The following is a 72,089-nucleotide window of genomic DNA, read 5'->3' on the forward strand; positions in this document are numbered from 1 at the left end:
ATTATGCAAAATAATGTTTGACTTTTTTCAAAGCCTGGTTTACAATGAAAAGCATAACTCAAGAACTGCAAATAATTCCTTTTTCTTTAGGAGAGAAGACAGCAAATCCTACAACAGAATTGACTCCACGTTTTCTCCTGATGAACAGGTGATATAAATGCATATGCCTCTTAGGCAAAAGGAAGGGTGCAATTCATTAACCTGTTGAAATTACAGACTTATTTTTTTCTTTTTTTTGTCCTTAGAATTTTTTTTTTAAATTTGCTTATTTTTAATTGGAGGATAACTGCTTTACAACATGGAAATCATAACTGAAAAAGACACTTGTACCCCAGTGTTCACTGCAGCACTATTTACAATAGCTAGGACATAGAAGCAACCTAAAATCATAGCACTTTTTAATTTAAATCATTCATGTGCCATTCAATTATATAATTTCTTTATATCTAATATTTTATATTGCCATTTAAAATCCAGTATGCTTTACAGTGTTAATATATGTGATGCCATATAATTGCTTAGCACAGATTCCAAGCACTTATAATTTCTCAGGAAATGTTAGCTATTATAAGTTTGTCCTCAGGGAACATGTGCCTGCTATTTTTATAAATAGTCACCAGATGGCATTCTGGTTCACTTTGGGTGAACACTATTCATGAATTTCTCTTGGAAATATCTAGAAAATTAGAAATCTTAACTACCATCTTTTGCTCATCAAGTTCTTTACAGTCAAACACTAAACATCAAAACTGACATAACTTATTGTTTATAAGTACTAGAAACAAGAATCTGTTACCATCATAACCATGTCAAATGGGCACACAAAATTCCTACATTCTTCAATGCTGAAATACCATTTAGTATTTAAAATGTCATTTAAAGTCCTCTAACTCAGTGAATCTTTTCATCTCTTATTCTACATGCTAAATATCTAGAAATCATACTTGACACCTTTTTCTTGCCCACCACATAAATTCTATCACCAAATTCTGTTGACTTTATTTCCTATATATTTCTCAAACCCATCCATTTCTCCTCCTACTCTATTGCTCTTGTCATAGAAAACTAACATCAACTCTTCCCTGGAGTAAATCTGATGACAAACATGATTATGTTAGCTATGTGATGAAAAACATTCAGTTGAATGCCTCTTCTCTATAATAAAGATAAAATTATTTAACAAGGCAGGAAAGGCCCTCCAGGCTTACCTTCCACTCTCTCCCAGCTCTGTGTCCAGGCACACTGGTATACTCTCCCATGCTCCCTACTCGTACCTTAGAGCCTCTACCGTGCTGCTGCCTCTCCCTGAAATGTCTCGTTCTCAACCACATCCACCATTTTCACCTATTTAACACTCTTGCCTGGAAAATCCCATGGACAGAGGAGCCTGGTAGGCTTCAGTCCATGGGGTCACTAAGAGTCGGACATGACTGAGAGTCTTCAATTTCACTTTTCACTTTCACACATTGGAGAAGGAAATGGCAACCCACTCCAGTGTTCTTGCCTGGAGAATCCCAGGGACGGGGGAGCCTGGTGGGCTGCCAACTATAGGTTGCACTGAGTCGGACACGACTGAAGCGACTTAGCAGCAGCAGCAACACTCTTTGTAAATTAAATGGCTTTAACTTCTTTGCAGAAGTCTTCTCAATCTTTCTCCACTCCAGGTTCTACTGTTATTTGCTATCAGGAAGCTATATTCCATTTCTTCATTTATATCACTTAATAGTTTTAATTCGGAGAAGGCAATGGCAAGCCACTCCAGTACTCTTGCCTAGAAAATCCCATGGATGGAGGAGCCTGGTAGGTTGCAGTCCATGGGGTCGCTAAGGGTCGGACAGGACTGAGCGACTTCACTTTCACTTTTCACTTTCACACATTGGAGAAGGAAATGGCAACCCACTCCAGTGTTCTTGCCTGGAGAATCCCAGGGACGGGGGACCCTGGTGGGCTGCCGTCTATGGGGTCGCACAGAGTCAGACACGACTGAAGTGACTTAGCATAGCATAGTTTTAATTACCTTTATGAGTGTTTGATTATAGTCTTTCTTTCTCAGTAATTTATAAGTATTTAAGAGCAGAGATTATCTCTGATTTTGTTTCATTTAATCCCCAACCTCTCCCTGGTATCTGGAACATTTAAAGCATTCAGTATAGATTTGTTGAATGTATGAAGGAAGGAAATTTCTCTGTTGATTATATGACTCATTTCCAACAATTCTCAGTCTCTTTCTGTCTCACATTCCAGTTCCTGGAAAATAAAATCTTACTATTCCTGCCTAGATCACACCCAAATCCTTGATCAACAAACTATGGCCAGAGGTTTACGGTTAAGAGTAGAAATCTCATCACAGAGAGCTCATATGTATTTCTCTAGAAAAAGGGAGATTACTTTGAGTCAGCAGCTCACTAAGAATTATCTACTGTAAATCGCTACCTCACTCAATTGTTACAAGGAGTAAATTAGAAGTCATATTTACACCATAGTGTTCTGCCCTGTCTAGACTATATGTTTGGCACTTCAAAGACCTTCTTTTGCTTTAAATTACCTCTTCAAGTATTTTACATGCAAAAACAAACTGCTTCAATTTTCACTACCTTATTTAAGATTATAAAATCTTCAATCAGACAAATAAATGTTTTAAAGTATGTATTCATAACAATTACCTGGCATAAACCATGAAATAGTAACTCTTCATTTCCAATCATATATTGAAAAGCAATTATTCACAAAGCATTGACATTAATAAATAGTGGATAAGTAAGATTCACGCTCAAAGAGTTTATAGCCAGGGTGGTAGAAGATACGCAATCAGGATGCAATGAAAAGTCTTATGTAAGAGCTGAACACCAAACACCACAGAGGTACAAAGGAGAAAAAATGCCACAAAATGCAGGTAAGGAGATTTCTGAAATGATATTTAAATATATACATGAAATATTCTTCTGCACAAATTGCTATTGTGTATTTTTATTCCTTCACAGGAAAAATGTGGAGGCTATTCTGTATGGGCTTTCAGGTGGTGCTAGTGGTAAAGAATCCAAATGTCAATGTAGAGACTTAAAGAGATGCTGGTTCGATCCCTAGGTTAGGAAGATCCCCTGAAGGAGGGCGTGGCAACCCACTCCAGTATTCTTGCCTGGAGAATCCCATGGACAGAAGACCCTGGCAGGCTATGTTCCATAGAGTTGCAAAGAGTAGTATATGACTGAAGCAACTTCATACACATGCACACATTCTCCTGTCCACTTGAGGAGCAATATATAGGCCTTTCAAATTCATAAATGCTGAGAGTCATTTAGTCATAGAAAACCCAGACTCCCATGAACATCTCTTTTTTTCCCTACAAAACCCCATTTTCCTACCATTTAATGGAGAGAGCTTCCCTGCTAGCTTATATCTTATAAAAATTAGAAATGGGAGGCAGATACTGACAAGTGGGGACTACACTGTTGTATTTCATAACTTTCAAGTATCCACTATCCTTTGAATGCCTTGACTACTAAGAATCCACAATGAAACTGAATTTTTCCCACAAGTGGCTGATACTCTAATTTTTCAGTTTGGAGGAATCAAGCTAACAAAGCAATTCAAATATCAACTGAAAAGCAATCATAAAATCATGGGACAGAGGAGAATGTGAATTTCATCATGGTCTGGTTCCAAGTCAGTTGATTGAGCATAAAATATTTTATGCACTTGCAAGATTTCAAGGGTTAAACCTGTTTATACATTCTCCTTTCTTTCACAAATTGGATTAGACTTAACCTTAGAGAAGTTATAGCTAATCTCACTGAAAGAGTACACACAACCCTGAGGAATGAGTTCTTCCTTTAGTTCTTCTTTTAGTAAGCTGAAGTTCTCTCACATACCCTTAGTTATTTTAAATTGTTTGAGAATAAATTATAAATGTTAGAGGGCTAATTCAGAGAAGCTAATACTATTTGTACCCATCCTCAAGACAAATTCTATTTATTTTTATTATCTGCACTCCTCCATGTTCCTCATCTTATATTTTTTCACTAAACGCTGCTTAGTAAGCTTTTCTTCAAGTAATCAATTCATTTTAGAATGAATCTGTTACGCTTTGCTTTGTTAACTCATCATGCAAGAGTAGGAGAGACAAAGTGAATTTCCTTCAAAACTTCATTTACCCTAGAAATACAGTAAATTCAAACAGTAAAAAAAAAAATAAAAGAACATCCCATCGAATATGATATTAAACCAAATGTGAAGGGCATACACTGAAAATCAAACTCAGTCAATGAACATGCTATCCTAACATGATCTAAAGCACACACTGTAGCTCAACTCTCTGACTGAACGCACACATGTTAAGAGCAAACACTCATCAGTTTGCATTCTCATCTGTTACTCCATTGATCTGGCCTCCCCAAAATGCCTTCCTTAGAGACAGCAAGTCAACAATATTCAGAATGGCAAGTAGAAATAAACTACAGTTATGTATCCTCATAGAAAGAAAAATTTTATACAATTAAAACAATGAAGTGGACTAACATGTGTACACAGAAAGACCCAGAATAGCATACGAGACAAACTCTAACACCAAATACACAAGTGACACCAGTAATGAGCGTAAAGGAGATGTTCTGACAACTACATCTGTTACTAAAATAGATACCGTGACAAATAAAAATAGCAAGAACAAGCTCTGTAATGGGATTAAGACAGAGCACAGAAAACTAATGACTGAGGATAAAGAAAAACGTGGTGACAATGGCAGGTAGTGTGACAAATGAAATGCTTGGATAAGCAAAATTTGGGAAACCAGACAGCTGAAAGACCTAAGACCAAGACTGAGACAAATCTGTCAGCAATACAGATAGCATCACGCTGTGCCAGAAGACAGTGCTAAATTATAAATGTTAATGATAGATGGATTCAGCAAAGCCACAAGCAGAACAAAAGAAATGAAATGGAAAAACACCCCTGCCGCAGTGTTTGATGTAGGTCTTCATTTTAAGGAAGATATAATAGCCGTGTGCTCTTATGAAGGGCTATCTTTGATTTCACATACACTGGCAACATGCTATTAAATGCCACCAACTCTTTTCTACCTTTTTCCTTTAGTCTTCAGAAAATGTTCACTTCCATACAGAATCTTAAACTCAGCAGTGAGTCTTCACCAGGCAAGATGAGAGAAGGAAGAAATGAGAGATAGAGAACAAAGGAAAAAGGAGAAATATGAATTTTCAGAAGAAGAGAAATAAAATGTGGAAAAAGCTAAGAGAATTTTTTTTAATCAACTATTCAAGTACATGTTGTTGCTGTTTATTCACTAAGTTGTGTCCAACTCTTTTTTGACCCCATGGACTGTAGTCCACCAGGGTCCTCTGTCCATGGGATTTCCCCAGGCAAGAATACTGGAGTTGGTTGCCATTTCTCCCTCCAGAGGATCTTCCTGACCCAGGAATCAAACCCACACCTCTTGCATCTCCTGAACTGGCAGGCAGAATCTTTACCACGGAGCCATCTGGGAAGCCCATTCAAGTACTTATTGAGCCACTATTATGCGACAGACTCTGCTCCAGGTGTCAGAGGCAAAGTAGCGGGAGAAAACAGTCTGGTTCCCGACCTCATGGAGCTTATAATTTGGTATTAGAAAGAGACAAAGAACCACACAAATGTAAAGTTGAAATGCCGGTAAGCGTAATGAAGAAGGGGTACATGATACTCTGACAGCATAATAACAGGGATGGTTGGAGGGCCAGGAAAATCTTCTCTAAAGAATTGATAATGAAGTTGAGATGTGAAGGGGCAAAGGCTGCGGGTGTAGGTGGAGAGTCCTCTAGGTAGCGGGACTGGCACATACTAAGGCCCAGTGGTGAAAAGAACAGGAAGAGAGAAGGTCTAAAAGAAGGTGGGGTGTGGAGGTGATGGGGGTTTGTGCCTGGAGCAGAGGGAATTTAGGAGAAGATGGCAGGCCTGGTGAGGTGAACACTAAGCTTTCATTCCAGCTCTTGCATCTTCTTCCTAAGAGCAGTAAAAGCCACTGAAGGTTTAAGCACAAGAGTAGCACAGTGTCCATTTACTAAGCCGCTACCACACCCACAAGAATGGGCCAGCCCATCTGTCCAACTCACCTCCTCAGTCACTGCAATCACTCCATGACCCCCGAAGTCTTACTCTTCATCCAGCATGCCAGACTTGTTCTCAATCTGCATCTGCTGTTTTCCCAGCCGGTAGACCATGTTCCCCAACATCCACAGGTCTCACTGTGCACTTCACCTCAGTTCTCTGCTCAAATGTCTTCTCATACAAACCTTTTCTAGGGTCTGTGCTATTCTCATTCTTCTTTATCCTCTCAACCTGTTTTATATAGTTTTACCATTCTTATCACTAATAGAAATTATGTTCTAAATTTATGTTTTAACTTTATAAAACACACACACAAACAGAATTTGACTGTAAGAAGGCGGGGAGTTTATTGCTAATTATGGCCAGTACATGGAAGTGCTCAATGAGAGCTGAGTGAATGAATGAATGATTCGTAACTAATAGTATCACCTAGATTACAAACACACAAAAGATCTGCATTCTGGCCTGGTAACTTTATTATCTACATTCTCTCCACTAGGTCATTCAAACAAGAGAGCCTCCAATTCAGAAAGAATGATCAATCAGAAACACCTACATTTCTTTCCTACTTGCATCAGAATACAGTGATATATAGGAGTATGTATAAAAGATTATTCTACATCAGGCATGTGAAAGAGGACACGTGCAACTTCACAGGTAGAACCAGTAGGATTAGAGATATTATTTGAAAAAATAGTGTTGCTGTTCTAGTCGAAAGGTATATAAATATATACAGAACAGAGAATAACTCCATTACTAGAGTCTAGAAGGAGAAAAATAAAAATCCCAGGTACTGTCCTTATGTCTGTGTAAACCAGCACGGAAAGAGATACCTTGAAGGATCAGGATAATTAAATACTATGACTACTTATTAAGTGTACATTTATTCATTGAGACTTTATGTGCACATTAATACAGAAAGCACCCTAATGGAGGCTGAGGCAAAATTAAGTCATACTCCTAGATGCAGTCCATAATATTGAGGGAAGGAGAAAAATTCCAACTCTGGTTTTAAAAAGACAATTACAGGGGAAACAAAAACAGCAAAAGATATGTGCTATAGAAATAGATTGCAATAGGGACTGGGGAGAGAAAGATAAAGAAAACTAAGTGAAGCGAAGTCGCTCAGTCGTGTCTGACTCTCTGTGACCCCATGGACTGTAGCCTACAAGGCTCCTCTGTCCATGGAACTTTCCAGGCAAGATTACTGGAGTGGGTTGCCATTTCCTTCTCCAAGGGATCTTCCCTACCCAGGGATCGAACCTGGGTCTCCTGCATTGCAGGCAGATTCTTTACCATCTGAGCCACCAAAACTAAGTGCTTCCCAAGTTAAAATTGAAACCCATTGCTCCTATCAATTAAGAAATAAAGAACATTCAATAAACATACCTGTTGTGTTTTTATTTTATTTCAAAGGCAGATCCAACAAAACCAGCATCTTGTACAGGAGGTTTTTAGCATGCATTTCTGAACTGGGAGTGGGAGGTGGGGTGAGAAGGAAGGAATCCAAGAGGAATAGAAAGTCATCTGCTCATGGCTGAAATTTGCAACCAATGAAGAACATTTGTCTGCTCTTCTGTGTTTTCTTTCATATAATGATCTCAAAGGGGCTTACTGGAATGGACCTGATAAAGACAGAGGCTAATACTCCCTCATTATATGTTGTAATATAAAAATTGTCAAAAATAGACCTGCTTGAAATTCCCATGTTGAGTCACTTTTTAGGTTAAACCATTGATGCTTTCAGATGTTCAAGTTGGTTTTAGAAAAGGCAGAGGCACCAGAGATCAAATTACCAACATCCGCTGGATCATCAAAAAACCAAGAGAGTTCCAGAAAAACATCTATTTCTGCTTTATTGACTATGCTAAAGCCTTTGACTGTGTGGATCACAATAAACTGTGAAAAATTCTGAAAAGATGGGAATACCAGACCACCTGACCTGCCTCTTGAGAAACCTATATGCAGGTCAGGAAGCAACAGTTAGAACTGGACATGGAACAACAGACTGGTTCCAAATAGGAAAAGGAGTACGTCAAGGTTGTATATTGTCATCCTGCTTATTTAACTTATATGCAGAGCACATCATGAGGAACGCTGGGCTGGAAGAAGCACAAGCTGGAACCAAGATTGCTGGGAGAAACATCTAATAACCTCAGATATGCAGATGACATCACCCTTATGACAGAAAGTGAAGAGGATCTCAAAAGCCTCTTGATGAAAGTGAAAGAGGAGAGTGAAAAAGTTGGCTTGAAGCTCAACATTCAGAAAACTAAGATCATGGCATCTGGTCCCATCACTTCATGGGAAAGAACCCATCTGCCAATGCAGGAGACAAAAGAGACACAGGCTCCATCCCTGGGTCATTAAGATCCTCTGGAGGAGGACATGGCAACCCACTCCAGTATTCTTGCCTGGAGAATCCCATGGACGGAGGAGCCTGACCACAGGTCTGCAAAGAGTTGGACACAACTGAAGCAAGTTAGTACGCACGCACACATCTATGTCCCTATATGTAGAAAACATATTAGCCTGAGGGAAACGTCTCATCTAGAAATTACAAATGGAAGAGACTTGGTTCATAAGTGAAGCATTAAACCAAGAACAAATTTGTATACTGTATAGGCATCGTCCAAGAAATCCCCCAAATCCTGGGAAAGTAATCCTGTACAGAACTGGACTCTCTTTAAAAAGGCATGGTAGGGAAGATTCCCTGGAAGAGGAAATGGCAACCCACTTCAGTACTCTTGCCTGGAAAATTCCATGGACAGAGGAGCCTGGTAGGCTACAGTCCATGGGGGTCACAAAGAGTCAAACATGACGTAGTGACTAAACCACAATAACAAGAAAACCAGAACAACTGAATTTATAGGGTTAATTACAGAAAATGTTAACACACACACACACACATGAGTTGTGTTTTCAAATGCTCTGAAGTTTTTTTATTATTAACTTTGTTTTTTTATGAGTAGGGTTAACAATTGTCTAACTGGTTTTCAACACCGATATAATGTGCATTGAAGTGTGGAGCCCACATTATACTTGGATTGGTTAAACTGGGGTCCATGTTTAACTAATGCTACCCCTGGTTATACTTGCAGTGGCTATAGCAATTAACCAGACCCACATAAAATGAGAGCCTCTTCCTTCTCTGCCAAGTGTCCATTCATGCTGGAAGGAATGAAAGGAACACAGGTGTTTTCACGGGGCTTGTGTTGCTGGTGTTCAGTTGCCCAGCTGTGTCTGACTGTTTGCAACCCCTTGGACTGTGGCACACTAGGCCTCTCTGTCCCTCACCATCTCTCGAAGTTTGCCCAAGTTCAAGTCCATTGCATCAGTGATGCCATCCAGCCGTCTCACCCTCTGATGTTCTCTTCTCCTTCTGCCCTCAATCTTTCCCAGCTTCAGGGACTTTTCCAATGAGTCAGCTGTCCACATCAGACGACCAAAATATTGGAGTTCCAACTTCAGCATCAGTCCTGCCAACGAGTATTCAGGGTTAATTTCCCTTAAGATTGACTGGTCCAATCTCCTTGCTGTCTAAGAGACCCTCAGAAGTCTTCTCCAGCACCATAGTTCAAAGGCATCAATTCTTTGGTGCTCCACCAGCTTTATGGTCCAGCTCTCACAACCGTACCACTGGGAAGACCATATCCTTGACTATATGGACCTTTGTTGGCAAAATAATGTCTATGCTTTTCAAAACATTGCCTAGGTTTGTCATAGCTTTCTTGCCAAAAAGCAAATGTCTTCTGATTTCATGGCCTCAGTCACCATCCACAGTGATTTTAGAGCCGAAGAAGAGGAAATCTGTTACTGCTTCCAACTTTACCCCCTCTCTATGTCATGAAGTAATGGGGCCAGATGCCATGATATTAATTTTTTAATATTTAGTCTTAAGCCGGTTCTTTCATTCTCCTCCTTCACCCTCATCAAGAGGCTCTTTAGTTCCTCTTCATTTTCTGCTATTAAAGTGGTATCATTCACATATCTGAGGTTGTTGATGTTTTTTCCGCCTATCTTGATTCCAGTTTGTAACTCATCCAGCCCGCTTTTTCTTATGATGTCCTCATCTATAGATTAAACAAACAGTGACAGCAGACAGCCCTGCCATACTCCTTTTTCAATCTTGAATCAACCAATTGTTCCATACAGAGTTCTAGCTATTGCTTCTTGACCCACATACAGGTTTCTCAGGAGACAGACAAGATGGTCTGGTATTCTCATCTCTCTAAGAGCTTTCCAAAGTTTATTATGATCCACACAGTCAAAGGTTTTGGCATAATCAATGAAACAGAGGTAGAAGGTTTTGTTGTTTGATTTTTGGAATTCCCTAGCTTTCGGAGAAGGCAATGGCAACCCACTCCAGTACTCTTGCCTGGAAAATCCCATGGATGGAGGAGTCTGGTACACTGCAGTCCATGGGGTCACGAAGAGTCAGACACGACTAAGCGACTTCACTTTCACTTTTCACTTTCATGCATTGGAGAAAGAAATGGCAACCCACTCCAGTGTTCTTGCCTGGAGAATCCCAGGGATGGGGGAGCCTAGTGGGCTGCCATCTATGGGGTCGCACAGAGTCGGACACGACTGATACAATTTAGCAGCAGCAGCAGCTTTCTGTATGATCCAGTGAATGTTGGCAATTTGATCTCTGGTTCTTCTTCTTCTAAATCCACAGGGCTAGCCCATATGAATTCTCCCTTGAGACATAGCTTTAGTTTCTCTCCATCTGGTATTTTGAAGTTTCCAACTACGGCTTCTGAAAAAAATACTTCTTGTCCTGTCAGTTGACAGTCTGGACAAAATCTACTTCAATAAATATTCTATTGCATTGTTTTCATGGTTCCATTCTTTCACCAATGTACTTATTAAGATGGCCACAGATGATTCTCCTTTAATTTATTTATCATTTTCAGAAGCATTAAGCTGCCAATCCACATATTTGCACCTGGTAAACCAACCAGGTCATTTCACAGGCTATGTTCTCTTTCTCTTTGCTGTTCAGTCTAGTTCTACAATAGGAGAGATCTAAGTAGCAGCAGGACCTGCTGGTCTGAGCACAAGTCAGTAACTTTGAGTTCAAATCCCAACTCCGACACACTTACGTTGTGAAGATGTGAGCTGCCTATGAACATGCTCACCATGGCATTCAAACATATCTGGAAACTACTGTGTTAATGTGCTAACACAAAGAAATCTTTCTTGTAGCTGTGCTTATTGCATTTTTCAATAGTCCTCTAGTGGAGTTTTGGTCTGACACAAAAAGCACAATGAAAAGCAAAGAGCAAGTGGCCCAGCTTGCCCTTTAGTCAGAATGACTTTGACTGTTCAGAGTCTGGTAGGCGGCAAAAGGAAGATTTCAAGGTCAATTTCCTCTCCTTTCAAACCTGTGATTTCATATTAGAGGATCAGGCTGTCATCCTTCCTGTGTCAACAATTCTCTTTTGGAAGGTTAATGTCACCCCTCAGCTTAATAATGGCCCCAAAGTTAGGAATGTATGGTAAACATCCTGAGTGTGATGAATAAGTCTAAGTAAACAAGGATGATAAAAACAAAGTGTGTCTGAAATTCTTTACAGCTAATACTGGAAAGAAAAAGGGGAAAATATAAGCTAAGATTGTATTTACCAAGGGTCAAATTTGAGTGTGAAAAGGAAAGTAAAAGTTAAAGTCTCTCAGTCATGTCCCACTCTTTGAGACCCCGTGTACTATACAGTCCATGGAACTCTCCAGGCCAGAACACTGGAGTCGGTAGCCTTTCCCTTCTCCAGGGGATCTTCCCAACCCAGGGATTGAAATCAGGTCTCCCACATTGCAGGTGGTTTCATTACCAGCTGAGCCACAAGGGAAGCCCAAGAGTACTGGAGTGGGCAACCTATCCCTTCCCCAGTAGGTCTTCCCAACCCAGGAATCAAACCAGGGTCTCCTGCATTGCAGGCAGATTCTTTACCAACTGAGCTATCAGGGAAGCCCATGAAAAGGAAAGCATTTAATAAAAGATGCAGATGTACTATCCTCACGCTATGAAATTGAATGTGGCATCTTTGTGCTATGAAACAAACTTTTCAGTTAGATGTTTGGCAACATATAACCCAATGAAAATCTTCTGAAAATTACTGACTTAAGCACCTAATGTAATTTACAAAATGAGTATAAAGTCTCAGCATTTTCTTCTATAAAATGAGTATAGCATCATCTCCCTTACTCATGTCACAAAATAGCAAATGGGTTGAAATAGCATATTTATGTTAAAGAACTGAAGTGAATCGTAAATCAATATAGAATCATCAGATCTGGCCACTGGTCTTAAAAACTTGTCAAAAGGTAATTGTTTAGTTACTCTAAGCTATCATGATTTTTGCTGTTCTCAAGTGCAGTGGTCCTCAACCTGGCTGCACATTAAAATCATCTAGGGAGCTTTTAAAAAATTTCCAATTCCCAGTCCCATCCTAGACCAATTAAACTAGAAGATCTAAGGTGGAATTTAGAATTTAGAAATTACTGAGAAATTACTATTCTCAAAGGGTGCTTCTAATGTGTGGTTAGGGTAGAGAACGACTAATGGAGTGCAAATCTGCTTACACAATAATAAACTGGGAAGCCAACAGCTAACAAATGAAAGCTAGGCATGCTCCAGGCTGTGATGCAAACATCTTTCTAAACTTTACACTTTTTCCTATGTGCAAGTTTAGTTTTCCACTAAACTTCTAATTATTATCTCACCTAATAGAGCTTAGAAGACCAAAGGATTAGTGAAGAGAGGAAAACTTCCACAATTTGGACTAATTGGAAAAGTCTATGTAAATTAATGGAAATTCAACATGTTAGAATACTTTTGAAAGACATGTAATTTTCTGTCTCAAAATACCATTTTTATCCAAACAAAGCCTTACAAGTTCAGTTCAGTTCAGTTCAGTTCAGTCGCTCAGTCGTGTCCGACTCTCCGCGACCCCATGAATCACAGCACGCCAGGCCTCCCTGTCCATCACCAACTCCCGGAGTTCACTCAAACTCATGTCCACAGAGTCAGTGATGCCATCCAGCCATCTCATTCTCCGTCGTCCCCTTCTCCTCCCGCCCCCAACCTTTCCCAGCATCAGAGTCTTTTCCAGTGAGTCAACTCGTCGCATGAGGTGGCCAAAGTATTGCAGTTTCAGCTTTAGCATCAGTCCCTCCAATGAACATCCAGCAACCAATCTTTTATTCATTGAGTAAGAGTTGCAGAAGTCCTTAAGATATTTCTTTCAATGAATAGTTTTTTTTAATATATGTAATTAGAAAGTAGGTTGTATCAGTATATCATGTGCATAGAGATGTTAATACATTTTCATTAATGATTAGAGAATATGACCTTGCAATAGGGACACATATAACTTTTGCAGTGGCTCCTACTTCTCTTAATTCTTCCCAACTACAATTTCTGATATTTCCTTCTATCAGTCACATTAATCTTATGTCTCATTTCTCATTCCAACTTCTCCTCTCTCTCTTCCTCTCGCTGTTACACACACACACACACACACACACACACGATCACACAATCTTTGAAAAGGTAGACATGTCATCACCTCAACTCCCTAACTAGTGAACCTAGAATCAGTCTTATTTCCCATATACCCGATATCCACTGGGCTGGGGATGAGAAACAGCATCTTCATCATCACTGACACTGTATTGTCTCATCATCATGTCACTGAACGCAGAGCTAGCCTGAGAGAGATTTGCCAGTAAAGGACAAAAAATATTATCAGTCATGATTCTTACTGGAAATACAGTGAGAAAACTGGCTAATCAGAACTCTATCAAGAAGAATGCTGTATTCCACTGGTAGGAATGAGACACCTTAGAAGGAAGAAGAAATAAGACCACTGAAGAAGCTAAACTGCTTTGCAAAGAATAAGGATCTTGCTAACTGCAGGACTTTGATGTGAATAAGCTTGGAACAGTGGCTGTCTTGCTCAAAACCATATTAGAATGACTAGGTGCTGCCAGCCAAATTTCTCAGGCTCTGTATCCCCTGCCTGACTCTGACTTTTCCTTTCGATAAGCAGTTCTCAAGGTGAGAATTCCAGACTTACAGTATCAGTGTTCCCTAAAATTTTGTTAGACATACATCTTCTCAGGCCTTTCCCCAGATCTGCTAATTAAATGTGCTTCCCTGGTGACTCAGTGGTATCAAAAAGAGAAAGAAAAAAAAAACACCACTTGCCAATGCAAGAGATGTGGGCTTGATCCCTGGGTTGGGAAGACAATCTGGAATAGAAAATAGCAACCCACTCCAGTATTCTTGCCTGGAGAATTCCATGAACAGAAGAGCCTGGTGGGCTACAGTCCATCGGGTTGCAAGGAGTTAGACACGACTAAAAGACTAACACACACACAAACAAAAATAATAGGTGTAAATTATTAGTTTTCCAAAGAACCTGCTACAGAATGGATTCCATCCCTGACTTAGGAAAAGAAGCCTGGTAAATGTATACCATTCATTTTTCAACAAAAAAATTTACTACGTATCTACTAGCTACCAGGTACTTACAGGCACCATGATAGAAAAGGAAATAACAAAAACATTCACATCCTCATGGTACTTCCATTATAAAGGACAGACCATAGGCATAACAGATCAGTAAAATATGTATGTTACATGGTGGTAAGTGGTATGCAGAAAAATTAAAGGCAATGAATATGCACACTCTCAATTTTAAATGGTGTGGTCAGAGAATCTGAGAAGCAGATATTAGAATACAGGCTTGAAGGAAGTGAGGGAAGAATTTTTCAAGGACAGGCTACAGCAAGTACAAAGGTCCTGAGGCAGGAAGTTACTTAGTTCCCAAGTCACAGCATAGAGATGACATATGGAGACAACAGGTCATGTAGGGCTTTCAGTCTTTTTACAGTGAAATATAAAAAGCAAAGGAGTGACATGATTTGATACTGCTGCTATTCAGTCGTTAAATCGTTTCCAACTCTATGGCACCCCTTGGTCTGCAGCACACCAGGCTTCCTTATCCTCCACTATCACCTGGAATTTGCTCAAACTCATGTCTATTGAGTCAGTGATACCATCCAACCATCTCATCCTCTGTTGCCCCTTTTCTACCTGCCCTCAATCTTTCCAGCATCAGGGTCTTTTCCAATGAGTCAGCTCTTCACATCAGCGGGACAAAGTATTAGAACTTCAGCATCAGTCCTTCCAATGAGTATTTAGGATTGGTTTCATTTAGCATTGACTGCTTTGATCTTCTTTATGTTCAAGAGACTATTCAGTCTTCTCTAGCACCACAATTTGAAAGCATCTTCTCTAGAAGCACAATTCAAAATCATTAATTCTTTGGTGGTGCTCAACCTTCTCTATGGTCAAACTTTCACATCTGTACATGCCTGGCTAATGGAAAAACCATAGCTTTGAATATATGGACTTCTGTCAGCAAAGTGATGTCTCTGCTTTTTAATATGCTGTCTAGGTTTGTCATTATCTTCATTACCTCCACCATTGTTTGGCCTAAGATCAAATAACAGGGAGGGAACACAGTCCTGCCCATCAATAGAAAACTGGATAAAAGATTTACAGAGCATGGCCCAGCCCATCAGAACAAGACCCAGTTTCCCCTTCAGTCAATCTCTCCCATCAGGAAGCTTCCATAAGCCTCTTAACCTTCTCCATCAGAGGGCAGACAGACTAAAAACAACTATCACAGAAAACTAACCAATCTGATCACATGGAACACAGCCTTGTCTAACTTAATGAAATTATGAGTGATGCCTTGTAGAGCCACCCAAGATGGACATGTCATGGTGAAGAGTTCTGACAAAATTTGGTCTTTCAGAGAAGGGAATGGCAAACCGCCTCAGTATTCTGACATAGAGAACCCCATGGATAGTATGAAAAGGCAAAAAAGATAGAACACTGAAAGATGAGCTCCCCAGGTCAGTAGGTGCCCAATATGATACTGGAAATCAGTGGAGAAATAACTCCAGAAAGAATGAAAAGACAGAGCCACAGCAAAAACAATACCCCAAAAACAATACCCAGTTGTGGATGTGACTGGTGATGGAAGTAAAGTCCAATGCTGTAAACAGCAACACTGCATAGCCCGTAATGTTAGGTCCATGAAATCAAGGCAAATTGGAAGTGGTCAAACAGGAGACGGCAAGAGTGAACGTAGACATGTTAGGAATCAGTGAACTAAAATGGATTGGAATGGGTGAATTAACTCAGATGACCATTATATCTACTACTATGGACAAGAATCCCTTAGAAGAAATGGAGTAGCCATCATAGTCAACAAAGGAATCCAAAATGCAATGCTTGGATGCAATCTCAAAAATGACAGAATGATCTCTGTTCATTTCCAAGGCAAACCATTCAATATCACAGTAATCCAAGTCTATGCCCCGACCAGTTGAAGAAGCTGAAGTTGAACGGTTCTATGGAGACTGACAAGACCTTCTAGAACTAACATTCAAAAAAGACATCCTTTTCATTTTAGGGGACTGGTATGCAAAAGCAGGAAGTCAAGAAATACCTGGAGTAATGGGCAAATTTGGCCTTGGAGTACAAAATGAAGCAGGGCAAAGGCTAACAGAGTTTTGCCAAGAGAACACAGTGGTCATAGCAAACACCCTCTTTAACAGCACAAGAGAAGACTCTACACATGGACATCATGTGTAGAGTCACTAGATGGTCAAAACTAAAATCAGATTGACTATACTCTTGGCAGCCAAAGACGGAGAAGCTCTAAACAGTCAGCAAACACAAGACTGAGAGCTGACTGTGGCTCAGATCATGAACTCCTTATTGACAAATTCAGAATGGAATTGAAGAAAGTAGGGAAAAACACTAGACCATTCAGGTAAGACCTAAATCAAATCCCTTACGATTATACAGTAGAAGTGACAAATTCAAGGAATTAGATCTCATAGAGTGCCTGAGGAAATATGGTTGGAGGTTTGTGACATTGTATAGGAGGCAGGGATCAAGACCATCCCCAAGAAAAAGAAATGCAAAAAGGCAAATGGTTGCCTGAGAGGGTCTTACAGATAGCTGAGAAAAGAAGAAAAGTGAAAGGTAAAGGAGAAAAGATAAGATATACCCATTTGAATGCAGAGTTCCAAAGAATAGTAAGGAGAGGTAAGAAAGCCTTCCTCAGCGATCAATGCAACAAAACAGAGGAAAACAATGGAATAGGAAAGACTAGAGATATCTTCAAGAAAATTAGTGATACCAAGGGAACATTTCACGCAACGATGGGCCCAAAAAGGACAGAAATGGTATGAACCTAACAGAAGCAGAAGATACTAAGAAGAGGCAGCAAGAATACACAGAAGAACTATACAACAAACATCTTCATGACCCAGATAACCATGATGGTGTGATCACTCACCTAGAGCCAGACATCCTGGAATGTGAAGTTCAATAGGCTTAGGAAGCATCACTACAAACAAAGCTAGTGGAGGTTATAGAATTCCAGTTGAGCTATTTCCAATCCTAAAATATGCTGTGAAAGTGCTATACTCAATATGCCAGCAAATTTGGAAAACTCAGCAGTGGCCACAGGACTGGAAAAGGTCAGTTTTCCTTCCAATCCCAAAGAATGCTCAAACTACCTCATAATTACACTCATTCCACACACTAGCAAAGTAATGCTCAAAATTCTTCAACCCAGGCTTCAACAGTTCATGAATCATGAATTTCCAGAGGTTCTAGCTGGATTTAGAAAAGGCAGAGGAACCAGAGATCAAATTGCCAACATCCATCGGATCATGGAAAAAGCAAGAGTTCCAGAACAACATCTATTTCTGCTTTTTTGACTATGCCAATAGTGAAGCCTTTGACTGTGTGGATCACAACAAACTGTGGAAAATTCTAAAAGAGATGGAATACCAGACCACCTGACCTGCCACCTGAGAAATCTGTATGCAGGCCAAGAAGCAACAGTTAGAACTGGACATGAACAACAGACTGGTTCCAAATTGAGAAAGGAGTACATCAAGGCTGTATATTGTCACCCTGCTTATTTACCTTACATGCAGAGTACATCATGAGAAATGCTGGACTGGATGAAGCACAAGCTGGAATCAAGATTGCTGGGAGAAATATCAGTAACCTCAGACATGCAGATAACACCACCCTTATGGCAGAGTTGAAGAGGAACTAAAAAGCCTCTTGATGAAAGTGAAAGAAGAGAGTGAAAAATTGACTTAAAACTCAATATTCAAAAACTAAGATCATGGCATCTGGTCCCATCACTTCATGGCAAACAGATGGGGAAACAGTGGAAACAGTGACAGACCTTAGTTTTTTGGGCTCCAAAATCACTGCCGATGGTGACTGCAGCCATTAAATTAAAAGACGCTTGCTCCTTGGAAGAAAAGCTATGACCAACCTAGACAGCATATAAAAAAGAAAAGACATTGCTTTGCCATCAAAGATTCATCTAGTCAAAGTTATGGTTTTTCCAGTGGTCATGTATGGATGTGAGAGTTGGACTATAAAGAAAGCTGAGTGCTGAAGAATTGATGCTTTTGAACTGTGTTGTCAGAGGAGACTCCTGAGAGTCCCTTGGACTGCAAGGAGATCCAACCAGTCCATCATAATTGAAATCAGTCCTGAATGTTCATTGGAAGGACTGATGTTGAAGCTGAAACTCCAATTCTTTGGCCCCCTGATGTGAAGAACTGACTCATTGGAAAAGACCGTGATGCTGGGAAAATTGAAGGTGGGAGGAATAGCAGTCGACAGAGGATGAGATGCTTGGGTGGCATCACCGACTCAATGGACATGAGTTTGAGTAAGTTCCGGGAGTTGGTGATGGACAGGGAAGCCTGGAGTGCTACAGTCCATAGGGTCACAAAGAGTTGGACACAGCTGAATGACTGAACTGATTGACTAGGTTTGTCATGGCTTTTGATATGCATTTTAATAAGATCACTCTCGTTCATGTGCAGAGAATGGATTGTTTCTGTGCAAACTGAATGAATTATGTAAATAGAGAGGCTGTGTGGGAAGGTATTACCATAACCCTGGTGAGAAATGGTAGTTTATTGTGCAAGCCAGCTTCAGCCCACCACTTTAGAAGCTCACAGTTGTTCAAATAATCCTGATGCCCCAGTTTTTAAAGGAGAGTTATTAAAATAAAGTGGCAGCAATGGAATTCAAGAGAAATGGCCGGATTCTGAATATTTGGAATATAAAGGCACCACGTATCCTAATTAACTGGGTGTGGGGTATAAAAGAAAGAACAGAATCAATGATGACTCCAAGGTCTTTAATTTGAACAACTAGGGGAATTCAGGTGGCATTTGATGAGATGGGGAATCTTTGGTAAGAATAAACCGGGGAATTCAGTTTTAGACATGTTATGTTTGAAACGACTATAATATATCCTCACTTCCCAGGTGGTGCTAGTGGTAAAGAACCCACGTGCCAATGCAGGAGATGTAGAAGATGTGGGTTTGATCCCTGGGTTGAGAAGATCTCCTGGAAGAGGGCACAGCAACCCACTGCAGTATTCTCTCCTGGAAAACCCAAAGGACAGAGGCACCTGGTAGGCTGCTTGTTTGAAATGACTATAATATATCCAACAGAAGCTAGAAATAGTACGTAAAAGAATTTGGAATTCATGGAAGAAATCTAGACTAGAGATGTGCGTAAGTCAAGATATAGATTGCATAAAAAGCCATGAGACTGAAAGAGCAGGACAGTCAGTTCAGGCATAGAATAGAAGTCTAAGAACTGAACCTTAGGATAAACCACTAAAGGTGGCAAAGACCAGAGCCGGGAAAAAAAGGATCTCTTGGTTCATAGCTTTCTGTGACTACCTCTTGATTTTGAATCAGTTGAATATAAACATTATTTGTTTGTTCTTAGTCACTCAGTCATGCACGACTTTTTGCAACCCCATGGACTATTCTAGCCCACCAGCCTTCTCTGTCCATGGGATTCTACCGGCAAGAACACTGGAGCATGGGTAGCCATTTCCTTCTCCAGGGGGATTTTCCCAACCTAGGGATCAAACCCAGGTCTCCTGCATTGTAGGCGGATTCTTTACCATCTGAGTCAATTGAGTACCAATTAAATATCAGGCAGTTTAGAACTGAACATGGAACAACAGACTGGTTCCAAATAAGAAAAGGAGTACGTCAAGGTTGTATATTGTCACCCTGCTTATTTAACTTATATGCAGAGTACATCATGAGGAAAGCTGGGCTGGAAGAAGCACAAGCTGGAATCAAGATTGCCGGGAGAAATACCAATAACCTCAGATATGCAGATGACACCACCCTTATGGCAGAAAGTGAAGAGGAACTCAAAAGCCTCTTGATGAAAGTGAAAGAGGAGAGTGAAAAGGTTGGCTTGAAGCTCAACATTCAGAAAACAAAGATCATGGCATCTAGTCCCATCACTTCATGGGAAATAGATGGGGAAACAGTGGAACCAGTGTCAGACTTTATTTTTTGGGGCTCCAAAATCACTGCGGATGCTGATTGCAGCCAGGAAATTAAAAGACGCTTACTCCTTGGAAGGAAAGTTATGACCAACCCAGATAGTATATTAAAAAGCAGAGACATTACTTTGCCAACCAAGGTCCATCTAGTCAAGGCTATGGTTTTTCCAGTGGTCATGTATGCATGTGAGAGCTGGACTGTAAAGAAAGCTGATCGCCAAAGAATTGATACTTTTGAACTGTGGTGTCGGAGAAGACTCTCTCTTGAGAGTCCCTTGGACTGCAAGGAAATCCAACCAGTCCATTCTAAAGGAGATCAATGTTGGGTGTTCATTGGAGGCACTGATGCTAAAGCTGAAACCCCAATACTTTGACCACCTCATGCGATGAGTTGACTCACTGGAAAAGACTCTGATGCTGGGAGGGATTGGGGGCGGGAGGAGAAGGGGACGACAGAGAGTGAGATGGCTGTATGGCATCACCAACTCGATGGAGGTGAGTTTGAGTGAGCTCTGGGAGTTGGTGATGGACAGGGAGGCCTGGCATGCTGTGATTCATGGGGTCGCAAAGAGTCAGACATGACTGAGTGACTGAACTGAACTGAACTGAACTGAATTTAAAGAATAAGTTTATCAACAATTATTAATGTGTCCTCCTTGTCTTTGTCTAAATTTAAATACCTGTGCCAGTCCATACACAGAATCCAAGTAAAAGAACAGTGAAAGAAAATTTGGTGGAGTGGAAAGAGCACTTGGAGTAGTGTTAGTAGCTCCTAAGTTCAATACTTACTTGTAAACAAGAAGGACAAGGAGTTGTTTGAATCTCAAAGCAACACACACAAATGCAGTTCCAACAATACAATCAGAATTCATTCTTTGTATAAGTTTTATCCCTTTCTGTCATCAAGAATTAGAGTGATTATGTTCCTTCAGTTTGCATTTTCAGAAGTAGGAGTTCATTCCCAACTGGCTGATTTACTCCCAGGATTAGCTCAACAGATACTGTTATCCTGCCTTTTGGGTTTGTTTTGTGATTTGAGCTAAAGTTTAATTATTCTGCAAGAAAGAAGCAACATCTAATGTGTTATATATGATCAAAATATTACATTCTACACCAAATTTTTTTAACTTTTTATCTTTATTTTCTTTTTCCCAAGGAAAATTATTATTATTTTTTAATTTGTGGGAAATCTTTCCAGAATCTAAAGTCACAATGACAAGAACTCAACATTTTATTTGTAGGTTAGGGCTATATTTGGTCAAAAATATTCTGTCAACTAGGATATAAAACAATATGAGTAAGTACAGCATATTATCTTAGTATTGGATATTATCAATAATATATGATATAATGATATCAGTAATTTTTAAATTTCTTCTTTTAAACTGTTAGTTTTTTCTGCAGAAAATAAACATTTCATATTTGGATTTGGAACCCATGAATACCTAGAAAGCAATAAATCTTCAATTAAATTTGAAGACAAAAACCCACGCTTTTTCTCTTCTGTTGACAAAAAGACCTAAACAAAATTAGATTCTGTTCATAAATATACAATAATTTGTATATTTGTTCAAAGAAATAAAAGAATAAAAGTTTGCAAAGATGTGTTTCATTCACCAAAGTCTATATAAAGTTCTTTATTGTATGTCTCTATGTGTAAACTACATACATTGGAAGCAAAGCACTTGAAAGTATTTGTTACCTTGCACTTCAGAAATTTTACAAAAATTTACTTAGTTACTTATGCCAGAAAATAAAAAATAAAATAAAAATGCAAGTCTTACTCTTTATGTTCTTTATATAATTAAATTCATGTTTAAATCGCTTATGAGCACTGCCTATTAGAGGCTCATTCATAAATAAACAGTAACAGAAATAGAAAGTTCCACATCCTGAAATTTTCATAGATTTCTAAAAATTGGAAATTTTAAAATGTATACAAATGTTCTCAATAAGTTGAAAGCCACTGTTAGTCTAAAAGCATATAAAATACATGACTTTCCTTTTAATTTTTTAGTTTTAATGAAATACGTATGCAGAGTAGTACATAGAACGCATAGTTATTACACAGTTTATAATTGCTAGTATAAGTACAAACTATTATGTAATCATCACACAGGTCAAGAATAGGGCATTGCCAACACTCCAACAAGTAGAATATTACTTCTACATAGAAGAAAGAAGGAAGCCAGGGAAAGGCACAAATTCTACCTAAAATACATGTGATAACTACAGCTATCAGTACAAAGAGTGGAAACCATGAGAAACGTACAGATCACATGCATCTTCTAGTTTCATAATAAGGTCAGGAAGACCTTATCAAATAGAAGGGCTAAATCAGTGTTTCCCAAAGTTTGCCTCCTCAGAACCCATGTCCCCCAAAAGATCATCTCTTTAAAAAACAATTACACAGTCAAGTGAATTTTGGATACACACTATATAACAGATGCACACTGGAATGATTCACAATGCATGTTAGTATATTAAAGCCTCAGAAATCTTGAAGTAAAAAGATCTCTAACTTTTTTTGATGTAACTATCCTTAACTTACAAAGAGTGCTTTGTGTGTCAGAAACTATCTAAATAAAGCAGTTCGGGGTTAATTTAAGTTCGTATTAACAAGGTAACTTTTATTTCCCCAAGCCTGTGACGTATTATCTTTCTTTTTGCTTTCACCCTATGGAATCCACAGTTGATTCAGCTTAAAGTAATAGAGGGATTTTTTTTCCCCATTATTAAATGAAGCTTCACTTTGACATTTATCACTTCCTATTTAAATATTGAGAGTCAAGTCCTTTCATTTACCGTATTGCTTTTTCAATCTCTTACATTTCATCCAGACTTCATATCTGAAACCCTTTCTCAAGGACTTTTGAAGAATATTTCCTTATTCCTATGAATTTATTTTGCTTTGCTAACAACAGCTGACAGAACTTCAGAACTGAACTGAACAACAGCTGACAGAACTTACGTTTGCATTTTAGGAAGACTTTTGCAAGGTATGTTGACCTGTCAGGTCAGTTGATGGTCTAGCAATTCTATTAAGGAATTGTAGCTGTTAAAAGTACCACTTTCTAAAGAATGTATACAACACTTGAAAAATCAATCCAGAGAATTCTACATTTCAATCCTCTCACCTTTTCTCTAATATCAGTTTCACTGTCAAATTGAAGCAACTGGAAACTTGGTTGACCAGAATATACCATTCCCTAACTAGCCTGAGACACCAAGGTGGTACCTCACTATCCTCATTGTCACTCTACTGCTCTCCCAGACCTGAAGCTCCCAACTGTCGATATCCTTGCTTACAACCTCTATTATTATTTGAAACATCAAGAGAGTTGAATGATAGAAGTAAAAGCAGATGTATTTAATCATTATGATAAACACACCGACTTCTAACAACTCTTTTTGTGCTTCTGTTGGACAGTCTGAAGAAAAGCCTGGATCCAAGTAAGAGGACTGGAGCTTGGGGAAAGGATGCCGGTTAATAACAGACCTATATTATTTACAAAAATCATTTGATTATAACTTTTAAAATAAGACATATCCTTGGTGGTTCAGTCGCTAAGTCATGACCAACTCTTCTGACCCCATGGACTATAGCCCACCAGGCTCCACTGTCCATGGGATTTTCCAGGCAAGAATACTGGAGTGGATTGCTATTTCCTTCTCCAGGGGATCATCCCAATCCAGGGAATGAAACAGGGTCTCCTGCATTGTAGGTAGATTCTTTACTGACTGAGCTATGACTGCTCTCTAAAATATATCCTTGAGTATATAAAGTTTGATTGTGAAATTGTCCCAATCATTATTACTTCATTAAAAAATCATTACAAACCTTCAGTTCAGTTCAGTTCAGTCGCTCAGTAATGTCCGACGCTTTGCGACCCCATGAATCACAGCACTCCAGGCCTCCCTATCCATCACCAACTCCCGGAGTTCACTCAAACTCATGCCCATCGAGTCGGTGATGCCATCCAGATATCTCATTCTCTGTCGTCCCCTTCTCCTCCTGCCCCCAATCCCTCCCAGCATCACAGTCTTTTCCAGTGAGTCAACTCTTTGCATGAGGTGGCCGAAGTATTGGAGTTTCAGCTTCAGCATCAGTCCTTCCAATGAACACCCAGGACTGATCTCCTTTAGAATGGACTGGTTGGATCTCCTTGCAGTACAAGGGACTCTCAAGAGTCTTCTCCAGCACCACAGTTCAAAAGCATCAATTCTTCGGTGATCAGCTTTCTTCACAGTCCAACTCTCACATCCATACAGGACCACGGGAAAAACCATAGCCTTGACTAGACGGACCTTGGTTGGCAAAGTAATGTCTCTGCTTTTAATATGCTATCTAGGCTGGTCATAACTTTCCTTCCAAGGAGTAAGCGTCTTTTAATTTCCTGGCTGCAATCAGCATCTGCAGTGATTTTGGAGCTCCCCCCAAAAAAGTCTGACACTGTTTCCACTGTTTCCCCATCTATTTCCCATGAAGTGATGGGACCAGATGCCATGATCTTAGTTTTCTGAATGTTGAGCTTCAAGCCAACCTTTTCACTCTCCTCTTTCACTTTCATCAAGAGGCTTTTGAGTTCCTCTTCACTTTCTGCCATAAGGGTGGTGTCATCTGCATATCTGAGGTTATTGATATTTCTCCCGGCAATCTTGATTCCAGCTTGTGCTTCTTCCAGCCCAGCGTTCCTCACGATGTACTCTGCATATAAGTTAAATAAGCAGGGTGACAATATGCAACCTTGACGTACTCCTTTTCTTATTTGGAACCAGTCCATTGTTCCATGTCCAGTTCTGTTTCTTCCTGATGTGCATACAGGTTTCTCAAGAGGCAGGTCAGGTGTTCTGGTATTCCCATCTCTTTCAGAATTTTTCACAGTTTATTGTGAGCCACACAGTCAAAGGCTTTGGCATAATCAATGAAGCAGAAATAGATGTTTTTCTGGAACTTTCTTGTTTTCTCCATGATCCAGCGGATGGTGGCAATTTGATCTCTGATGCCTCTCCTTTTCTAAAACCTATTTGAACATCTGGAAGTTCACGGTTCACATATTGCTAAAGGCTGGCTTGGAGAATATTGAGCATGACTTTACTAGCGTGTAAGATGAGTGCAATTGTGCGGCAGTTTGAGCATTCTTTGGCATTGCCTTTCTTTGGGATTGGAATGAAGACTGGCCTTTTCCAGTCCTGTGGCCACTGCTGAGTTTTCCAAATTTGCTGGCATATTGAGTGCAGCACTTTCACAGCATCATCTTTCAGGATTTGAAATAGCTCAACTGGAATTCCATCACCTCCACTAGCTTTGTTCCTACTGATGCTTTCTAAGGCCCACTTGACTTCACATTCCAAGGTGTCTGGCTCTAGGTGAGTGATCTCACCATCGTGATTATCTTGGTCGTGAAGATCTTTTTTGTACAGTTCTTCTGTGTATTCTTTCCACCTCTTCTTAATATCTTCTGCTTCTGTTAGGTCCATACTGTTTCTGTCCTTTATCGAGCCCATCTTTGCATGAAATGTACCCTTGGTATCTCTAATTTTCTTGAAGAGACCTCTTGTTTTTCCTATTCTGTTGTTTTCCTCTATTTCTTTGCATTGATCACTGAGGAAGACTTTCTTATCTCTCCTTGCTATTCTTTGGAACTCTGCATTCAGATGCTTATATCTTTCCTTTTCTCCTTTGCTTTTCACTTCTTTTCTTTTCACAGCTATTTGTAAGGCCTCCTCAGACAGCCATTTTGCTTTTTTGCATTTCTTTTCCATGGGGATGGTCTTGGTCCCTGTCTCCTGTACAATATCATGAACCTCCGTCCAGAGTTCATCAGGCACTCTATCTATCAGATCTAGCCCCTTAAATCTATTTCTCATTTCCACTGTATAATCATAAGGGATTTGATTGAGGTCATATCTGAATGGTCTAGTGTTTTTCCCTACTTTCTTCAATTTAAGTCTGAATTTGGCAATAAGGATTTCATGATCTGAGCCACAGTCAGCTCCTGGTCTTGTTTTTGCTAACTGTATAGAGCTTCTCCATCTTTGGTTGCAAAGAATAGAATCAATCTGATTTTGGTGTTGACCACCTGATGATGTCCATCTATAGAGTCTTCTCTTGTGTTGTTGGAAGAAGGTGTTTGCTATGACCAGTGTGTTCTCTTGGCAAAACTCTATTAGCCTTTGCCCTGCTTCATTTCGTGCTCCAAGGCCAAATTTGCCTATTACTCCAGGTGTTTCTTGACTTCCTACTTTTGCATTCAAGTCCCCTATAATGAAAAGGACATCTTTTTTGGGTGTTAGTTCTAAAAGGTCTTGTATGTCTTCATAGAACCGTTCAACTTCGGCTTATTCAGCATTACTGGTTGGGGCTTAGGCTTGGATTACTGTAGTATTGAATGGTTTGCCTTGGAAACGAACAGAGATCATTCTGTCATTTTTGAGATTGCATCCAAGTACTGCATTTCGGACTCTTTTGTTGACCATGATGGCTACTCCATTTCTTCTAAGGGATTCCTGCCCACAGTAGTAGATATAATGGTCATCTGAGTAAAATTCACCCATCCCAGTCCATTTTAGTTCACTGATTCCTAGAATGTCAATGTTCACTATTGCCATCTCTTGTTTGACCACTTCCAATTCGCCTTGATTCATGGACCTAACATTCCAGGTTCCTATGCAAGATTGCTCTTTACAGCACTGGACCTTGCTTCTATCAGCAGTCACATCCACAACTGGGTATTGGTTTTGCTTTGGCTCCATCCCTTTATTCTTTCTGGAGTAATTTCTCCACCGATCTCCAGTAGCATACTGGGCGCCTACCGACCTGGGGAATTCCTCATTCAGTATCCTATCATTTTGCCTTTTGATACTGTTCATGGGGTTCTCAAGGCAAGTACACTGAAGTGGTTTGCCATTCCTTTCTCCAGTGGACCACATTCTGTCAGACCTCTCCACCATGACCCGCCCATTTTGGGTGGCCCCACACGGCATGGCTTAGTTTCATTGAGTTAGACATCACTGTGGTCCATGTGATCAGATTGACTAGTTTTCTGTGATTAACCTTAGTAGTATATAATGATCATTTTTAGAATGACCACAGCAACTGTGCCATGCATTCATGTAGTGTACAGTTTGTTTCTGCCCTTTGATAGTTTGGTCTTAGCTGAGGGCGACTCAGAGAGCTGAGGTTGGGGACCCACTTCCTAGATGGCTTCTTTACATACATGTGTGGAACCTTGAAATGGATGTCTGGAAAGCCGGTGTCAGGTGAGATAATTGGCTGAGCACATCCACACATCAAGCTTTCCACAGTCAGACTTCTCATACTGCTGACCATTGTCTCAACAAATAAGTCAGAACACCCAAGACCTTTTATGACCTAGTCTCAAAAGTCTCCAAACATCACTTAAACTATATATTCTTGGTTACAGCAGTCAAAACCTCACCCAGATACAAGGGGAGTGGACATAGATCCCGTATCTCAATGAAATAATTATCAAAAATTTAAGCTGCCATGGAAATACTTTATAAAAATTTCAACATTTTCTCCACCAAAAGAACTTCTAGATATCCTCTCTCTGATTCACCTGAAACAAAGTGAATTGACATGATAGAATGATTTGGAGCAACTTGAAATACAAACTCTCAGAGAAAAGTGACAGAGGGTTGAAGCTTGAGAGAAAATTGAGTGAGCTTTCGTGAGGGGGTTACTATCTTCATTTTTGCTGAAAAGAGAAAAATAAACAAATATAAGTTATGAGACTTGGTTGAGAAATGAAGAAGGGACCTTATAGCATGTAAGATCGGATCAAAGTTCCCTCTATTACTCGCACTAATCAGTCTGATCACCAGAATATATTAGTAAAGAGCACGCACCGCCCTGGATTAGAAATTCATATCTGGGGGTAACAGACTAATCCTTCATAGGATATGAATGAGTCAGCTCCTCAACTGGATATACACATTTGTGTCCTCATTCAATGTTAGTCCGTTCATCTACTTACACAGTCCTTCAACAAACAAGTACTGAGTACTTCCAATGTTCCTGCACTGTACTGTTCGTTGACACCACATGTATAAATGGTATCATTAGTCTCTGCTCTTAGACAACTCAGTCTAGAGAAATTTTTATACATTCACTTTTTCAGCTTCTTTTTTAAAGCAATTGTGTCACAGCAGAAGTTTAAAATCTGGATGTATCACTAAGATGTAAGTGAAATAAGAAACACCCAAAGAATTAAAAGTCACTAAGCAGTGTATCAATGAGTCATGAAATAAACAGTATGCATAGGAGATAATTTCAGACTATAAGGGATCACTATGGAACTATGCAAACTAAAGATTGCTTCATGGAGTTGTTCTAGAGATATGTCCTCTAAAAAGAGATAACTAACGGCTTCCCTCGTGGCTCAGAGGGTAAAGAATCTGCCTGCAATGCTGGAGACCTGGGTTCAATCCCTGGGTAGGGAAGATCCCCTGGAGAAGACAATGGCAGCCCACTCTGGTATTCTTGCCTGGAAAATTCCATGGACATAGGAGCCTGGCGGGCTACAGTCACAAAGAGTCAGACACCACTGAGCAACTAACTTTACTTTTAACAACCAAATACTGAGATTTATTTGTACCAGGGCTTGGGGTCACAAAGAGTCAGACACCACTGAGCAACTAACTTGTACCAGGGCTTCCCAGGTGACACTACAGTGGTAAAGAATCTGCCTGCCAATGCAGGAGACATCAGAGATGCCGGTTTGATCCCTGGGTCAGAAAGATTCCCTGGAGAAAGGCATGGAAACCCACTCCAGCATTCTTGCCTGGAGAATTCCATAGACAGAGAAGCCAGGTGGGCTACAATCCATAGGGTCACAAAGAGTCGGACATGAGTGAAGCAACTTAGCACACATGCATACATTTTCGAAGGTATGTGAAAATTAAGAATTTCTATATAACAAATAAAATACAGAAAACATTCTATGCTTTTAAATTTATCCAAACCAAACTATATTTAACTTCCAGTCTCTGTTGGCCAAGTCTGGTGAAAATAACAACATCAATAATTATTTTGTACTTTACCACTACATTTCATTCCCCTACACAACTCTCCTGCTTTCTCTCTTTCCCCACACCCCATTCTTCTCATTGATTTATTTTATACTGTATCAAGATATCAGATCTTACAAAGGCCAAGAAAAAATAGAGGAGATTCCTAAGCAATGGTCACTCTTGGCCATTGTAAAGCACTCACTGTCTTTGTTAACACAGTTCATTCAGAGCTGGACAATGTTGCTATTGGTTCAAATCCATGTTGTCAAAATTGTTTCTGTGGACTTTCTCCTAGTCTGCCAAGTCAACATTGGGCTCACTGCCCAACTTCTTGGGTACTTTCACAAAGAAACCTAGGGTAAACTTTCCTCTGGGGTAAGGAGGCCTAGAACACATGAAAACACAAAGCTGATCTTCCTGTCCAGGAAAAATCTTTAAAAATACATTTTTTTATTCTGTTGGTGAATCTATTCCAGCAAAAAAAATTCTAAGAACAAGGGAATAAAATTATTAATATATTGTCATGCCCCAAGTGATAACTGCACTTTCTTTTATTTAAAGGTTAGCAACTTCTAGCAAAGAACTGCATTGGTAAAAGAGGAGATTAAAGCACATGATTTTGAATCCCTATTAGCTGCCCAAATATGAGAGAAAATGTGTAAATGACCTTGGTAACAAGAAAATGAAAAGGCATTTCTGTTTAGCTTTACATCTAACATATTTAGAATCAATCATTTTTGCTCTAATTCCACTATCACTTTTACACTATTTGGTATTCATTGTAACTTATCCAATCATAAGAAATTCATTTGTCCTTTGGAGATCATAGACTGAATATTGTCATACAATTTGTATATCTCTGAGGATCAATTGCTCACCAATACTATGAGCTTTATTCCCACTTTGAAAACTCAGCTGAAACAATAGTTTTTCATAACAATAGTTTTTCACTGACAAGCACATAGCAGTAATCCTAGGTTTTTTTTTTTTTTCCCTCTTTGCCCTTTTGATGGAGGCACTTTTAATACAGCATCTCAGTATCAGAGATTTCCATTGTTAACATGTTACTTTAATCTGTCTTCTAGCCATACCACAACTGAGGAATATTAACCATATTTTACATTTCAGCAGTCAATCTGCCCTTTCTATTTATTTTGTGAATGAAATAGCTAGGTGTAATTCTTAGCAGATCATACTAACAAATGGTGTCATTATCGGTATAAAACTAATAACACTGCATTTAAATATGATTTCTCCATTGAGAGCCTCATTTTAAAGGAAGTTAAAATTACTCCCATCAGGGATATAACAGAGTTAAGTGTTTTGCCCAACACACTGAGCTATTAAGATAATCAAAAAACTTTTTTCCTAGGTTTCAATCTTTATGCCCACATTCACCCCCACTCTTCACTAAGTACTATCTATAAATTAATAGACTCTGCACATTTTAACTACATCTACCAAAGCAAGCTGCAAAGACCTATGGATTTGTGAAACATTATAGCTCAAAAACTCTTTGGCAGTTTTGAAGCTTGGTTGCACATTGGCATCACCCAGGGAGTTCTAAAATATATTGTTGTCTGGGTCACGCCCCAGAGACTCTAATTTAATTGGTATAAGGCCTGAGCATCAGTATTTTTAAAAGCTCCCCAGGTGATTCTAATACATAGCTAAAATTGAGAACCACTGTTCAAACCTTTGTTTTACGGATAAGACAATTACCCCTATCAGTGACACATATAAATTTGATGTTAGAGCTAAAGCTAAAACTCCAGTCTTCAGAATTTCAGTTAATAACTCTTTTCATTAGCTCAAGGTTTTTCAATAGTGTTTCTCTGGGCCTAGGGCTCCTCAGAGATACTGCAGAGGCCGTGAAAATGATAGAGATGAAAGAGGAGAGGTCTGATCCCACTTCAGTTGAGTTCAGTCACTCAGTCGTGTCCAACACTTTGCAACCCCATGGACAGCATCACACCAAGCTTCCCTGTCCATCACCAACTCCCAGAAATTGCTCAAACTCCTGTCCATCAAGTTGGTGATGCCATCCAATCATCTAATTCTCTGTTATCCCCTTCTCCTCCTGCTTTCAATCTTTCCCAGCATCAGGGTCTTTCCCCAATAAAAAAAAAAAAAAGCTTAATTTATATTTTTTAATATGTCAGACTCAGTTGCAAGATTTTTTCTAGGGGAAGAAAAAGAAAAAACAGAGGGAAAAAATATATACTTGCCTAAAGTAGAAATAAGATTTAAACTGTAGCAAGCAGACGGCATATATATATATTTATATATATATGCCAGAGAGTACCATCTTAGAAAAAGAGACAGAGAGAAAGGGAGAGAAGGAGAGAGGGAGGAGAAAAGGGGGGAGGAAAGAGTGCTTGCTTCAGCAACACATGTGCTAAAATTGGAATGATACAGAGAAGACCAGCATGGTCCCTACACAAGGATGAATTCACAAAATGCTCCATTAAAAACAAAAGAAGGAAAACTTATGACTTTTTAGATAACCTGAAGCCAGTGGATAAAGCTATTTATATATAAATATATAAATGTAAACCTGGGGATTTGATTAGTTTAAATTTAACACAATGAGGAGTCCTTAGGCCAGAAAGTAACTGCTTTTAACATCCCCATGTGTATTTTACAAATTTTGAGGAATGTGTCCTTCCATGGTATGAGGTGGGTTGAGGACGCCCCTGAGGAGCCTAGTTTTGAGAAGAGAAGTGGACTTTTCATTAAGCAAACAAGAGAGAGAATTGGACAAGGTGAAAGGTCAAGAGAGGAGGCCAGAAAAGATTGTAAGGACAAACACAGGAAAACCGGATAGAAAATGCTAAGATAGGAGCTCGGTTCCTGATAGAATCTAGCCTTATGCTTACTTTACAGGCTAAATTAAAAAGGCAAACAACTTGAGAAGAAGAGAAAGTGGAGAATGGCTGTTCCTTCATCATCTCTATATAGAACACCTCCACATCAATTTTATCTTTGGAGCAGGCTGGAGCAGTGCTACAGTGCTGAACTTGGCTATTCATTAGCTAGGATATCAGCTAAGACTCAGTCAACATCTATCAAAATCTTGGAGGTTGATGCTTAACATTTATCTCTTTAGTTTTATTTATTTCTGCCTTAGGATTTCCAGCAATTATCCATTCTTTTATTTTGATTTTGATAGATGTGTATTTCCCATTACTCATAACATTTGAAACAGAATCTCATTGACATGTTTTATTACTAACTGGAAGTTATAATTTATAATAAGAATAGTAGTCATACATTGATCACCTTCGATGTGCCAAACAACCTGAGTATCACCCTATAAAGATCACCCTTAATCATCACAAAAACACTATGAAGCTAATGTTGCTGTCTTCTTCTCATGGTGAACCCTGGGCTCAATAAGGTTATATTGTCCAAAATGAGGCAATTTTAATTTATTTTTGTCAAGATTTCCAAAGTCTCTGTTCTTTCCACTGCTATACTATGCTGTTTCATTCTCTCCACTGACCTCTGAATCAAATGGAAATGCCCCCATGCTTCTGAAACATGTGGGCCAGCAATATTAAGCATATTTGAACTACTTTTTCCATTAATGGTACTCTATTTCCCTTTCTATTCAGAAACCCCTGGGAAACTACTACTTTACCATGAGTTGCAGATTAAAGGAAAATTAAAAAGTAATTATAAGAAGCATTTCATGACATAGAAGGACAATTATTTCTGAATGAGACCTTATAAAATTTAATCAAATTTTATGAGCTTTAAGCATTGTATTATATATTAATGAATCCGGAAGGCTATACAACATATAATACTTAATCTTCTGCTTATCTACCTTATTGCAGACAATTAAAGACACTATTTTTGAAAATCCTTTTTTTTTTCTTTCCTGTCACAGACTATCTAGTTGACATTGTTAACAATCTGAGTTTAAAATGTTAAATGGTTTCCTGTTAAAATTCATAAAAATATAAGATACAGGACCCTTTTTTACCCCATTTACAAGGATGCATATCTTAACTCATCTTCTCTAAAATAAATCTATCACAGTATAAATCTAACCCATGTAATACTAAAGTATTATTTTGCTTAATGATTTTGTATTACAAACTCTGTACACAGAGTTTTCTTAATGACTGACACTTAGTTGCAATTTAATAAATATTCAGCTTCCCAAGAGTGACTTCAGTTCCAATTCTATCTTCTTCCATATTTAAATATTGTACTATCCATCTCTGCTTGCTGAAAAAGACAGTTAAAAGTTACTGAGTACTTAATATATCCTAGGTATTTTAATTTTTTTAAATAAAAACCTCTATTTATCCTCATGAAAGATCTATAAAGGGAATACAAATATTGCCCCCATTTTACAGATAAGAAAACTGAGTTTAAATAATGTACCCAAATTTACTCAGTTAACAAGCATAGAACATGGAGTCAAGTCTAAGTAGTCTAACTCGAGAGCTTTTTAATGACTTAGCTATTTTTTAACATACAACTTTCACTCCATTTAGATCATTCTGAGTTTGCCTTAAGTTATTATTATAATTTGTTACCTGCACAAACTCAGAAACTGCAGGAGAGATCCTCTGTCCCTTTTATTTCTTTTATCATCTTAATAGTTCCTATGATAGGACCTTAAACAAAATAGGTGCCCAACAATTTGAACTAAATTATTAAAATAAATTAATCTAATTAGATGAATCATTTATTCATTCCATAAATATGATTAAACATGTCTCTGTGCCAGTTACTGTGATATATGATAGAAAGCGAATAGTCAACAATGTAGGTAAGGGTCTCCTTTACCTTCCTGTAGAAAACAATTCTACACAGTGTTTTTGATGGTACACTTCTAGTTGTCAGTGAAAGAAACTCAACCAAAACTAGCTTGAGTTAAAAGGTAACTTAACGACTTACACTCCCGAGAAATCTAAGAGGTGACTGACTTCAAACACAATTAGATCTAGGGTTTTAGAAATGCCATAAGAAATTTCTCTCTCTCAATTCTGTTTTCCTCATTGTTTTATCCTTAGACAGAGCTCTTTCCATGTTATGGTAACAAGAGCTCCCAGGGGCTCCAACTTATAATACATCCTAGTAACTAAGGGGTAAGAAAGTACTTTTCCTTAAAGTTCCAGCAAACACTTTTGGTGGAACTCTTATTGGCCATGCTTGGGTAATACATTCATCTCTAAGATGATCAAAATGGCCAGACTAATTGGCCTTGCCTTGGTAATGTGCTCACAGCTCACTGGGGTGGGGGAGAAGGGGTGAACACTAGAGAAAGGGAAGCTTGCCAATAAACCACATACCTACTGCTATTAAGGAAATAAGAATGTTTACTCCTCCATAAACTCACTGGGCAAGAATCAGTTCTGTATTTAATCATTCAAAGAAATTACCCCTCATAAAATGATTTTCACCACCAAGAAAGATTTAAAAAAAAAAAAAAAAACCTTTAAGAAACCTTTGGTTTTTTTAGACAATCTCAGAGACCTCTGGGACAATGTTAAATGCCCCAACATTTGAATCATAGGAGTCCCAGAAGAAGAAGACAAAAAGAAAGACCATGAGAGAATACTTGAGGAGATAATAGTTGAAAACTTCCCTAAAATGGGGAAGGAAATAATCACGCAAGTCCAAGAAACCCAGACAGTCCTTAACAGGATAAACCCAAGGCGAAATACTCCAAGACACATATTAATCAAATTAACAAAGAACAAATATTAAAAGCAGCAAGGGAAAAGCAACAAATAACATAGGGGATTCCCATAATGATAACAGCTGATCTTTCAACAGAAACTCTTCAGGCCAGGAGGGAATGGCAAGACATAATTAAAATGATGAAAGAAAATAACCTACAGCCCAGATTACTATACCCAGCAAGGATCTCATTCAAATATGAAGGAGAAATCAAAAGCTTTACAGACAAGCAAAAGCTGAGAGAATTCAGCATCACCAAACCAACTCTCCAACAAATGCTAAAGGATCTTCTCTAGACAGGAAACACAGAAAGGGTGTATAAACTCGAAGCCAAAACAATAAGAAAATGGTAACAGGATCATACTTATCAATAATTACCTTAAACGTAAATGGGTTGAATGCCCCAACCAAAAGACAAAGGCTGGCTGAATGGATACAAAAACAAGACCCCCATATATGTTGTCTACAAAAGACCTACCTCAAAACGAGGGACACACACAGACTGAAAGTGAAGGGCTGGAAAAAGATATTCCACGAAAACAGAGACCAAAAGAAAGCAGGAGAAGCAATACTCATATCAGATAAAATAGACTTTAAAACAAAGGCTGTGAAAAGAGACAAAGAAGGAAACTACATAATGATCAAAGGATCAATCCAAGAAGAAGATATAACAACTATAAATATTTATGCACCCAACATAGGAGCACTGCAATATGTAAGACAATTACTAACAAGTATGAAAGGGGAAATTAACAACAATGCAATAATAGTGGGAGACTTTAATACCCCACTCACACCTACGGATAGATCAACTAAACAGAAAATTAACAAGGAAACACAAACTTTAAATGGTACAGTAGACCAGTTAGACCTAATAGATCTGTATAGGACATTTCACCCCAAAACAATGAATTTCACCTTTTTCTCAAGCACACACAGAACCTTTTCCAGGATAGATCACATCCTGGGCCATAAATCTAGCCTTGGTAAATTCAAAAAAATTGAAATCATTCCAAGCATCTTTTATGACCACAATGCAGTAAGATTAGATCTCAATTACAGAAGAAAAACTATTAAAAATGCCAACATATAGAGGCTGAACAACACGCTGCTGAATAACGAACAAATCATAGATGAAATCAAAAAAGAAATCTAAATATGCATAGAAATGAATGAAAATGAAAACACAACAACCCAAAACTTCTGGAACACTGTAAAAGCAGTGCTAAGGGGAAGGTTCATAGCAATACAGGCATACGTCAAGAAACAAGAAAAAAGCCAACTAAATAACCTAACTCTACACCTAAAGCAACTAGAAAAGGAAGAAATGAAGAACCCAAGGGTTAGTAGAAGGAAAGAAATCTTAAAAATTAGGGCAGAAATAAATGCAAAAGAAAAGAGACCATAGCAAAAATCAACAAAGCCAAAAGCTGGTTCTTTGAGAGGGTAAATAAAATTGACAAACCACTAGCCAGACTCATCAAGAAACAGAGAAGAACCAAATCAATAAAATTAGAAATGAAAATGGAGAGATCACAACCAACAACTCAGAAATACAAAGGATCATTAGAGACTACTATCAGAAATTATATGGCAATAAAATGGACAACTTGGAAGAAATGGACAAATTCTTAGAAAAGTACAACTTTCCAAAACTGAACCAGGAAGAAATAGAAAACCTGAACAGACCCATCACAAGCACGGAACTAGAGGATATAATCAGAAATCTTCCAGCAAACAAATGCCCAGGTCCAGACGGCTTCACAGCTGAATTCCACCAAAAATTTAGAGTAGAGCTAACACCTATTCTACTCAAACTCTTCCAGAAAATTGCTGAAGAAGGGAAGCTTCCAAACTCATTTTATGAGGCCATCATCACTCTAATCCAAAAACCTGGTAAAGATCCCACAAAAAAAAGAAAACTACAGGCCAATATCACTGATGAACTTAGATGCAAAAATCCTTAACAAAATTCTAGCAATCAGAATCCAACAACATATTAAGAAGATCATACATCATGACCTGGGCTTTATCCCAGGAATGCAAGGATTCTTCAATATCCGCAAATCAATCAATGTAATACACCACATTAACAAACTGAAAAATAAAAATCATATGATTATCTCAATAGACGCAGAGAAAGCCTTCGACAAAATTCAACATCCATTTATGATAAAAACCCTCCAGAAGGTGGGAATAGAAGGGACATACCTCAACATAATAAAAGCTATATATGACAAACCCACAGCAAACATTATCCTCAATGGTGAAAAACTGAAAGCATTTCCCCTAAAGTCAGGAACAAGACAAGGATGCCCACTCTCACCACTACTATTCAACATAGTTCTGGAAGTTTTGGCTACAGCAATCAGAGCAGAAAAAGACATAAAAGAAATCCAAATTGGAAAAGAAGAAGTAAAACTTTCACTGTTTGCCGATGACATGATCCTCTACACAGAAAACCCTAAAGACTCTACCAGAAAACTACTAGAGCTAATCAATGAATACAGTAAAGTTGCAGGATATAAAATCAACACACAGAAATCCCTTGCATTGCTATACACTAATAATGAGAAAATAGAGAAATTAAGGAAACTATTCTTCACTGTTGCAATGAAAAGAATAAAATACTTAGGAATATATCTACCTAAAGAAATGAAAGACCTGTACATAGAAAACTATTAAACACTGGTGAAAGTAATCAAAGAGGACACTAATAGATGGAGAAATATACCGTGTTCGTGGATTGGAAGAATAAATATTGTCAAAATGAGTATACTACCCAAAGTAATTTATACACTCAATGCAATCCCTATCAAGCTACCAAAGATATTTTTCACAGAACTAGAACAAATAATCTCACAATTTGTATGGAAATACAAAAAACCTCGAATAGCCAAAGCAATCCTGAGGAAGAAGAATGGAACTGGGGAAATCAACCTGCTGGACTTCAGGCTCTACTACAAAGCCACAGTCATCAAGACAGTATGGTACTGGCATAAAGACAGAAATATAGATCAATGGAACAAAACAGAAAGCCCAGAGATAAATCCACGCACCTATGGACACCTCATCTTTGACAAAGGAGGCAAGAATATAAAATGGAGAAAAGACAGTCTCTTTAACAAGTGGTACTGGGAAAACTGGTCAGCCACTTGTAAAAGAATGAAACTAGAACACTTCCTAACACTATACACAAAAATAAAATAAAAATGGATTAAAGATCTAAATGTAATACCAGAAACTATAAAACTCCTAGAGGAGAACATAGGCAAAACCCTCTCCGATATAAAACACAGCAGGATCCTCCATGACCCATCTCCCAGAATATTGGAAATAAAAGCAAAAATTAACAAATGGGACCTAATTAAAATTAAAAGCTTTATCACAGCAGAGGAAACTATAAGCAAGGTGAAAAGACAGCCTTCAGAATGGGAGAAAATAATAGCAAATGAAACAACTGAAAAAGAATTAATCTCCAAAATATACAAGCAGCTCCTGCAGCTCAATTCCAGAAAAATAAACAACCCAATCAAAAAATGGGCCAAAGAACTAAACAGACATTTCTCCAAAGAAGACATACAGATGGCTAACAAACATGAAAAAATGCTCAACATCCCTCATAATCAGAGAAATGCAAATCAAAACCACAATGAGATACCATTTCACACCAGTCAGAATGGCTGCTATCCAAAAGTCTACATGCAATAAGTGCTGGAGAGGGTGTGGAGAAAAGGGAACCCTCTTACACTGTTGGTGGGAATGCAAACTAGTACAGCCACTATGGAGAACAGTGTGGAGATTCCTTAAAAAAACTGGAAACAGAACTGCCATATGATCCAGCAATTGCACTCCTGGGCACACACACCAAGGAAACCAGAATTGAAAGAGACACATGTACTCCAATGTTCATCGCAGCACTGTTTATAATAGCGAGGACATGGAAACAACCTAGATGTCCATCTGCAGATGAATGGATAAGAAAGCTTTGGTACATATACACAATGGAGTATTACTCAGCAATTAAAAAGAATACATTTGAATCAGTTCTAATGAGGTGGATGAAACTGGAGCCTATTATACAGAGTGAAGTCAACCAGAAAGAAAAACACCAATACAATATAGCATATATATGAAATTTAGAAAGATGGTAACGATAACCCTGTATACAAGACAGCAAAAGAGACACAGGTGTATAGAACAGTCTTTTGGACTCTGTGGGAGAGAGTGAGGGTGGGATGATTTGGGAGAATGGCATTGAAACATGTATATTATCATATGTGAAATGATATCCTGTCCAGGTTTTACGCATGATACAGGATGCTCAGGGCTGGTGCACAGGGATGACCCAGAGGGAGGATAAGGGGAGGAGGAAGGTGAGAGGGGGTGTTCAAGAAGGGGAACACATGTACACCCAGGGCGGATTCATGTCAATGTATGGCAAAACCAACCAATATAATATTGTACATTAATTAGCCTCTAATTTAAAAAAAAAAAAACTTTAGTTTCTTTTTTAAAAAACAAAAATGTTTGAATCATTCTGTGGTATTGGTGACTCTACTAAATTTACCCATTATATTCAACCCATTAGTTTAAAAAAAGTGACAGTCTCACCGCAAAGCAACAACTTAGTAGCAAGATTCTAAACAGATGTATGCACTAAAATGGCTGCAATTGAGAGAGATTTTTATTTTAAAAATCCAAATATGAACAAACACTTAATTGCTTCTTCTAGATTATTGGAATTATAATCTCTTCGACCCCCACCAGATGCACAGAAAACCTTTCCTGAGCTCAGTTTAAACAATCTTTATTAGCATAGCAGCAGTGATCTCAACAGCACTTAATAAGGACTGCCACAATTTGGTTCATAAAAAATGAAATCAAAGTCAAACTGGTGTGTGGGGATGACCCAGAGGGAGGATAAAGGGAGGAGGGAGGTGGGAGGGGGACTCAGGAAGGGGAACTCGTGTACACCCGGGGAGGATTCATGTCAATGTATGGCAAAACCAACCAATATAATATTGTAAAATAATTAGCCTCCAAAAAAATAAAAATACAATAAACATAAAAAAAAATAAAATAATAAAATAAAGTTATAGATCTACCAAAAAAAAAAGGCAAAGTCAAAGTGATTCAAATATTAAAATTCTGAAAAACAAAATTGCACCAAATACAGCTCTAATATGTAAAACATACTGGTCAAATCTGAAATTAACAGGAAGGTCAGGGAATAGAAAGCAAATAGGAATAACTGAAATGCTCTTTAACTTCTTTCACTGTGGGGGACTGAATATATAAGCAGTGAAAAACAACATGTAGTTGATTATGGGAACACAGGGAGCAATCAAAAATTTTTTTAAAAAAAAAAAGAAAGAGCAAGAAACCAAGGCAGCAAAAGGGAATAACTTGGAAACAGATAAGGAATAAAAATAAAGAAAGCAGATGACAAACTGAAAGAGGTGACTGGGGAATCCTTAGGGGGCAATGAAGGAAAGTGGGCTTTAACAAAATGTAGGAACAGACTTACAGCTACAATCAAAAATCTCATGAGATATTAACAATGAGTTTATTAGTTAAAATCAGAACTAGATGCAGCTAATATCATTTCTGACATAGATTACATAGCATCAATCCATAAGAAAAAAATCCATCAAGCATTATTAGTGAAAAATGTAAGGATACCAAATTATATATGCATACTGCATAAAGTAGGCTAAGTATACAGCAATAAAAAGGGGGAGTTTGAGATACTCAAATCAATAGGCAATGCAGCAAATAAAATTGATGGGAGCCTCTTTTTTTCTAAGGGATTTGAGAGTATTGTGTCAGACAAGAAGGTCTCCTCAGGGCAGTGAGCTCATGTAAAAGAAATTTTCACTAAAATGCTAGTAAAGGAATGGAGACCCAGATTAGACATCTACTTAGCATATCACCCTAATTTTTTTAAAGTGTGACAGGAAGAATTTTACAGGTTCATCAAAGAACATTTCATTTTCTCTGAAGCACATAGAAAGACAACATTTTGCAATCAGGTGGGGACATGTGAATGAATTCTGAGCAGCAGCACGTGGGAAGAAGTGATAAATAATACTTTGATGCCTGGCCCTGAAGTCCCTTGGGCCACCCCTAAAGTTTTTTCTCTCCTTTGTCCAAGGGGATGGTAGAGTCACTACATAAAAGAAGGCTGGTGTCCTGATGACTGCATGGAGAAAAGCCTCCTTGTGGACCCAAGGCCAACTATGACTTAAATATTAAATAAGAAATAAAAATATCAGCTGATATCCACCCAGCCTGGTTCACACACAAACATTCGTCCAAAATTTACTGAAGAAAATTGAATTGTTCACATTGTAAAACCAGATGAGTTTTTAAAATGAAAGTTAAGAATAGATAAGAAGGTAGAGTCCTGCAGTAGAACTAAAGGACAAGGATAGATGAGTGGAACAATTAGTGAGTTCACATTATTTGAAGTGGCAAAGGGGTGTGTAAGAGAAAGGATGTCTAATATAAAGTTGAATTCTATGCTGTGCTTTGCTGCACTGCACACTAATCCCCTTCTTGGATACCAAACTTTGTGTAAAATGTGCTAAGTGCAAAGCCTTAAAAAATATTATCTTGCTAGTGAAAGAGTGGCATCCAGTAGCATCAGAGGAGTGTGTACAGGAGGTGGAACAAAGAGTGAAGACTGAGAATCGAGCAACAGCAGCTTCCTCGCCCATTCTGTGGGAACAGCATCACCCTAAGACCAAAGCCAAATAAAGATATCACCAGAACGAGAAGACCTATAGACCAATAACTCTCATGAACATAGTTGCAAAAATCAACAAAACATTAGAAAATCAAATGGCCAAGTAGGATTTATGTCAGGTAACAGTATTGGGAAAACTGGATATTCATTCACATGCAAAAGAATGAAATTCAACCTCTATCTTACATCACTCATAAAAAATTAACTGGAACTAGGTTAAAGAATTAAATGTAAAACCTAAAACTGTAAAACTCCTAGAATGAAATAGAAGAAATGCTCCTTGATATTAGTCTGGGAAACAATTTTTCTTGGATATGACACAAAAAATGAAGACAACAAAAGCAAAAATAAGCAAGTGGAAATACCTAAAGCTAAAAAGCTTTTGCTCACCAAAGAAAACCATCAAGAAAACCAAAGGAAACCTATGGAATGGGAAAAAACATTTCTGAACTATATTACCTAATGAAACATTAATATATAAAATATATAAGGAAATAATATAAATTAATAGCAATGATAATAATACGAATAGAAAATGGACAGAAGACCTCGATAGACATTTTTCCAAAAAAGACATACAAAATGGCCAACAGATACACACAAAAATGCACAGCATCACTAATCATCAGGGAAATATGAATCAAGATATCCTTGAGGTATCACTTTATGCCTGTTAGAATGGCATCAATAATCAAGGAACAATGCATAGGGACTTCCATGGTGGTCCAGTGGTTAAGAATTCACCTTGCAATGCAGGGGATACAGGTTCAATTCCTGGTCAAGGAAATAAGACCCCATACGCCATGGAAGAAATAAGACCATGAGCTGTAACTACTGAGTCCACGTGCCACAACTAGAGCGTCTGTACGCCACAAGGAAAGATCCTGCCTGCTGCAACAAGACGCGGAGCAGCCAAATTAAAAAAAAAAGACAAGGGATACATGCTGGTGAGAATGGGAAGAAAAGGGAATCCTAGTGGCTTGCTGGTGGGGATGTAACTACTACAGCCACTGTGGAAAACAGTATGGAATTGACTCAAAAAATTAAAAATAAGTCATGCCCAATTCTGTGATCCCATGGACTGCAACACACCAGGCTTCCCTGTCCTTCACTCCCAGTGAAGTGAAGTGAAGTGAAGTGAAAGTCACTCAGAAGTGTCCAACTCTTTGCGACCCTACTATCTCCCAGAGTTTGCTCAAACTCATGCCTGTTGAGTCGGTAATGCTGTCCAACCATCTCCTCCTCTGTCACTCCCTTCTCATCTTGCCCTTAATTTTTCCCAGCATCAGGGTCTTTTTCAATGAGTTGACTCTTTGCATCTGGTGGCCGAAGTACCGGAGCTTCAGTTTCAGCATCAGTCCTTCCAATGAATACTCAGGGTTACCTTCCTTTAGGATTGACTGTTTTGATCTCCTTGCTGTCCAGGGGACTCTCAAGAGTCTTTTCCAGCACCACAGTTCAAAAGCACCCGTTCTTCCATGCTCAGCTTTCTTTATAGTCCCACTCTCACATCCATAAATGACTACTAGAAAAACCATCACTTTGATTATTTGGACCTTTGTTGGCAAAACGATGTCTCTGCTGTTTAATACACTGTCTAGGTTTGTCATAACTTTCTTTCCAAGGAGCAAGAGTCATTTACTTTTGTGGCTACAGTCACTGTCTGCAGTGATTTTGTAGTCCAGAAAATAAAATCTGTCATTGTTTCCACTTTTTTTCATTCTATTTGCCATGAAATGATGAGACCAGATGCCATTATCTTAGTTTTTTGAATGTTGAGTTTTATTCTACCTATTTCACTCTCCTCTTTCACCCTGGGACAGTATGAAGAGAATTTCCAATGATCCAACAACTCCACTTCTGGGTATATATTTAAAGGAAACTGTTATCTTAAAGAGATATATGGACTCCCATATTTGATGCAGCAATAGTCACAGTATGGAAACAGCCTATTTGCCAATGGATGAATGGAACAAGAAACTGTCGATACAAAACAGAATATTATTCAGCCTTGAAAAAAAGAAGAAAATTCTGTGGTCAGTGATGACATGGATGAGCCTAGAGGAAATTATGCTAAGTGAAATAAATCAGGCAAGTAAAGAAAAACAAACACTGCATGGTATCACTTATATGTAGAATCTTAAAAAAAAAAAAAGTGTACTCATAGAAACAGAGAATAAAACTGAGATTGCCAAGAACTGGAGTTGGGGGAAATAGGGAGAGTTTGGTAAAGGTTACCAACTTTTAGTTACATGATGAATAAGATCTGAGGATCTAATATATGACATGATAACCATAGATGATAACACTGTATCACTGAAATTTGCTAAGAGAGTACAACTTCAGTCAGTCAGTTCAGTCGCTCAGTTGTGTCCGACTCTTTGCAACCCCATGAATCACAGCACGCCAGGCCTCCCTGTCCATTACCAATTCCCGAAGTTCACTCAGACTCATGTCCATCAAGTCGGTGATGCCATCCAGCCATCTCATTCTCTGTCGTCCCCTTCTCCTCTCTCCCCCAATCCCTCCCAGCATCAGAATCTTTTCCAGTGAGTCAACTCGTCGCATGAGGTGGCCAAAGTATTGCAGTTTCAGTCCTTCCAAAGAACACCCAGGATTGATCTCCTTTAGAATGGACTGGTTGGATCTCCTTGCAGTCCAAGGGATTCTCAAGAGTCTTCTCCAACACCACAGTTCAAAGTATCAATTCTTCGGTGATCAGCTTTCTTCACAGTCCAACTCTCACATCCATACACGACCACAGGAAAAACCATAGCCTTGACTAGACGGACCTTGGTTGGCAAAGTAATGTCTCTGCTTTTTAATATGCTATCTAGGTTGGTCATAACTTTCCTTCCAAGGAGTAAGCGCCTTTTAATTCCATGGCTGCAATCAGCATCTGTAGTGATTTTGGAGCCCCCAAAAATAAAGTCTGACACTGTTTCCACTGTTTCTCCATCTTATTAATGCAGAGTATATCATGAGGAATGCTGGGCTGGAATAAGCACAAGCTGGAGTCAAGATTGCCGGGAGAAATATCAATAACCTCAGATATGCAGATGACACCACCCTTATGGCAGAAAGTGAAGAGGAACTCAAAAGCCTCTTGATGAAAGTGAAAGAGGAGAGTGAAAAAGTTGGCTTAAAGCTCAACATTCAGAAAACTAAGATCATGGCATCTGGTCCCATCACTTCATGGGAAATAGATGGAGTACAACTTAAGTGCTTTCAAAAAAAAAAAGTAGAAGATGCTTCATTCTGCATTCATTGTAAAAAAATTGAGAAAAAAGATAAAAATTACATAAAAATATTGACAGCCCATAATCCCAACACTCAGAGTACCACGAGTATCATTTTAACGATTATAATTTAATGTTAATAACTGATACTAACTTCTATATCCCTATTTTTACTACTTAACCATTTATCATTGGCCTTATCCTGTGCCTGGAAAACCTCTTTGTAAAAGTTATTTTACAATGAATATGCCATACCTGTAAATACCACAAGTTACATAATCATTCCCCTAAATGGGAACATTTCAATTGTTCTAATTTGGTTAAGCAGCATTGCAATAAAAAAAAATTATGCACATACATTTTTCTATAATTTGCATTATTTTGTTAAGATAAATGTCTAGAAGATGAATTCTTAAGTCATGGTGAATCATATAAAATGAAGGCTGAAGACACACACTGAATTAGAGAACTCGCGTAACTTTTTGGAGATATCTTTTTCTAGCTGTAATTACAACATTCTCAGAGAAGCTACATAAGTACCACTAAAATTAGCCGTGGGATGAAGGTACTGATGTACTGTAAATTACTATTATATTCAAGTAGATTGAAATTATTTCTTAAATCTGATGAGAAAAGTCATAAAGCTTGGTTCTTTATCCAGTGGAATAGATTTTTGAGCTCCTGTATTATTTGGAATGATCGATTTTAAGTGCTTGGCTTGACACACCCCTACATGCATCTTTCAAGTGCCTAAGATGGCACAATTCTTATGCTTTCCTAACTGAGAAAAAGGCAATATTTCTCAGGCCAAAGAGATACTGAAAAGTTGTCTTAGCAAAAGATAAAGAACAAGAATACACGTTTTTCCTAAATTCCTTGTTCTGAACCTGCCTCCTTATGATAACAACTATTTCAACCTAAGGAACTCCCTATCTCCAACTTTTCCTTCTACTTGAAATCCAGCCACATTCCAATTTGCTAATAACTGAAAAATCAATTGCTTCACAAGCTTGACTAAATGTCTTTTCAAATGGCACATTACAAGATGGCAAAAGCTATGCTACAAATCAAAGCAAAGAAACTGCTGAGGTTGTTAGAATAAAAGATGATAGATCTATGTGTGATCTTTCCAGCTAAACATCAACTCTTGAATTAACTTTAGTAGTTTTAGCTTACTATATTCGAGAAAAAAAGAGAATTTAACTAACCGTATTTTTAAAATATACACTACAAGCACATGGAACTCTGCTCAGTGTTATATGGCAGCCTGAATGGGAGGGGAGTTTAGGGGAGAATGGATACATATGTATGTAAGGCTGAGTCCCTTTGCTGTTCACCTGAAACCATTACAATATTGTTAATCGACTATATCCCAATATAAAATAAAAAGCTAAAAAAGATAATGATATATGGTTCACAATATTAGTGACAGCAATATATTGAAAACTTTTATTATTTATTATTTTTAATTTATTGCTTAAAAAATTTAAATATTGTTTATTTTACCTTTAGCTTTCAAACATATGTTTTAGCAATTTTACAATGGGCATAATGGTATTCATTCTTTTGTATATACAAATTTATAAGTGATATACATAACCTGGGAGGCCATGCTGAAATTTTATTTTTAGTGTTGGGGTGTCTAGAGTATAAAGATACTATTCTTCAATAAAAATTAATTTTAAACAAAGAAAATAAATAAATACATACTACAACAACATAATTTTTAAACCACAGTACTCTCTTGAAAAAAAAGAGCTTTGAAAACAAAGTAGAAGTCATGAAATATACACGCATACAAAAATTTAGTATATGATAAAGTTGAGGCAATGACGTTATTGCATAAAGGATATTGTAAAGTGGATAGCTATTGGGGGTGGGGGGCAGGAATTGCATCCATACTAACACTTTATTTCAGTAAACATTTCAAAATACTAATAATTAAATGGAAAATGAAACCAGTTCAGAAGAAACTATGGGAAAAAACTTTCATAACCCAGCATTAGAAGCTTTTCTAAGTATGAAAAAAAAAAACAGAAAAAGTAGAAAAGATAGATAAATTTGACCTAATTTTAAAAAATAAAATTTATATGACCAAAAGTCCCTCACACCAATAGCTATAACAAAAATAACAAAATGAGAAAGTAAATAATCTTTCTTAAGATGGCTCTTAGAAATGTGGAAAGATTCTGATCAAGGAAAAGGAATTTAAATTATTGAACTTAACTCCAGGATTTATCATCATTCACAAATAATTAAAAGATGGGTATTTAGAAATGACAATTTCTGCTATAATAGTTGCAATTTGACATTTGATTGATACTTCCCCAGTGGCTCAGTAGTAAAGAATCCGCCTGCAATGCTGGAGATTCAGGTTTGATCCTGGGTCAAGAAAATACCCTGGTGAAGGAAACGGCTACCCATTCCAGTATTCTTGCCTGGAGAATCCCATGAATAGCTAGCCTGGTGGGCTATAGTCTATAGGATTGCAAAGAATCAGACACGATAGAAATGACAGCATGCACTCACACACGATAATGTTTTCCACCACTATTCACTGCACCAAGTGAGTTTGTTAGACCACTTGCACTGAACATAATTGAAAAGGGAAAAATGGAAAATATTGCCAGCATTGGAGAAGAAGAAACAATATGGCTAGATTTTGTTATTGTTTGTGCTTTTTTAAAGTTGCATTTTGGCAGGAAGGAGATTGCCACCTTTTTAAAAATACATCATTAACAAATTCTGCAAAGTATGAAATGCATAATAACAATCACTCATAATCATACCTGAAGATGGTCACACTGAGCTCTTTAATTTCCCTCTCCACTTCCTCTAATAAATATACATTCCTTTAGGACACACACACACACCATACAGACTGTATATACTGTATACAGAATATAATATACAATGTAATACAGCAGAATTTTCTAATCTGTATTTTTCATTGAACATATTATAAGCTGGGAAAAGAGGTTTAAATAGCTTTGAGTACAATATATTTTCATACATGAAATAGCAGTTCATATAAGAATGGGGGGTTTGGGGAAGAGGGTTGAATTTTAATTTCTTCATAGCAATGTATACGTGTTAGAGAAACCTGTATTTTCTGTCCTCTTGTTTTCTTTCCATGAGAAAGGCTTCCTTCCTAAATACCACTTCCCATTTCTTTTTCATGTGAGATGGAGTGACTTAACTACTGAGATGGAGTAATTAGTGAGTTTAAAAACAATTTGTCCATGGGCAGCTCTGCTCTTTCAGGGTTCTCTTCTTACAGGAAGCATTCATTCTGTTTACTGTCTGCATTGCAAAATTACTGCCCCAGTGGTAAGACCTGTGCCTACACACACTGCTCTGTGCCTACCTGAGTGGGTAAAATTAATTCTAGAGTAAAGTGTTGGGAAGCACATCAAAACTACAATCTCGAACAAAGCCTTAATCTGTAATTAAGTTGTTACTTTATCTTGAGATGCTTGCCTCTTTTCATTTGACCTGAACTTACAAGGTGAAGAAAGGCAATATGTGTAAAACCCCAACTTTTCTATAATTTGTTGTTGCTATTGTTACTAAGTCATGACCGACTCTGCAACCCCATCAACTGTAGCACGCCAGGCTCCTTTGTCCATGGAATTTTGTGTCCAATTCACAAAGCATTTTCATGTACATTCTCTTATTTGATTTTCACAGTAACCCTTAGATGTAAGAGGGAAGACAATAACATTTGTTGAGCACATGCCTACTGTTTGTCAGAAATGTGCTAATAAGATTTACTTGGGGGTGGGAGAAGACAGGGACGACAGAGGATGAGATGGCTGGATGGCATCACCAACTTGATGGACATGAGTTTGAGTGAGCTCCGGGAGTTGGTGATGGACAGGGAGGCCTGGCGTGCTGTGATTCATGGGGTCGCAAAGAGTCGGACATGACTGAGCAATTGAACTGAACTGAAATGAACTGAATTAATCTTCACAACTTTCAAAAATAGAATTTGCCCTTATTTTAAAGGTGAGTAAAACGGAGTTTCAGAGAGGTGAACTGATTTGCCTAAAGACAGAGAAGTAGTAAGAGGCTGGACCAGAAGTCCAAGCTGACTGTAAACACTAGGATGGTATGCCTCACTCACGTCTGTATTTCCAGGTCCTGGTCTCAAACTTGGCACAGAGAAGGCATTCAGTCAATATTGTTCAAAATTGACTCCAGATAAATGCTCTTTCCACTGCATCATGGAGGGAGAAGAGAGATATTTTAAACCACCAAATTCAGGCAACCTTCAAGCTATAATCCTATTTCCATGGGAGGTGGAAAGTAAGGGAATGGGGAAAACTAAGGCTTGCGTTTTGACGTATTTATGTTGTATGTGATACAACAGAAACAAGAAAAGACTATGAAATTTGAGATCTAGCATGTCACAGCGGCCTTGTCACTGCTAAAGCAGTGAGAGCTTGGACATAGTCACTTGCTTGCTCTCACCCACAATTCCCTCATCTGAAAAACAGAAATGCTAAATTATCTTAGAACTTGTTGTAACCCTGATAGTCTGGGCTTCCCTGGTGACTCAGACAGTAATGAATCAGCCTGCAATGCAGGAGTCCTGGGTTCTATCCCTGGGCTAGGAAGATCCCCTGGAGAAGGGAATGGCTACCCACTACAGTATTCTGACCTGGAGAAAATTCCATGGACAGAGGAGCCTGGCAGGCTACAGTCCAGGGGTCTCAAAGAGTCGGACATGACTGAAGCCTGATAGTCTATCAATACATGAAACTCAAATCTTAATTTTGGAAAGAACAAATGCTGCTACTTTCTGAACAACAAAGATTGTGTATTTATTGTGTAGTTATACAGAGAAACTGTAATTTAACACAGGGACAAAGGTATCTATAAGTTTTGAATATAACATAATTCTCACATGTCCACAAGTTTATAAGTCCAGAAATTCCTGAGGATAGAAAGACAGAGACATTAGTCCATAAAATACGAATATTTCAAAAAAGAAGTTATCGGACTTCCCTGGTGATCTAAAGGTTAAGGCTCTGTACTTACAATGCAGGGGGCTCAGGTTTGATCCCTGGCTGGGAAACTTAGATCCCACATCTCATGTGGCACGGCGAGAAAAGATAAAAAGAAAGAAAGAAATATCCTCCATAAAAGAGGGGATATATGTATATGTATGCCTGATTTACTTTGTTGTACAGCAATGTAAACCAACTATGCATGCATGCTAAGTCGCTCAGTCATGGCCGACTCTTTGTGACTTCATGGATTGTAGCCCATCAGGCTCCTCTGTCCATGGGATTCTCCAAGCAAGAATACTGGAGTTGGCTGCCATTTCCTTCTCCAGTGGATCTTCCTGACCTAGGGATTGAACCTGCGTCTCTTGTGTCTCCTGCATTGGCAAGGAGGTTCTTTACCACTAGCATCACCCAAGAAGCCTAGAGGTAACTATACTTCAATACAAATAAACAGGAAGTTACAGCATATATTCTGTTGGAAAATGTATTGATCCAAAAGTCATGATTCACAACTTGCCTTTAATCTGAAGGCCAAATAGGAAAACAGTTTTGCCCAAGAAAATTTAAGTGTACCTTCCATCCAGGTTCCTCCCTCCTTTGTGCCTCTTACACACATACACACACACACACCATAAAGGATGTTTTGGCATGAACACACACACAGATAACTTATTTTAAAAGATAGGAAAAGGAAATTAAAAGAAGCAGTCATTTTCACATCTGGCCATATTGCCAGCAACAGGTGACAATGAAGGAAATCTGCAGTGATATGCATCCTGCTATATCTTTGCTGACCTCAGTCTTCCACAGTCAAAAGAAAGCAGGTAATACCCTCCATCAGTTCAGTTACCCTCCATAAGCAGAAGGAAAGCTTTAAAAATTGCTCAAGTTTACTAGTATCATTATTATGCTGATTTTTTTAGATGCAGATGTAAGATTCAATGTGACAGCAGAATGTACATGTCAAAAAGTACTCTATTCAGTGGCCTAACTTTTGAGAAAATAAACAAGCCTGAAAATTAACTTACTCTATTTACAACAGGTTTAAACCACAATGTTCTAGGGGAAAAAAATGAAAATCGCATTAAGATTTTCATTGCCTGCATCCAGAGGCATACAGTTGTATACCAATATCTATTGTATACCAATTCTAGCCAAATCATTCCTACAAAGTAGCAACAAAAGAGTATTTCTTGCCAGATAAGAGCCAAGTATTGTCTTACCAATTTTCAAAAGGAAAAAAGGGGTGGGGAAAGTGCAATGAATTACTGTCAAACAAAGGTGCTATATATATATCAGAATTATCAAGGAAATATTTTTAAAAAATTAGATGCAGGTAGTCTCAGCAATATTGACATGCAAATAATTATGTAAAAATACATAAATAATAGCCCAGCAGAATTCTATAGTCCTTACTCTAGATTTTGCCTCCCTATTGAAAAATCTGAAGTGAAGTGAAAGTCTCTCAGTCGTGTCTGACTCTTTGCAACCCCATGGACTGTAGTCCATGGATTTCTCCAGGCCAGCTTTTCCCTTCTCCAGGGGATCTTCCCAAACCAGGGATCAAACCCAGGTCTTCCACATTACAGGAAGATTCTTTACCAGCTGAGCCACAAGAGAAGCCCAAGGATACTGGCATGTGTAGCCTACACCTTCTCCAGGAGATCTTCTCAACCCAGGAATCAAATTGGAGTCTCCTGCATTGCAGGCAAATTCTTTACCAGCTGAGCTATCAGGAAAGCCCCCCAAAGCCTACAGCACCCGGTATTCTCAGGCAGTCTCCCATCCAAGTACTAACCAGGCCCAACCCTGTTTGACTTCTGAGATCAGATGAGATTGGGCACTTTCATGATGTTATGGACATAGCCATCACTTCATGGCAAATAGATGGGGAAACAGTAGAAACAGTGACAGACTTTATTTGGGAGGGGTTCCAAAATCACTGCAGATGATGACTGCAGCTGTGAAATTAAAAGATGCTTGCTCTTTGGAGGAAAAGCTATGACCAACCTAGACAGCATATTAAAAAGCAGAGACATTACTTTGCCAACAAAGGTCTGTCTAGTCAAAGCTATGGTTTTTCCAGTAGTCATATATGGATGTGAGAGTTGAACTATAAAGAAAGCTGAGTGCCAAAGAATTGATGCTCTTGAACTGTGGTGTTGGAGAAGACTTGAGAGTCCCTTGGACCACAAGGAGATCCAACCAGTCCATTCTAAAGGAAATCAGTCCTGAACATTCATTGGAAGCTTGATGCTGAAGCTGAAACTCTAATATTTTGGCCACCTGATGTGAAGAACTGACTCATTGGCAAAGACCCTGATGCTGGGAAAGATTGAGGGCAGGAGAATGGGATGACAGAGGATGAAATGGTTGGATGGCATCACTGACTTGATGGACATGAATTTGAGTGAGCTCCGAGAGTTGGTGATGGACAGGGAAGCCTGGCATACTGCAGTCCACGGGGTTGCAAAGAGTCGGACATGACTGAGTGACAGAACTGAATTGATTGAAAAATCTAACCCTGACACTAGTTATCTAGCCTTAATATCAATAAAAGTCTCTTCCTTCTCCTTTAGCAGCTTCAAAATAACAATGTAGCCAAAATTTAAAGAGTCCCTTATAAATACACCCTTTAATCTTCAAAGCACTTATACATCCATTACCAAAAATTATAGAATGGATGAACAAAAAGGGATATAAGGAACAATTTTCTAAAATCCCCTTATTTGACAAGTCATTTAAGTCAATAAATACCATTTGCATACTTTCTAAGTAGATGCTATGCTGTCATCATGGGGTTTTCCTACTTGTTCAAGTTTATCTAATTTGTAAGAGCCTGATCCGAGACTGTGATCCAAATCCCTTATTTATAAGCTCTTTTCAGTATCCAGCATGCCTTTTTGTTCTTTGTTAGTCCTCTAAATCACAGTTACTATGATCCTCATTTTACAAATAAAGCAATAAAGGACAAAAATTTATATGATAAGCTCCAAGTCATTTCCTAATATGCTTCAAAGTCAGGCTTTGTCCCATGTTTCCAGACATCTAGTCCAGTGTGCTTACTACTATACCAGAAGTAGTAAGTAATACTCTAGAAATAGACTGACTAGCATAATTTGGTAGTGAACTTCATGGTTAAAGAGATAACTGTTGCATATATCCAAGTTTAGGGGGCAGGAGTTCCTTAACCGATGAGTGATGTGTTATAAGGATACAAGAATGGGGATGATAGCAAGTTCATTTAATATTTTCTACCTATGTACACAATATTTTTACCTGAACAAAAGATATTCTTACTGTCAAATACACTATTATGCTATAATTCAAAATTTATATAATATTACCTATCTTTATCTCTGTCCAATAAGCACAAAAGCTAGTACATGGTACTAGATATAAGTAATATAAAAATGGATAAGACTTGGTCTCTGTCCTAAAACAGACTTATTCAGTGTGTATTAAGTCACTTCAGTTATATTCAACTTTTTGCGACCCTATGGACTGTAGCCCACCATGCTCACTATCCATGGGATTCTGAGGAGACAGTTAGATTAAAGCTTTACTGAGCAAGACTCAGTTTTCCCCAATACCAGTCCCTCCCATTAGGAAGCTTACACAAGCCTCTAAGCCTTCTCCCTCAGAGGGCAGACAAAAGAAGCAGGAAAGAAGTGTTAGTCATTTAGTCATGTCTGACTCTTTATGACCCCATGGACTGTAGCCTGCCAGGCTCCTACATCCATTTTACATTACATCCTGGATTTTCCAGGCAAGAATACTAGAGTGGGCTGCCATTTCCTTCTCCAGGGATCTTCCAACCCAGGGATCAAACCTGGGTCTCTTATATTTCAGGCAGACTCTACCATCTGAGCCACCAGAGAAACTGGAAGAAGCAAGAAGAACCACAATCCCACAGCAACTAAAACCAAACCACATTACAGAAAGTTAATCAGTGTGGAAAAGCACAAAGTTATCTCCCAGATGAGGGACAAGGTAAAACCCATAAAAACAACTAAATTAAGGGAAGATAGGCAACCTTCCAGAAAAAGAATTCATAATAATGATAATGAAGATGATTCACAATCTCAGAAAAAGAATGAAGGCAGAGATTGAGAGGATGCAATCAATGTTTATCAAAGACCTAGAAGAACTAAAGAACAAACAAACAGAGATGAATGGTACACTACAAGGAATCCAAAGCAGAATAACTGAGACAGAAGAATAGATAAATGACCTGGAGCACAGAATGGTGGAAATCACTGCCACAGAATAGAATATAGAAAAAAGAATGAAAACAAATGAAGACAGCCTAGGAGACCTCTGGAACAACATTAAACACACCAACATTCACACTATATGGGTCCCAGAAGAAGAGAAAGAGAAAGGATCTAAGGAAATGTTTGAAGAGATACTAGCAGAAAACATTCCTAACATGGGAAAGGAAATAGTCAACCAAGTCCAGGAAGCACAAGGAGTCCCAGGCAGGATAAACCCAAAGAGGAACACACCAAGACACATATTAATCAAACTGACAAATATTAAAGACAGAGATAAAATATTAAAAGCAACAAGAGAAAAATGACAAATAACATACAAGGGAACTCCCATCAGGCTATCATTTGACTTCTCAATAGAAGTTCTACAAGCCAGAAAAGAATGACATGATATGTTTAAAGTGATGAAAGGGAAGAACCTACAGCCAAGAATACTCTACTCAGCAAGACTCTCCTTCAGATTTAAGGGAGAAATCAAAAGCTTTCCAGACAAGCAAAAGTTAAGAGAATTCAGTACCACCAAATCAGCTTTACAACAAATTCTAAAGGAGCTTTTCCAGGCAGGAAACAAGAGAAAGAAAAGAACCTACCTACGGAAAATAAACCCAAAACAATTAAGAAAACAGTAATAGGATCATCAGTTCAGTTCAGAGCAGTAACTCAGTCATGTCCAACTCTTTGCGACCCGATGAACCGCAGCATGCCAGGCCTCCCTGTCCATCACCAACTCCTGGAGTTCACTCAAACCCATGTCCATTGAGTCAGTGATGCCATCCAACCATCTTATCCTCTGTCATCCCCTTCTCGTGCCCTCATTTTTCCCAACATCAGGGTCTTTTCCAATGAGTCGCCTCTTCGCATCAGGTGGCCCAAGTATTGAAGTTTCAGCTTCATCAGTCCTTCCAATGAACACTCAGGCCTGAACTCTTTTAGGATGGACTGGTTGGATCTCCTTTCAGTCCAAGGGATTCTCAAGAGTCTTCTCCAACACCACAGTTCAAAAGCATCAATTCTTCTGCACTCAGCTTTCTTTATAGTCCACCTCTCACATCCATACATGACCACTGGAAAAACCATAGCCTTGACTAGACGGACCTTGGTTAACAAAGTAATGTCTCTGCTTTTTAATATGCTGTCTAGGTTGGTCATAACTTTCCGTCCAAGGAGTAAGTGTCTTTTAATTTCCTGGCTGCAATCAGCATCTGCAGTGATTTTGGAGCCCAAAAAAATAAAGTCTGACACTGTTTCCACTGTTTCCCCATCTATTTGCCATGAAGTGATGGGACCAGATGCCATGATCTTTGTTTTCTGAATGTTGAGCTTCAAGCCAACCTTTTCACTCTCCTCTTTCACTTTCATCAAGAGGCTTTTGAGTTCCTCTTCACTTTCTGCCATAAGGGTGGTGTCATCTGCATATCTGAGGTTATTGATATTTCTGCCGGCAATCTTGACTCCAGCTTGTGCTTCTTGCAGCCCAGTGTTCCTCATGATGTACTCTGCATATAAGTTAAATAAGCAGAGTAACAATATACAGCCTTGACGTACTCCTTTTCCTATTTGGAACCAGTCAGTTGTCCCATGTCCAGTTCTGACTGTTGCTTCCTGACCTGCATACAGGTTTCTCAAGAGGCAGGTCATGTGATATGGTATTCCCATCTCTCTCAGAATGTTCCACAGTTTATTGTGATCCACACAGTCAAAGGCTTTGGCATAGTCAATAAAGCAGACATTTACCTTAACTGTAAATGGATTAAATGCACCAACCAAAAGACAAAGTAGATGATCAGATGAAAACATGTGTGTGTATGAACTTCCACTTAACATATCACTCTGCTTGACCCCTCAAATTGCATGTAATTACTTTATATTGTTAGGTTAATCATGTTCCCATTATGGCTTGCAATTGTTGTTATCTTTTATTTTTTGTCTGGTTATTGATTGTGAAAACTGATAAACATCTTTTACTATTGTGATCATCTATTACTCACTTAATACTATTGTATCATGATAGTTAGACAGAAAAATAATAGAATTGTATAAAATCAAAACTACCATTTAACAGAAAAACCCGTAATCTCTTTTTAAAATCTAGATGCATATCAGAGTTATCTCAGAATTTTTTGAAAAATACAAATGCCCAACTATTGCTGTATTTTTGGTCAGAGCTCCAGTTATGTTTCTAATGAATTCAGTTCAGTTCAGTCGCTCAGTCGTGCCCGTCTCTTCACTACCCCATGAATCACAGCACGCCAGGCCTCCCTGTCCATCACCAACTCCCAGAGTTCACTCAAACTCATGTCCATCGAGTCAATGATGCCATCCAGCCATCTCACTCTCTGTCGTCCCCTTCTCCTCCCGCCCCCAACCTTTCCCAGAATCAGAGTCTTTTCCAGTGAGTCAACTCTTCGCATGAGGTGGCCAAAGTATTGGAGTTTCAGCTTTAGCATCAGTCCCTCCATGAACACCAGGATTGATCTCCTTTAGAATGAACTTGTTGGATCTCCTTGCAGTTTAAGGGACTCTCAAGAGTCTTCTCCAACACCACAGTTCAAAAGCATCAATTATTCAGCACTCAGCTTTCATCACAGTCCAACTCTCACATCCATACATGACCACGGGAAAAACCATAGCCTTGACTAGATGGACCTTTGTTGGCAAAGTAATGTCTCTGCTTTTTAATATTCTATCTAGGTTGGTCATAACTTTCTTTCCAAGGAGTAAGCGTCTTTTAATTTCATGGGTGCAATCAGCATCCACAGTGATTTTGGAGCCCAAAAAAATAAAGTCTGACACTGTTTCCACTGTTTCCCCATCTATTTCCCATGAAGTGATGGGACCAGATGCCATGATCTCTGTTTTCTGAATGTTGCGCTTCAAGCCAACCTTTTCACTCTCCTCTTTCACTTTCATCAAGAGGCTTTTTAGTTCCTCTTTACTTTCTGTCATAAGGGTGGTGTCATCTGCATATCTGAGGTTATTGTAGCCATGTTTAAAAACAACTGGACTATATGAGGATCTTTTATGTAGTTTGTTTCACTTTGCTATATCATATTCATTTCATTTCATTCGCTCCCATTTCATTTCACTTATGTTTTCCAATTTCTCCATCTCTTTGTTTATGTTTTTTCTCAAGGTTTTATCAAGCATAGTATAAATGATTTTATAAATATATATAATATGTATAATATATGTATTTTAGAAAATGTATCAATTGTTACCTAACTAAAAGATGTATGAAATTTTGATTCTACTTATTTCACTTAGTATGAATAGAATGCTAGATTTCTAATTTAAAAAAATAGATATGTAACAAGCAACAAAGGCTTACTGTATAGCACAGGGAACTGTAGCCAATATCTTGTAATAAACTAAATGGAAAATAATTTCAAAATTAACGTGTATATAACCTATGTAATAACATATGGATAACTGAATCACACACACAATAAAAGAATTCTACTTTTTGAAATTTAGTAATGTTTAACTTTGAGCAGGTTTTCTTAATGTCCTATGGACATCTAATAACCATGTATGAGATACAAAATTTTAAATGCATTTGTGTAGGAAACAAGAGTAACATAAATTAATTAAATGAAATCTATTAAATTTAAATTATTAATGACATCATTCAAGATGCTCCTATTCTTATGTTTTCACACTTGATAAAATTTCCCAGAGAAATGTTAATATGTCTCACTATGATTATATATATTTTTCTTCTCCCTTATATTTCTTCTGATTTTTGCTTTATGTATCTTTGTTGTTTGGTGTCTAATGGTTTATGATGTCTATCTTCTTTGTTAATTGTACCTTTTATAATTAAAAATATTCATCTTTGTTTCATTTTTTTAAAGGAGGACAAATAAATTATATAATAGAGTGGAATACTATACAGCAGTATAAAATAAAGAATTATAGTTATTGTGCAATAAATGGGTTGAATCTCAAAAAAAAAGACAAGAAATTTCATGTGAACTCTTCCAAAGAATACACAAGGAGAAAATATTTCCCATCGTTCCTGATATTAGTATATCCCTGATACCAAAACTAGCAAGGACATTATATAAAAGGAAAATTGCAAACCAATATGTCTTCTAAAGACAAATTCAAAAATCCTAAATAAGGTATTAGTGAATGGACTCAACAATATATAAAATATATCACCAATAAAAGAGTACCTTCTTGGATTAACATGTGAAAATCTATCACCATTTTAACAGATATAAAAATTATTATCTCTGTATATACATAAAAATCACTTGCTAAAATCTAAAATTTGTTAATGATAAAAATCTTTAGTATACTAATAATAAAAGAGAGCTATCCAAGTCTGATAAAAGTTAGCCATAAAAATTCTACATTAGCATCCTTCTAAATGGTAAAATATTGACCACTTTTCTCTTCAGTTAAGAAAATGATAAGGATATCCACATCACCAGTTCTATTCAACACTATGCTTTTAATATTGTAAGAAAAATGAAAACAAAGTATTAAAATTGAAAAGGAAGAAATCATAATGTCAATATTCATAAATGATATGATTACATAGAAAATAAAAAGAATATATAAACTATTAGGATTAGTAAGTAAAATAATAAGCAAACATAGTTAATAAATATTTTATGATTCAATATACAAAAATATTTTATACATTTTCAAGGAACAAATGGAAAATGTAATTTTTAAAAGAACACCATTTACATAGTATCAAAACATCAAATATATAGGAATAAATCTAATAAAATCTATACAAGATGCTTACTCCTTGGAAGGAAAGTTATGACCAACCTAGACAGCATATTAAAAAAGCAGAGACATTACTTTGTCAACAAAAGTCCATCTAGTCAAGGCTATCGTTTTTCCAGTGGTCATGTATGGATGTGGGAGTTGGACTATAAAGAAAGCCGAGCACTGCAGAATTGATGCTTTTCAACTGTGGTGTTGGAGAAGACTCTTGAGAGTCCCTTGGACTGCAAGGAGATCCAACCAGTCCATCCTAAAGGAGATCAGTCCTGAGTGTTCACTGGAAGGACTGATGTTGAAGCTGAAACCCCAATACTTTGGTCACCCGATGCGAAGAGGTGACTCATTGGAAAAGACCCTGATGCTGGGAAAAATTGAGGGCAGGAGGAAAAGGGGACGACAAGGATAGGATGGTTGGATGGCATCACTGACTCAATGGACATGGGTTTGGGTGGACTCTGGGAGTTGGTGACGGACAGGAAGGCCTGGCATGCTGTGGTTCCTGGGGTCACAAATAGTCGGACACAACTGAGTGACTGAACTGAGTGATACAAGAATTCTATAAGGAAAAACAACAAAACATGTTGAGAGGATTTTTTAAAACCTTAAATAAATACAGAAATATGCAATATTTGTGGATTAAAAGCTGAATATTAAAATATTAATTCTCTTCAAACTGATCTACAGTGTCCATGCAGCCCTAAAATACGAACATGTTTATTGTGTGAGAGAGAAATGGAAAATTTGAAAATTTGTATAAAAAATAAAGGAACCTAAAATACTCAAGATAGAATCTGAGATCTTAAGCTGCTCCAACACTGGTCAGGGAACTAGATCCCACATGCTTTGACTGAGAGTTCATATGCCACAAATAAAGATTCCGCATGCTGCAGCTGAGACTCACCACACTCAAACAAATTAATTAAATAAATATTTTTAAGAGATAATGCAGTATTGGCAAAAGGATACACACACACACACACACACACAAAATATAACAATGGAATAGGCTCAATAAAATTCAAGAACAGATTGACACATTAATTATCACATTATTTACTTTAAAGCTACCTGTACCTTCAAAATTCTCCAAGCCAGTCTTCAATATTATGTGAACCGTGAACTTCCAGATGTTCAAGCAGGTTTTAGAAAAAGCAGAGGAACCAGAGATCAAATTGCCAATATCCGCTGGATCATCGAAAAAGTAAGAGTTCCAGAGAAACATCTACTTCTGCTTTATTGACTACACCAAAGCCTTTGACTGTGTGGATCACAATAAACTGTGGAAAATTATGAAAGAGTTGGGAATATCAGACCACCTGACCTGCCTCTTGAGAAACCTGTATGCAGGTCAGGAAGCAACAGTTAGAATTGGACATGGGACAATAGACTGGTTCCAAATAGGAAAAGGAGTATGCCAAGGTTGTATATTGTTACTCTGCTTATTTAACTTATATGCAGAGTACATCATGAAAAATGCTGGGTTAGATGCAGCACAAGCTGGAATCAAGATTGCTGGGAGAATTATCAATAACCTCAGATATGCAGATGACACCACCCTTATGACAGAAAGTGAAGAGGAACTAAAAAGCCTCTTGATGAAAGTGAAAGAGGAGAGTGAAAAAGTTGGCTTAAATCTCAACATTCAGAAAACAAAGATCATGGCATCTGGTCCCATCACTTCGTGGGAAATAGATGGAGAAACAGTGGAAACAATGGCTGACTTTTTTTGGGGGGACTCCAAAATCACTGCAGATGGTGATTGCAGCCATGAAATTAAAAGATGCTTACTCCTTCAAAGGAAAGTTATGATCAACCTGCACAGCATATTAAAAAGCAGAGACATTACTTTGCCAACAAAGGTCTGTCTAGTCAAGGCTTCCAGTAGTCAGGTATGGATAAGAGTTGGACTATAAAGAAAGCTGTGCACCAAAGAATTGATGCTTTTGAACTGTGGTGTTGAAGTCTCTTGAGAGTCCCTTGGACGGCAAGGAGATCCAACCAGTCCATCCTAAAGGAGATCAGTCCTGGGTGTTCATTGAAAGGACTGATGTTGAAGCTGAAACTCCAATACTTTGGCCACCCGATGCAAAGAGCTGACTCATTTGGAAAGACCTTGATGCTGGATAAGATTGAAGGCAGGAGGAGAAGGGGACGACAGAGGATAAGATGGTTGGATGGCATCACAGACTCAATGGACTTGAGTTTGAGTAAACTCTGGGAGTGAGTTGGTGATAGTCAGGGAGTCCTGGTGTGCTGCAGTCCATGGGGTCACAAAGAGTCGGACACTACTGAGTGACTGAACTAAACTGAATTGTACCTTCTAATCCAGGAAGGATAGTCTTTCAAATAAATGGTATTAGAGCAACTGGATATATAAATATGAAAGAATGAACCATGGCTACTTCATGATATACACAAATTAATTTGATATGGATCACAAACTTAAACAATAAATCTTCCAGTGAAAAACAGGAAAACATCATCATGACCTTGAATTAGGCAAAACTTTGTAAAAAGAACAAAGCAAGCATTAACCATTTTTTCAAAAAATTCAGAAACTGAGTTTCTCCAAAATTAAGATATTCTAGCTATCCAAAAGCATAATTTAAAAAGAGAACATGCAAGCCACAGAGAGGAAGAAACTGTAATTGATAAATGGGCTCACATCCAGAAAACATAAAGAACACCTAAGAATCATTAAGAAAGACACAAACATTCCCTTTTTTTTTCTAAAGGGCACAATTCTTAAAGAGGTATCCATAAGAAAAGAGATCAAATGGCTATGCACATATATGGAAAGATACACAATTGGTCATCAAGGAAACTGAAATTACAACAACAGTGAAATATTTTTATACATCAATCACAATGGCTAAAATTCCAAATGAGCTATCATACCAAGTGTTGATAAAGATACAGAGCAACTGAAATTCTCATACGTTGCACACTGGAGTTTATACTGGTGAAACTACTTTGGAAAACCTTGCACTGCCAATCTTATAACCCAACAATTCCACTCTGAGGTATGTATCTGAGAAAAATGAATGTATTTGTACACCAAAAGACATGCTCAAGAATGTTCATAATTCTTTTATTTATTACAACCAAATACTAGAAACAAACAAAATAACTATCAGTAGTAAAATGAATGCATGAGCAGTGACATTACTGCACAATAATCAAAACAGTGTTGTACTGGAACAAAAACAGACATATATATATAAATATGAAACAGGATAGAAAGCTCAGAAATAAACTCATGCACTTGTGGCCAATTAATATACAACAAAAGAGGCAAGAATATACAATGAAGAAAAGACAGTCTCTTCAATAAGTGGTGCTGGGAAAACTGGACAGCTATCTGCAAAATAATGAAATTAGAACATTCTTTAACACCAAATACAAAAGTAAACTCAAAATGAATTAAACACTTAAATGTAAGACCAGATACTATAAAATTCCTAGAGGAAAACATAGAACACTTTTGATATAAATTGCAGTATATTTTTTGGATTCATCTCCTAGAGTAATGGAAATAAAAGCAAAAAGTAACAAATGGGACTTAATTAATTTAAAAGCCTTTACACAGCAAAGGAAACCATAAGCAAAACAAAAAGGTAATTTATGGACTAGGATAAAATATTTGCAAATGATACTATTGACAAGGGATTAATTTCCAAAGTATACAAACAGCTCATACCACTTAATAATAAAAATACAACAACCCAATCTAAAGAATAAGTGAACCTCAACTGACATTTCTTGAGAAAAGACATACAGAGGGCTAACAGGCACATGAAAAGATTCTCAATATTGCTAATTATTAGAGAAATGCAGTTCTCTACAATGAGGTATTACCTCATGCCAGTCAGAATGAAAGTGAAAGTGAAAGTCACTCTGTCATGTCCTCTCTTTGAAACCCCATGGACTATACAGTTCATGGAATTCTCCAGGCCAGAATACAGGAGTGAGTAGCCTTTCCCTTCTCCAAGGGATCGTCCCAACCCAGGGATCGAACCTAGGCCTCCTGTATTGCAGGCAGATTCGTTACCATTTAAGCCGCAAAGGAAGCCTGAGAATACTGGCATGGGTAGCCTATCCCTTCTCCAGCAGACCTTCCCGACTTAGGAATTGAACCGGGGTCTCCTGCATTGCAAGCAGATTCTTTCACCAACAGAGCTATCAGGGAAGCCCAGGGAAGTTGGACATGAATGAGAGGCTAAGCACACAGCACAGGGTGGACTTAGAGATTATCATATTAAGTGAAGTAAGCAAATTAGACAGAGACAAATATCATATGATATCACTGACATGTGTAACCTAAAAATCTGATAAAAATGAATTTATTTACAAAACAGAAATAGATCCACAGACAGAAAACAAATGTATGGTTACCAAAGGGGATACTGAGGGCCAGCAGGGCAGAAATAAATTAGAGTTTGTGATTAACCTATACACACTGTGTGAATGCTAAGTCAATTCAGTCGTGTCTGACTCTTTGTGACCCCATGGACTGTAGCCCACCAGGCTTCTCTGTCCATGGGGATTCTCTAGGCAAGAATACTGGAGTGGGTTTCCATGCCCTCCTCCAGGGGATCTTCCCAACCCAGGAACTGAACCTGAGTCTCTTATGTCTCCTGCACTGTCAGGAAGATTCTTTACCACTAGTGCGACCTGGGAAGCAACCAGAAACACACTGTTGCTGCTGCTAAGTCACTTCAGTCATGTCCGACTCTGTGTGACCCCATAGATGGAAGCCCACCAGGGTCCCCCGTCCCTGGGATTCTCCAGGCAAGAACACTGGAGTGGGTTGCCATTTCCTTCTCCAATGTGTGAAAGTGAAAAGTGAAAGTGAAGTCGCTCAGTTGTGTCTGACCCCTAGCGACCCCATGGACTGCAGCCCACCAGGCTCCTCCATCCATGGGATTTTCCAGGCAAGAGTACTAGAGTGGCTTGCCATTGTCTTCTCCACAGAAACACACTACTACATATAAAATAGGCAAACAACAAGGACCTACTTGGGGAAGATTCCCCTGGAGAAGGAAATGGCAACCCACTCCATTATTCTTGCCTGGAGAATCCCATGGACAGAAGAGCTTGGCAGGCTACAGTCCCTAAGGTTGCAAGATCCGACACCACCTAGCGACTAAACCACCAAACCAAGGACCTACTGTATAGCACATGGAACTATACTCAATATCTGTATCTATATACAACTGAATTATTTTGCTGAGTTGTTGAAACTAAGACAACATTGTGAACTAACTTTGTGCTGATTTAAAAAACAAAAAACTGTGACATGAGATGCTAAAAACACACACACAAGAAAAAGCACCATATGCAAAAAGCAGTATAGAAAATAAGTCATAATGTATGATCCTAAGAAGTTCAAGAATTGCAAAATCAATTGATGGTGAAAGACCAAAAGGGAGGGGATATATGTGTATGCATGGCTGGTTCATTTTGCTGCACAGTAGAGGCTAACACAACATTGCAAAAAACCATACTCCAATAAAAATTAATTTAAAGATAAATCTGTGATTTTTCAGAATTGCTTTTTTTGTTGTTTTTTTTTTAGCAACCTGGGGATCATGTTAAAAATGTGAGAGTCAGGGCCCTAATATTCAAAGATTCTGATTGTGTAAGTCTAGTATTAAATCATTGGTGGGGGGTAGAACAATAGTAGAAAAGTGGTTTTTAAATGACTATAAATTGAACCTCATATGTAGTGACTGCTTTTTAAAAATTGACTAATTCCATACCTACATGCCTTTTGGCAAAATGGAAGAAAAAGATAATTTATATTGGAAGAATCTTTTTTGTCCTTTCCTCTCAAAGTTTCTATTTTTCTTTTGATTTATCTCAAAAAATACTGGTTTAAGAAGAAATTATATCTAACAAAACTTATAAGAAATGAAGTAATACTTCTCACTTTGATCATAAATGGCCCAGTTTTTACTTCTTAAGTTAAATGAGGCATATTTTTTGGTCAAAATGACTACTTCTCAATGTTTCAGTGGAGTTAAAAATAGCCACCCTTCCTTGGATGGGTAGGTATCTTCCATACTTGAATCATTTTTCTTTTTGGAGTAATAGAGACGGAAAAGGGAGGTGGTATAAGGAGACACAGTGAAATATATTCCAGTTTAAAGGTCATTGATTCAGGTCAGAACAATGAGGGAAATGGTAATATGCTAAGCCAAGTCGAAAGTCAAAGTGACTGACTAATTACTACATACCCTTCTATTCCCAGACTCACATTTTGTGAAGCTATGTAGTTTAGTACCTTAGTACTGCCAAAGCCAATTACCAAAGCCAATTTCATGCATGGACAGCACTGAGTTTTACCCTCTCTCTTCTTCCTCCTCCCTGATTAAGTCAAAGAAAATATATTCCAAAGATACTTTAAATTCAAATTTATAAACGAGCACAAATACTAGGATTCATATTTTAGAATGTTTTGCCACCAGTATAACTCATGCTTCACCAAGCCAACCTGGATTTAAAGGATAGTTGTTTATTGTGAAAAATCTAACATTGAAGGCAGACAGATTTCATAATGGAAAATTAACAATCCTCCCCAAAAAAGTTTAGTTTAGGGAGAAAGAAGATATGGGAATGTAAATGTTAAAAAGTGTTTGTAATTAAAATCTAACTTTGTAAAAAAAAAAAAAAAGAAGCTGTAAAACCCTCTAACATATTTATTGTCACCATAACATAACTATGTAGAATTAATAGGGCAGAAAAAAATTATTTCTTTGATCTCTGCTGAAATATATATAATCATCTTTTATTAACACAAGAAACATAAAGAATAGGTTCTCACTAAAAGAATTTGATAGCCTTATAAATTTTTTAATTACCTTGATTCCTTTCCAAGAATAAGACAACTACTTGGCAATTTTTAACCACAGATGATATGTTATTGCAACCTAGAAAGAAGATAGTTATGTCTCTAGCTTTTCTAAATGGAAAACAAAACGATCACAGGATCAAACTTAGACAAAAAGGGTTTTTCACAGTTTCTTAAAATACTATATTATACTCAGAGTTTATGCATCTTTCTTTTAAAGATTTTCATTGATTTTGAATGTGGGAAAAAAAAATGATGTGATGTAAAAGAATTAGAAAACATGGATGTGAGACATGCTCTTAAAATCTGAGTAAAATAATGACTCACAACTAGTGAAATCACTGATTAAATATGGGGATCTTTCTGACATTAAAACACATTCTTTATCCATTCCACCATGCTTTGTAGAATATTTTGTCTCCCATCCCTTCATGTCAAATTTTTAAAATTTTTTATCACCAGGCACAATGTTGTATCCTTGATGAAGTATTCTCTAACTCATATGACTGGGAGTATCCTTTCCCTTATATAAAACACAACAGAAATTTAGCTATGTCTCCATCTCTTTCAACAGACATATTTATTAGCCTAATATTTTAATTATTTTGGGTAAATGACAATATCCCCTGTTGGATATAATTTTGTTTAGGATAGTCTATTTGTCATGTATTTATGGCATCCACTGAGTTAAAATCTCTGCCATGTCCCTAGTACATGTTTAATTAATACTTTTAGAAAACTGAATAAAAAGACAAATGAAATTCAACTCTTTGATAATATAACTGAAGTAATAGCACATTGATCTATAAAGTTTAATTAGCTAGAATCTAGAACTGGTTCACAATATTGGCCCTTGTTGTTAAATAACAAGAGTTGACTCACTGGAAAAGATTCTGATGTTGGGAAGGATTGGGGGCGGGAGGAGAAGGGGACGACAGAAAATGAGATGGCTGGATGGCATCACTGACTCGATGGAAATGAGTTTGAGTGAACTCCGGGAGTTGGTGATGGACAGGGAGGCCTGGCATGCTGTGATTCATGGGGTCGCAAAGAGTCGGACACAACTGAGCAACTGAACTGAACTGAATGCTAATAAAATTTCCAGAATTTTTCATATAAAATATCTCTAATGTTGGAAACTGCTGAAAATCAGGATTTTATTGCCATTAAATTTTAGGTAGCTACTTTTAACCGATCATCACAAACCATTGCTCTATTTCTTTGTGATGATTCTATCAGTTCAGTTCAGTTCAGTCACTCAGTCGTGTCCAACTCTTTGTGACCCCATGAACCACAGCACGCCAGGCCTCCCTGTCCATCACCAACTCCCGGAGTTCACTCAAACTCATGTCCATCGAGTCGGTGATGCCATCCAGCCATCTCATTCTCTGTCGTCCCCATCTCCTCCTACCCTCAATCCCTCCCAGCATCAGAGTCTTTTCCAGTGAGTCAACTTGTCACGCAAGATGGCCAAAATATTGCAGTTTCAGCTTTAGCATCAGTCCTTCCAATGAACACCCAGGATTGATCTCCTTTAGAATGGACTGGTTGGATTTCCTTGCAGTCCAAGGGACTCTCAAGAGTCTTCTCCAGCACCACAGTTCAAAAGCATCAATTCTTCGGTGATCAGCTTTCTTCACAGTCCAACTCTCACATCCATACATGACCATAGGAAAAACCATAGCCTTGACTAGACGGACCTTGGTTGGCAAAGTAATGTCTCTGCTTTTTAATATACTATCAAGGTTGGTCATAACTTTCCTTCCAAGGAGCAAGCGTCTTTTAATTTCATGGCTGCAATCAGCATCAGAAGTGATTTTGGAGCCCAAAAAAATAAAGTCTGACACTGTTTCCACTGTTTCCCCATCTATTTCCCATGAAGTGATGGAACCAGATGCCATGATCTTCGTTTTCTGAATGTTGAGCTTCAAGCCAACTTTTTCACTCTTCTCTTTCACTTTCATCAAAAGGCCTTTGAGTTCCTCTTCACTTTCTGCCATAAGGGTGGTATACGATGCATTAATTAGTTCTTGTTTTGAGGCATTTATGTCTGGTAATAAATGATCAATAACGTGGAATAAAAACAGGGGACAGCATTGGAAATCTCACAACTGAATGAAAGTGATTTATTAACAGGTCTTCTTTCAGTAAGTTTTTAAAAATCTAACTGTGTATTAAGATATTTTAATATCATTTTCAAGAGCCTATTATTAGATTCAATATTAAATTACTTGCCTAAATTAAGATTGGGCTTCCCAAGTGGCGTGAGTAGTTAAGAATCTGCCTACCAGTGCAAGAGACATAAGAGACATAGGTGCAATTCCTGGGTTGAGAAGATACCCAGAAGAAGGAAATGGCAACCCACTCAAGTATTCTTGCCTGGGAGATCTTATGGACAGAGGAGTCTGGTGGGCTACATACAGTCCATGGGATTGCAAAGAGTTGGACATGACTTTAGTGACTAAACAACAACAATCCAAAATATATAAATAACTCATACAACTCAAAATCAAGAAAACAAACCCCAAATAGTTCAGTTCAGTTCAGTCGCTCAGTCGTGTCCGACTCTTTGTGACCCCATGAACGGCAGCACGCCAGGCCTTCCTGTCCATCAACAACTCCCATAGTTCCACCCAAACCCATGTCCATTGAGTCAGTGATGCCACCCAACCATCTCATCCTCTTTTGTCCCCTTCTCCTCCTGCCCTCAATCTTTCCCAGCATCAGGGTCTTTTCAAACGAATCAGCTCTTTGCATCAGGTGGCCAAAGTATTGGAGTTTCAGCTTCAACGTCAGTCCGTCCATTGAATACCCAGGACTAATCTCCTTTAGGATGGACTCCAAATAAAAAATGGGCAAAAGATGTGAATAGACATTTTTCCAAAGAAGACATACAGATGGCCAATAGGCACATAAAAAGATGCTTAATACCATTTATCATCAGAGAAATGCAAATTAAAACCACAATGAGATATCATCTCACATCTTTCAGAATGGCTAATATCAAAAAGACCACAAATAACAAATATTGGTAAGGATGTGGAAAAAAAGGACCCTCACACATTGCTAGTAGCAATGTAAACTGGTAGAGCCACTGTGGAAAACAGTATAGAGATTTCACAAAAAACCTGAAAATACAACTACCATATTATCCAGCGAGTCCACTCCTGGGTATTTATCTGGAAAAAAAAAAAAGCAAAAATGCAAATTCAAAAAGTGAATACCACAAAAAAGCATCAGACTCACAGGTACAGAGAACAGACAATATATAGTGGTTACCAGTGGGGAGCAGGAAAAAGGAAGAGGCAAGGCAGGGGTAGGGGATTAAGAGGCAAAAACTACTATGTATAAAATAAATAAACTACAAGGATATATAGTACAACACAAGCAATATAGCCAATATTTTATAATAAGTGGAATAAAATCTTTTAAAATTGTGAATAACTATGCTGTATACATGAAAGATATAATATTTTATATCAACTATACTTCAATTTATAAAACAGAAAGAAATAAACTATTAAACCATGAAAAGACATGGTGAAACCTTAAATGCGTAACCAAAAGAAGCTAAACTGTAAAGGTCATGGACTGCAATTCCAACAATATGACATTCCAGAAAAGGCAAAATGATGGAGTGAGGAAAAGATCAGAGGTTGCCAAGAGCTAGGGAAAGAAAGAGAAGAATAGAAGGAACACAAGAGATGTTTAAGGTAGCGAAAGAAATTATTCTGCATGATACTACAATGGTGAATACATGTTTTTATACATTTGTCAAAACTCATAGAATGTACAACACCAAGAGGGAGCCCCAACATAATTTATGGATTTTAGGTTCTTTGCACCTATGTTGGTTCATGTATTGCAACAAATGTACCACTGTGGTCCAGGATGTTGATAGTGGGAGAGGCTGTAGATATGGGAGGACAGGGGATATATGAAACTCTCTGTACTTTCCATTCAATTTTGCTGTGAACCAAAAACTGCTATGAAAGATAAAGTCTATTCATTTAAGATAATAAAAATGAATAAATAAATTGAAGATGATCTAAATGCATGGACGCATATATCAGGTACGTGAATTAGAAAGTGTAAAGTTTTTAAAATATCAATTTTCCTAAATTGATTTATATCAATGCAATCCCAATCAATGTCTCAGGCAGATGTCTTATGGAAATTCACTAGCTAATTCTAAAATCTATGTAAACAGAAAAAAACAAACTGACCAGGCATCTTGAAGAACAGAATGAGACAATTCACACCACAGTATATCAAGAGTGAGTATAAAGATACAGTGTTCAGAAAATTTGGTATAATCGATAAGATACACAATTAGAAAAACAGAGCAAAAGACAAAGTACAGGAAAAGACATCTACAGACACTTGATTTGTGACAAAAGTGGCACTACAGAGTATGGGAGGGAGACAAGATCTTCAAATAAACGGTACTAGTTCAATTCACTAGGTGAAGACCAAGAAAATAAAAGGAAGAAAGAAAAAATGAGAGAAAGAAACTACACACTAAACATAGAAATCACTTCTAAGAAGATTATTTATCTATATATATTCTAGGAGGTAATGAAAACTGAGTAATATTTTTATGACACTGAATATGTCATAAAGAAAAAGATGAATATATTGGATTATATTAAATTAGCTACTTCTGCTTAAGCAAAACACAATTATGGATGAAAATGCAAGCCACAGAGTGGAGGAAACATCTGGAAAATTATACAGTTCCAATACTTTGACCATTTGATGCGAAGAGCCGACTCATTGGAAAAGACCCTGATGATGGGAAAGATTGAAGGCAAGAAGAGAAGGGGTCAACAGAGGATGAAATGGTTGGATGGCATCACCAACTCAATGGACATGAGTTTGAGCAAACTCCGGGAGATAGCGAAGGACAGGAAAGCCTGGTGTGCTGCAGTTCATGGGGTCACAAAGTCAAACCCAACTTAGTGAGTGAACAACAACAGTTATCAAATAAAATTCTTAAATATCAATAAGAAAATAATAGATAATCCAATTTTAAAAATAGCAGTACTTAGAAAAGATATTCAAATGGCTAAAAATCATATAAAAAGCTGAAAATTTCTTTAGTTTTTTTTATTTATTTATTTTAATTGGAGGCTAATTACTTTACATTATTAGTTTCAGTTCAGTTCAGTTCAGTCGCTCAGTCATGTCCTACTCTTTGCGACCCCATGAATCACAGCACGCCAGGCCTCCCTGTCCATAACTAACTCCCGGAGCTCACTCAAACTCATGTCCATCAAGTCGGTGATGCCATCCAGCCATCTCATTCTCTGTCGTCCCCTTCTCCTCCCGCCCCCAATCCCTCCCAGCATCAGAGTCTTTTCCAGTGAGTCAACTCGTCGCATGAGGTGGTCAAAGTATTGCAGTTTCAGCTTTAGCATCAGTCCTTCCAATGAACACCCAGGATTGATCTCCTTTAGAATGGACTGGTTGGATTTCCTTGCAGTCCAAGGGACTCTCAAGAGTCTTCTCCAGCACCACAGTTCAAAAGCATCCATTCTTCGGTGATCAGCTTTCTTCACAGTCCAACTCTCACATCCATACATAACCACGGGAAAAACCACAGCCTTGAATAGACAGACCTTTGTTGGCAAAGTAATGTTTCTGCTTTTTAATAGGCTATCTAGGTTGGTCATAACTTTCCTTAGTGTCCTTTAATTAGTTGTTAAGGTGCTTCAAATTAAAACCACAGTGAGATATTACTATACAAATTAAAACCACAGTGAGATATTACTATATACCCACTAGATTTGTTAATATTAAAATGAATGACAATACCAAGTGTTTGCAAGAAGATCGTCTTAGTCCTTATAGGCTGCTATAATAAAATACTACAGACTAGATTACTTGTTGACTACAAACATTTATTTCTCAAAGTCTGGAGGCTGGG

At 38.0% G+C, this 72,089-nt stretch overlaps 2 pseudogenes; one reads left to right on the forward strand and one right to left on the reverse strand.

The window, feature by feature from the left end:
• The first annotated feature begins 31,956 nt into the window (after positions 1–31,956).
• LOC129557702 (U6 spliceosomal RNA) lies at positions 31,957–32,056 on the forward strand (annotated as a pseudogene).
• A 19,980-nt stretch (positions 32,057–52,036) lies between these two features.
• LOC129557680 (5S ribosomal RNA) lies at positions 52,037–52,155 on the reverse strand (annotated as a pseudogene).
• Between the last annotated feature and the right edge of the window lie 19,934 nt (positions 52,156–72,089).

Source organism: Moschus berezovskii, chromosome 7 (genome assembly GCF_049115385.1).
Source record: "Moschus berezovskii isolate FMDL1 chromosome 7, NW_MosBer_1.0, whole genome shotgun sequence".
NCBI classification, from domain to species: Eukaryota; Metazoa; Chordata; class Mammalia; order Artiodactyla; family Moschidae; genus Moschus; species Moschus berezovskii.